Here is a 72,089-nt window from a genome sequence, read left to right as displayed (position 1 = left end):
CACTTCCAAAATGTTGTGATGGCTTCAATATCATTATTTAATGCGGTGTTGGTATCATCAGCGCGAAGAGGTTTAGTATCATGTCTCTGTTTGTTGGCAGCTTGATCCCTCTGATTTTGCCTTGTTGTACCCCCTCTTCAATTAACCAACCTAACCCATCAATTGCAATTGCAAAAAGAAGAGGGGCAAGGGGACATCCCCACCTAATCAAACGTCTAAGCCTAAAGGAATCAATGAGTTCTCCATTGACAGAGATGGATGTCATGGCATTTCCAAATAGTACAAACACAAATTTAACCTTTTTTTTCCCCTAGTCCCATATCAATTAGGGATTGTAGGATAAAGGCTTTGTCAAAATCTATTTTTAAAAAGACAAAGTCCTAGTTTTTTTTTTGCACATACTCAAACCCTTCCCTAATGTTGAAGATTGCGTCTAGGATATATCTTCCTTTAATGAAACGCTTTTGCTCCTTTCTAACCCACAAATGAAGATCATGGGTTAGTCTTCTTACTAATGCTTTGGAAAAGACTTTAGGGCCTCCAATTGCTAAGGATATCCTTGTCCCCTTTATTGTGGATCATCCATTTGACAACTTCCTCATTTATGGAGATAGGTAGGGCCTTGTAATGGATTGATTACTTCCAAATCTTGAGAAGGGGTGTATGATCAGGTTTATAAATTGTTGAAATAATTTGTTTGGCATCCCATCCAATCCTTGAGATTTGCCTTTGGCAAAAGAGTCTATGGTATCGGCAATCTCTATGGGGGACATATCAGCTTCTAATAGGGGTACAATGTGTAGGTACTATTGTTCTCCTGCAACGTGAGACTCTAGCCTTGGTCAGGGTCTCAGCTTTAGAGGGTGTCTTATGTGTGCTAAAGATGCTAAAGTAGTCATAAGCTATGTTTAAGTTTTCCTCTTGTTTGGATGCTAGTATCCATCAGGTTCCCTTAATAAGGGTATCTTGTCATTAGCCTACTTAGCTTTGAGGGTTTTGAAGTTCTCGTTCAATGGATGGTCGACTTTATTAGCCCACCAGTCTCTAAAATAGTTGTGTAGGGATTGGGCTTTCAACATCTCTTCTTTTCGAAGGCTGGCCTTCATGGCAAAAGCTGATCTTTGAGTTTTATTTCCCCTTGATCAATTCTTCTTTTGATAGCTAGGATATCCTTATACAAGTTAGCCCGCCTCTCTTGTTGCACTCTTGTTAGGGTCTGCTTGGCTTTACCGAGAAATTTATGTAATTCTTTTATGGCTTCAACTTGCTGGATTTTCTTTGGTGGGAAAATGGCTTTCCCAAATCCTCTTGATTTCTTACTATATGTATGCGAATTTGAATAGCTTGGTATCTATGTGGAACCATTTTTCTTGTTTTCTCTCTCTCTCTCTCTCTCCCCTTTTCCTCTCCTATTTTTTCTTTTTTCTTTTTTCTTTTTCTTCTTCTCTCTCCTCCCTTTTTAAATTTTAATTTCTCTTTCCTCTTTTTCTTTCTACTTTCTTTTCATTTATTTTTTCTTTTTTGTCTGCTCTCTTTTTTCTTATGTGTCTCCTTTTTTCTTTTCTTTCTTTCTCTATTTTTCTCATTTGTCTTCCCCCATTTTTCCTTTCCTTTCCTCTATGTACTTTCTTGTATAAATTTTCTATTTTTCTGTCTCTTTGTCTTTTCTCTCCCCTTGTTCCATTCTCTCTCTCTCTCTGTCTCTCTGTCTCTCTCTCTCTCTCTCTCTGTCTCTCTCTCTGTCTCTCTCTCTCTCTCTCTCTCTCTCTCTCTCTCTCTCTCTCTCTCTCTCTCTCTCTCTCTCTCTCTCTCTCTCTCTCTCTCGTATAGAGGGCTTGGACTGTAGGGCATTGGACACCAAGTATAAGCCACCACTAATGTGCAAGATGCTCGATAGTTGTGGTATGTCATTACCATAGCTACGAAAGATAGCTCATCTTAACTTGTGCGATTGTTGTAGGTTTGCTATAGCCACAATTATAGTCACGAATGCAAGAGATGATTGGAGGTGACACCTTCTTCCATAGGTCATATAGTGCAAGGCATGACCATAGTAGGTTGAAAGATGTGCCATCACGCGCGCGCGCGCACACACACACACACACACACGAGACTTGCCTTGCCTTTGTCCATCCTTGCCTTCTCTGCCCGACCCATTCACCTTGACCTCGCTGCCCACCACTGGTACCAGCCCTACTTGCTTTGCCTCTAGTTGGGACCTATGCTACCATTGCCTTGCCACTTCCCTTTACACCTATCTTGCCATATCAAAGGCCAATCTACTGCAACCCACGAGAGAGAGAGAGAGAGAGAGAGAGAGAGAGAGAGAGAGAGAGAGAGAGAGAGAGAGAGAGAGAGAGAGAGAGAGAGAGAGAGAGAGAGAGAGAGAGAGAGAGAGAGAGAGAGAGAGAGAGAGAGAGAGAGAGAGAGAGAGAGAGAGAGAGAGAGAGAGAGAGAGAGAGAGAGAGGGAAGGAAGAGAGAGCATCAATTCTAATCGGATGCCATTTGGCCCTAAGAGCAAGGATGAGCATGTAGGAGGGACAGTGCATCCTTTGATGCTGGAGCTATCGGTCTCCACACGATGGTGCAATAGCATGCATACAAGTGCATTTCTCTCTTGAGTAAGAGAGAGAGGCAGCACCTTGAGCTACTTCTTGAGAGAGAGATAGAGAGAGAGGTGTTGAGCTAGATCAAGCTCCAAGCATGCATGCGTGCACACGCACACGCACACGCACACACACACACACGTACACACACACACACACGCATGCACACATGCACACACACACCCCAACTATTATTTGTATGTTAGGAGAGGGAAAGAGACTTGAAATTCAACTTCATGTGGAGCTTTGGGATCATTATGGAGGTTCAAGGATCACCTCGAAATTCAACTTTTGGTTTGGGAATCATGTGGAGATTTGGGATCATTATGGAGGTTCGAGGATCACTGAACCAATAACCAACATAATAATATAGTATAAATGCATCTCCTAATGGATACAATCTACATTTTGAGGTAATGTTACTTACTATCTCGTGATCGATTCCTTACAAGTTCAACTATCAAAGACTATATTTATAAGAATATTATGGAAGTACTTAAGTGGCTCAAATTGAATGGATGAGTAGAAATGGGTGTCCTTTTTCTTGGCTTTTCATTTGCTTGCCCCTCAATAACCTCCCTCCCTCCTTCAAAGTCTATTTCTTTGTCATGCTTTGAAAATTTGCAAAAAAACTTATCGCAAAATAATTTACATCCAAAAAGCCATGTACACCAAATCAACAATACATCTCCAAATACAAGCAAAATAATATCTACATCTTTGACACAATAAATCTCTATCATATCTTAGAATAGGACATAGGCAAGTACAACTTCCCATTAGCTTTCCTAAAGCTCATAACTACACCATTCTCACACATATGTCTAATTGTAAGAATACCCTTTAGAGTCAAAGTATATATAGCTATAGGAAAAGTAATTCAAGGAGCTCAGAGTAGTCTATTCAAAGATTTAGGAAAAAGGGATAAATTGATTAGTTGGTGACATCAAGATTAATAAGCTTAGAGTTTATCTTTCTAGTTTTTGGATTTGCTAGTCAATATGAAGGTTCTCAAAAAGGTTAAAAATATGGAAAACCTTCTTGGGAAAATTGAGCAATCTTGTAAGGGCTTACTTTGGCTATGTTAGGTTGGATTCACATCTATATAGACAAAGATGGAATACAATGATATCTCTAATACTTATTACCCAAAGGTTTTGTAGGGGTGCTACTTGAAAACCTCATGCAATAGCCCTAAAACCCCCAGGGGGACTTTCAAGGTGTCACATGCTAATCATAAATACCCCTAACATGGATACTGGATACTAAACACCCACTCCCGCCCTTCTCTCTCTCTCTCTCTCTCTCTCTCTCTCTCTCTCTCTCTCTCTCTCTCTCTCTCTCTCTCTCTCTCTCTCTCTCTCTCTCTCTCTCTCTCTCTCTCTCTCTCTCTCTCTCTCTCTCTCTCTCTTTGTGCCTCACTAGGCAAATCTTTTGTAGCATGTGTAGGGATGCAACAACGAATGCCATGGGTAAGGGATTGGAGTAGAATAGGTAAAGTGGCATGCGGTGGGATGAGGAAGACAAGTAGTGCAGGAGGCCCCATGAAGGTGGCGCTTATGGAATAGAGGGTGTGGAGCGAGAGCAGATGATGTGGAGGTGTGGGTGCAAAGAATATGGATTGGGAGCAATAGACAAAAAGGATTGGTGGGGAGGGGTGTGTGCATGTTTGCAGATAATAATTATCCTTGTCATTGCCCAAAATCCAAAGACACCTTAGTTTCTAGCCTTCCTTGAGCTATATTCTTATAAAGTCTCGATCATTTGACATCAATTTTGCAAGGTAAGGTGAATATTTTGGTCATACCCTGCAATAGCTCTATAGTATATCCGCCCTCTTGAAAGAGGACTCAATGCTACATTTCATAACTCGCCCAAAAGTAAGCAATCAACCAGAAACAACCACCCACAATGGGGGGCATTCTACTTGGTAAAGTAGAAGCTTTTGATCCCACTTTTTATTGGTTTTTTAGTGCCTTTTCTCTAAGAGCTCACGCTCATCTCGGAAGTGCATGCAGTTTCAAGTTCAGTGGCTTGATTCGGCCCGACTTGGAACTACATGCAATTTTGGGTTCAATAGCTTGAGATTAAAAACTCCCCACTTCCACCACATATACCTATCTACTATGAATTTCAATGCCTAGAATACCACTTGTGCTTTAAATTAATTTTTTTCTATCTTCTATGTTCTCTAATGTCATGTAGGCCACAATGCTCCCTCCCCCCCCTCCCCCCCCCCGATCGGTGTATGAAAGGGAAAAGTAATCTTGATAGTAAATTGGTATGTGGACGGGACCTCTATAGAAGACCTTTAGTTAGAACAATGGGGTGTTGCAACATGTGCAATGTAATATCCCCATGCACCCTGTTTACCTGCATATGTTTACTTGCATATACAATGGTGTAGCCAACATGTACAATGTAATATCCCCATGCACCCCACTTGCATGCATACACAATGGTGTAGCCAAATAGACCCTTGAAGATCTCACTGTATTCATGGCTATGTTCATGGTAGTAATGGATGAAGTGAGAAAAAGAGAAACAAGGGAGGAAAAACTCAAATTTGATGAAGACGATAAACATGGAGGCACACACACACACACACACACACACACACACACACACACACACACACACACACACACACACACACACACACACACACACACACACACACACACACACACACACACACACACACACACACACACACACACACACACACACACACACACACACACACACACACACACACACACACACACACACACACACACACACACACACACACACACACACACACACACACACACACACACACACACACACACACCACATTTACAAACTAGAGCCATGTTTTACGACCTTGCTAATTTTTCTAGATCTAGATTATGGTAGATAACTAGTTTAGCATCAATGTTGTGTGTGTGTGTGTGTGTGCCGCACATGCGTGTGCATGCACACACACATGCACATGTGTATTTCATCACATTTTTGGATGTTGGTGAGAAATGAAGAAGAAGAAGGAGAGAGCGAGAGAGAGAGAGAGAGAGAGAGAGAGAGAGAGAGAGAGAGAGAGAGAGAGAGAGAGAGAGAGAGAGAGAGAGAGAGAGAGAGAGAGAGAGAGAGGGAGGGAGGGAGGGAGGGAGGGAGGGAGGGAGGGAGGGAGGGAGGGAGGGAGGGAGGGAGGGAGGGAGGGAGGGAGAGAGAGAGAGAGAGAGAGAGAGAGAGAGAGAGAGAGAGAGAAAGAGAAACACAAACTAACTATCTAATAAACACAAACTAACCAACTAGTATAAATACAAACTAACATCATAAAACCAACTAACTAATAACTAACTAACCAACTAATAACAACTAAAACACAAATAAACTAATCTACTCTCTTACTAATATAACCAATATATAACCAATCCACGCTCTCTCTCTCTCTCCCTCTGTCTCTCTCTCTCTCTCTCTCTCTCTCTCTAACCACCCAACCAACCAACCTACCAACCAACATAAACAAAGACTTACAATAACTCACTAACTCACAGTAAAGAAGACAAAACCTACTAACCTAACCAACTAACCACTAACTAACCAACCTACACACCAAACCAGTCCCACCCCCCTCTCCATAACCCCCCTCCCCCCCCGATCGGTGTATGAAAGGGAAAAGTAATCTTGATAGTAAATTGGTATGTGGACGGGACCTCTATAGAAGACCTTTAGTTAGAACAATGGGGTGTTGCAACATGTGCAATGTAATATCCCCATGCACCTTGTTTACCTGCATATGTTTACTTGCATATACAATGGTGTAGCCAACATGTACAATGTAATATCCCCATGCACCCCACTTGCATGCATACACAATGGTGTAGCCAAATAGACCCTTGAAGATCTCACTGTATTCATGGCTATGTTCATGGTAGTAATGGATGAAGTGAGAAAAAGAGAAACAAGGGAGGAAAAACTCAAATTTGATGAAGATGATAAACATGGAGGTACACACACACACACACACACACACACACACACACACACACACACACACACACACACACACACACACACACACACACACACACACACACACACACACACACACACACACACACACACACACACACACACACACACACACACACACACACACACACACACACACACACACACACACACACACACACACACACACACACACACACACACACACACACACACACATGCACCCACCACATTTACAAACTATAGCCATGTTTTACGACCTTGCTAATTTTTCTAGATCTAGATTATGGTAGATAACTAGTTTACCATCAATGTTGTGTGTGTGTGTGTGTGTGCCGCACATGCGTGTGCATGCACACACACATGCACATGTGTATTTCATCACATTTTTGGATGTTGGTGAGAAATGAAGAAGAAGAAGAGAGAGAGAGAGAGAGAGAGAGAGAGAGAGAGAGAGAGAGAGAGAGAGAGAGAGAGAGAGAGAGAGAGAGAGAGAGAGAGAGAGAGAGAGAGAGAGAGAGAGAGAGAGAGGGGGAGGGAGGGAGGGAGGGAGGGAGAGGGAGGGAGGGAGGGAGGGAGGGAGGCAGGGAGGGAGGGAGGGAGGGAGAGAGAGAGAGAGAGAGAAAGAGAAACACAAACTAACTATCTAATAAACACAGACTAACCAACTAGTATAAATACAAACTAACATCATAAAACCAACTAACTAATAACTAACTAACCAACTAATAACAACTAAAACACAAATAAACTAATCTACTCTCTTACTAATATAACCAATATATAACCAATCCACGCTCTCTCTCTCTCTCCCTCTGTCTCTCTCTCTCTCTCTCTCTCTCTAACCACCCAACCAACCAACATAAACAAAGACTTACAATAACTCACTAACTCACAGTAAAGAAGACAAAACCTACTAACCTAACCAACTAACCACTAACTAACCAACCTACACACCAAACCAGTAACAACAACAAATAAACTAACAAATATAGAAAAACAAAATTACAACCTGAAAGAGAGAGAGAGAGAGAGAGAGAGAGAGAGAGAGAGAGAGAGAGAGAGAGAGAGAGAGAGAGAGAGAGAGAGAGAGAGAGAGAGAGAGAGAGAGAGAGAGAGAGAGAGAGAGAGAGAGAGAGAGATCAACAACCTGAATAATAGTTGTCAAAAACTACCCCAATGACCAATCGCACAAACAAAACTAAACCAAACAAACCAAAACACCAATAAATTAAATTGCACCAACCAAACCAACCTACCTCTCTCCCTTTCTCTCTCTCCCTCTCTCTAAAACTAAAGAAACTAAAGAATAAAAACTAAAATAAATAACTAATATATAATTAAAATTTTTTAGGCCAATCCTAAACAAGTAAAGTAAACAAACAATTTAAATAATATAAACTTATTAATTACTACTAACTAAACTATCTAATAGATAATAATAAAGTAAATAACTAAACTAACTAACTAACCAATCAATAAAAAATTAAAGTAACCTTAAAATAAATCCTTAAACTCGCCCTAAACTCACACACATAATCTTAGTAACCAACATATAAGATAAACAATTAACTAACCACTCGATCGATAAAAAACTAAAATAATCCTAAACAATTAAAGAAATAAACATACAATTTAAATAATATAAACTTACTAACCTACTAAACACACACACACACACACACACACACACACACACACACACACACACACACACACACACACACACACACACACACACACACACACACACACACACACACACACACACACACACACACACACACACACACACACACACACACACACACACACACACACACACACACACACACAAAAAAACTCACCCTAAACTCACACACATAAAATGAACAATTAACTAATATTAATATATACTAACTCAATAACTAAACTAACCAACTACCTAAACAAACAATTAAAACAACTCTAAACTACACCTAAACTAACCTTGAATTAAATAAACAATTAAAATAATATGTTTGCTCCCTCTCTCTCTCTAACAAAACTCACCCACTAATTAACCAAACCCTAACTAACCAACTAACCCTAAACTAACCAACTAACTAAACAAACAATTAAAATAACATAACCCCAAACAAACTAACTCACCCACCACTAACTAATCCTAAGCTAACCCTAAACTCTCTCTCTCTCTCTAACAAAACTTACCCTAAACTCACACACATAAAACAAACAATTAACTAATATTAATCTATACTAACTACATAACTAAACTAACCAACTAACGGGAAACTAACCAACTAGCTAAACAAACAATTAAAATAACCCTAGACTACACCTAAACTAACCCTAAACTAATATTAAGCTAACCCTAAATTAAATAAACAATTAAAATAACATGTTTTCTCCCCCCCTCTCTCTCTAACAAAATTCACCCACTAATTGGCCAAACCCTAACTAACCAACTAACCCTAAATTAACCAATTAAATAAACAAACAAGTAAAATAACATAATCCTAAATAAACTAACTCACCCACTAACTAACCACTCACTAAATCTTTCTCTCTCTCTCTACACATCTATACCCTCTCTCTCTCTCCTCTAACGGCTGACCTATCAGAGGAGTGGCACGAGAGAGAGAGAGAGAGAGAGAGAGAGAGAGAGAGAGAGAGAGAGAGAGAGAGAGAGAGAGAGAGAGAGAGAGAGAGAGAGAGAGAGAGAGAGAGAGAGGATGACCTCTCGAAGCCCTTGCCACCTCGAACTCTTGCCACAGCCCCAGTCCCGCCTCTTGGCTTTGCCGCCCCCACGACCTCGAGCTTCTACCACCACCTCGGACCCATGATGCCTCTCTGCTCCCAGCTGACGAGAGAGAGAGAGAGAGAGAGAGAGAGAGAGAGAGAGAGAGAGAGAGAGAGAGAGAGAGAGAGAGAGAGAGAGAGAGAGAGAGAGAGAGAGAGAGAGAGAGAGAGAGAGAGAGAGAGAGAGAGTGTGTGTGTGTGTGTGTGATAGAGTGAGAGTGAGAGAGTGAGAGTGAGAGTGAGAGAGTGAGAGAGAGTGTGTGAGGGAGAGTGATTGAGTGAGAGTGAGATATAACTAACCAACCCACTAAGAAAGAGAGAGAGAGAGAGAGAGAGAGAGAGAGAGAGAGAGAGAGAGAGAGAGAGAGAGAAGATGAGGAGGAATAAAAACACAAATAATGAGAGGAGAGTGAGTGTGTGTATGTGTGTGTGTGAGAGAGAAGAAGTATGAGAGAGTGAGTGAGACACAATGGGGGAGCCACACATAAGCCGTCCACACGAGAGAGACAGACAAATAGACAGAGACAGAGAGAGGCATATGTACCCTAATTGCAAAACCAAACTATACAAAGCGTCCCAACATATCAAAGCTTCAGCCATTCTATATCTAATCTAATATAAGTAACAAAGGCACATTAGTAAAATTATATAGTAATCGAGAGAGAGATAAAGAGAAAGAGGGATTATTCAAATGGTTCACATCAAGAGCAATGTTCTCAGGTGTACCCAAGCTCTCGTTCTTGTGATCAATTAACTCACATACTCCATCCTCTATATGACCCGCACTATTAAGAAGGTCTTTCAACTTCTCTTCTTGATCATTTGAAGATCTAGCACCGCAGCCACCAATTTTTCTGGATATGTTCATAAATGTCACCTACTCGCCCTATATCATTACTCCATCGGCAAGGTGCCCTTCATATTTCTCTTCCAACATTCTCTCAATCCTATGTAGATGGTCATTAATGTTCTCACAAAGAGAAATCTAAGCTTTTTGACATCGACATAGTGTCTTCACTTGCTTTTCAATCTCATCTAGGGGACAAATAAACCTCAAGAAACCAACGGAACTATCATGCCCTCCAACATGCTGAAGTGCATGATGAACTGCCTTCTTCGTTGTTGTGACCTCCTTCATTTTATGTACATTCATTTGTATGTCCGGAGTGCACTGTATAATATCTTCTACAGAAATATTCTTGTTTGCTATAGAAGCCTCCATATTGGACAAAAAACACGCATTGACCTTGAGGGATATATAAAATATTCTCAAAAATCAGAAATAGTGAAAACTCCCATATCTAATACTAGCAAAGTTCAACTAACCCTCTCTCTCTCCCTCTCCCTCTCCCTCTCCCTCTCCCTCTCCCTGTCTCTCTACACCCAATCAACCAACCAATGCACTAACTAACGTAACCAACACAACCAACGTACTCTCTCTCTCTCTCTCTCTCTCTCTCTCTCTCTCTCTACCTAACTAACCAACTAATATAACCAACATAACTCTCTCTCTCTCTCGCTCTCTAACATACTAACTAACCAAAAAATCAACATAGAACAACCTATTACTAATAGATAACCAACCAACAGCTAACTTACTAACTAAAAATCATACATTAACACAAAGAACATAGAACAACCTATTACTAATAGATAACCAACCAATACCTAACTTACTAACAAAAAATCATACATTAACATGAAGAAGAATGAGAGAGAGAGAGAGTGTGTGTGTGTGTTTGTGCGTATGTGTGTGCATGTGCATGTGTGCGTGCATGAGAGAGAGAGAGAGAGAGAGAGAGAGAGAGAGAGAGAGAGAGAGAGAGAGAGAGAGAGAGAGAGAGAGAGAGAGAGAGAGAGAGAGAGAGAGAAGAAGAAGAAGAAGAAGAAGAGAGAACCTACTAATATCTAACCAACTAACTAATATCATATAGATCCCTCTCTGTAACTACCTAACCAACGAACATACTAACTAAATAACCAAATATTAATAGATAATAATAAAGTAAATAACCAAACTAATGAAGTAACCCTAAACTAACTAACTAACTAAATAACATAAACTTGTATACCTAAACTTTGTTAGAGAGAGAGAGAGAGAGAGAGAGAGAGAGAGAGAGAGAGAGAGAGAGAGAGAGAGAGAGAGAGAGAGAGAGAGAGAGAGAGAGAGAGAGAGAGAGAGAGAGAGAGAGAGAGAGCTATTAACAACTCACTAACTTAATGTATAACCCTAACACTTATAATAACTTACTGACTATAATATTCCCGCCATAACACTTCATATCAAGAAAAGAATTTGGGCTTGAGATGTTTTAAAAATTACTTGTCAAGCTATCGAATAAGTGACCGCACGTAATTTTTTTAATATCGAGTCTTGCATTAAATCAATTTTGCAATTCGACATGAAAAGACGCCTCAATGTTCCTATCCAACAAGAAGCAAAGACACCTCGTAAATAATATTATGATGGCTTGATCATAATTTTTTCCGCATTATAATTGATTTAGTATTCCTGACTCCATTTAATGCATCAAAGATCGCATTGATTTCGTAACCGCAAGACAAATCTCAAAAGCCTTAATCAATGGACAAAGAACACACAAGAACGAGCATGATATTGAGTAAGTTAAGTATCAAAGAGTATGGCATGACTTTATAAACTAGATAAGTCATGAGGTAACTTGGCCAAAAACCACTAGGTGAAGTCGTTTTGAAGAAAAAAATATGTTTTTAAAAAATAGGCAAAAAATCATGATTTTTTAATGCCTGGAGGGAGAGAATGCATTTTAAAATCATCCTAGTGCCACCATCCAATAGGTAGACAATAAAAATGCATTTTTTAAAAATCTTACTTAGCTCTTGACAAGTAGCCAAAAGAATGAGTCGACTGCATGCTCCCCCTCACAGTTATAAATACACCTCCTCTCCTTCATAAAGTAAGCAAGAAGGAAGACCTCCTAATGATGGAAAATTTTCTCTACTTCTCTTTTCCATTGTAGCTTTGAGCTTGAAGGAGGAAAATACCCCTCTTCTATCTCATTTCCATTTTCTTTACCCCCTGTTATGCATTCCTTCCATATAGCCATATCGCTAAGCAAAATGCTAGCGAAATTTTTTTAGATGACCACCAACTCTCCCTGAACTATCACATCAATTTCACCTAATATCCATGGCTCCACAAGGTCACAAAAATTCAAGAAGGCCATTCAAAGTAAGAGAAGTAAGAAATGCGGCCAATGGAGAAAATGACGTGGTAGGAATTGGCGAAACCCCCAATACTGCAAACCTGATAGAGGTAATATATTGTCGGTTTGAAAAAAACTAATTTTTTATAAGCTTATTGCTATATTTATCTTTAAATTATTATAACATATTTTAAAGAAAATGCATATGAGCTGTCGCTTAGGAAAATAGTCTAAGTAATATAATAATAAACTATTCAGTGAAAAGAATCTTTCACTTGGAAAAGGATTATATGCCTATCATTAAGAAAATATCGTAATTATGGTTTATTTCGTGATATTTATTATTATTTCGTTAATGACGCATGTGATCATAATAACAGAAAAAAGATAGACGCTGTTAGGGAAGGGAATACTTTATAAATTTCCCTTGAAAATGACTATCTATATTTCATTTTGCTAATGATAAATAGATGCATATGAGTTTTATAATAATTTATAAAAAATAATTTAGACAATATTATGAAATAATCAATGCATTAAATCTACAAAAAATTGAATAGAAAATATATACTAGATGCGTATAAATTAGGTGCATGGAAATATAATTCGATGCATGAAAGATGAAAGAAAATTTACACATGATTTTTTCATTGCTTAGAATAAAGTTTTCAGAAAAACAATTAGCATTGCATTTAGGACATAACTAAATGAAAATTGATATTTCTAGATAATGTTGAAAGTTCGACAGGTGGTTGGACATTGTCGGTTAAACCATAGATTATGAATAGAATAAAATAAAAAGTATTTACTTGCTAAAAATATACGCAATGTTAATATTAATGATTATATTAGCGAGAGCATCAATATCATGAGTTGACCCATGTGTGAGTCAATGAGAAAACCTCACCTAAAATATCGAGAATGTTGAAGCAAAAACAACTATGAAATACTCGACAACCCTGACTATCAATATCAAGAAATTAAATAAATACTAGAAGTCTATAGGACTTGTTGGACATTGATAAGAATTTGTCAATACAAATTCTAAAGTCTAAATAGACTTGGAAAAGCATTTGAAATCCTGCTAAGTGCGGGATAGGGCAGTACAGTGCATGAATTACCTACCATAGGTATAAATGCCTATATTATCTTTTAGGATAAAAATACTAAGTTTTTATAAGGATAAAATAGACTTCAGATTTGCGAAATAACTTGCGGATCCGGAAAAAGAGTTGCAAGTAGGAAGCGAAACCCTAAGAATAAGGTGGGACCTTAAAAGAGAACCCCTAGAATTGGGTGGGGCTACTTCCTATGCTAAAAACACTTGTTGTTGTTTCTTTTTTTATTTATGCATGCATTAATGGTTGCACAAGAAAGATTAATCATGCTTGCAACAATTAGATCTGATTGTGAATATATAATCTGGATAATAAGAGGAAAGATCACGCTATGCCTCCCCCATGGCTAGACGTGGAACCCTACTCCAAGGGAGATTGTTTTGTACCACCATGAGGAGCTTTGGACTAGCCCTAGCGAGAGGTTGCTCGATGAGGAATCTATTAGGCCAGAGGAGGCGGGAGTGCTAGGGGGGCTCTAGTCGTAAATCTCTCGATCGCTCCTAGGAATTGTCCGACCCTCACGTGAATCACGATGGGATCCTAGAGTCCCTAGTACTAGTGAACAGACAGAAATCTTGGGGGTTTATTTTCTTCTACACAGACAGAAGGGATTTTCCAAAGAAGGGAGATTTGTCTTTTGCGTAGGTAGAAGGGAAAAAGGATTGTAAATAACTTTGCAAAATATGTTTTGCCAAAAGATTGTTTTCTCTGTCTTTGTGTTGTGCCATAAAATTATGCGAAGAAACCTGTGGTAATGGGTTAATTAATGAAGCTGCTTTCATATGTCATAACTTAATGTGATAGGTAATTAGAAAACTAAAGAAAACCATTTATGGGAAGCGGGTGGGCGAGATACATGACAGATCCATCCTATGGATGGTGGTCTCGATAAGCTGTGAGCTTCTCTTAAGAGATTGAATGAAACGTTAGTTAGGAAAAGTTAGATAGAGTCGAGCGTTGACTTACCTAGGGTTAGGTATTAAAACCTTGATCAGTAATTATCTTAGGGCAAAGGTGTGGCGGCTATGCAAGAACACTGTTTAAGGCTCCCTAAATCCTAACCAATTGTTGGAAAAAAGTGTTACACTCCATGAACCAAGGGTAACTACGATCACTCCAATCGGGCGAGAATCCCTTTTGGAACACCTCTGATGGAGCGAGTTGATGCATCGAGACCTCAGTTGTCAAATTAGGACCCCAAGCTTGTAGGTTGCTCCTCGTGGGGATGGCCGATACCTTCCAATACGGGGTAGACTTTGGGAAACCTAGATGATAGACACCATGCATTCTCGTGAGTGCCAGGTGAAGCCATCTAGGATAGTTCCCCGATGAACCACTAAAACGTGTTGCTAGGGAATTGTTAGGTAGGCACGTGACACTGACTCACAATAAAAAAGACAAAACCTATAACCTAACTATCCAACTAACCAACCAACTAAGCACGAGAGAGAGAGAGAGAAACTTATTAACAACTCACTAACTTAATATATAACCCTAAAACAAATAGTAACTTACTAGCTCACAATAAAGAAGATAGAACCTACTAACCTAACTATCCAACTAACCAACCTACTAACTAACCAACTGAGAGAGAGAGAGAGAGAGAGAGAGAGAGAGAGAGAGAGAGAGAGAGAGAGAGAGAGAGAGAGAGAGAGAGAGAGAGAGAGAGAGAGAGAGAGAGAGAGAGAGAGAGAGAGAGAGAGAGAGAGAGAGAGAGAGAAGAAGAAGAAGAAGAACAACACCAAGAAAAATGAGAGAGAGCGAGAGATAGAGAGAGATAGAGAGAAAGAGAGAGGGACAGAGAGAGAGAGGGGGAGAGAGGAGAGAGAATAAGATAAGAAGACGAAGAAAATGATGAAGAAAAAGAAGAAGAAGGAGAGAGAGAGAGAGAGACAGAGAGGCCCAAAGACTCAGAGACTAAGACAGGGAGGGGAAGGGGGAAAGAGAGAGAAGATGATGGAGAAGAAGAAGAGAGAGAGTGTGAGGTTAGAGAGGGAGAGAGAGACCTATTAACAACTCACTAACTTAATATATAACCCTAAAACTTATAATAACTTACTAACTCGCAATAAAGAAGGCAAAACCTACTAACCTAACTCTCCAACTAACAAACCTACCAACTAACTAAGTAATTGAGAGAGAGAGAGAGAGAGAGAGAGAGAGAGAGAGAGAGAGATAAGAGGGTGGATATATATATATATATATATATATATATATATATATATATATATATATATATATATATATATATATATATATATATATATATATATAGCGGGGGGAGAGAGAGAGAGAGAGAAGAAAAGAGAACCTACTAATAGCTAACCAACCAACTAATATAAACACAAGCTAACATTATAAAACCAACCAACTAATAACTAACTAACCAACCAATAACAACTAAACACAAACATAGACCAATCTACTCTCTTACTAGTAAAACCAATATATAACTAATCCACACACACACACACACACACACACACACACACACACACACACACACACACACACACACTCTCTCTCTCTCTCTCTCTCTCTCTAACCACCCAACCAACCTATCTACCAATCAAAATAGATACAAACTTACAATAACTCACAAACTCACAGTAAAGAAGACAGAATGTACTAACCTAATCACCCAACCAACCAACCCACTAACTAACCAACCTACACACCAAATGAATAACAATAACAAATAAATTAACAAACACAACAAAACAAATTTACAACCCGGAAGAGAGAGAAAGAGATCACCAACCTAAATAATAGTCGTAAAAAATTGCCCCAATGACCAATCTCGCAAACAAAATTAAAAAATGACCAATCAAAACTAAAATAAATAATTAATATATAATTAAAAAATTAAACTAATCCTAAATAACTAAAGTAAACAAACAATTTCAATAATATAAACTTACTAATTACTAATAACTAAACTATCTAATAGATAATAGTAAAATAAATAACCAAACTAACTAACTAACCAATCTATAAAAAAATATAGTAACCCTAAACTAAATCCTTAAACTCACACACATAATCTTACTAACCAATAACATAAGATAAAAAATTAACTAACCATTCAATCGATAAAAAACTACACTAATCCTAAACAGTTAAAGTAATAAACATACAATTTCAATAATATAAACGTACTAACCTACTAAACTGTGTGTGTGTGTGTGTGTGTGTGTGTGAGATAAAACTCACCCTAAACTCACACACATAAAATGAACAATTAACTAATATTAACCTATACTAACTAAATAACTAAACTAACCAACTAACTAAACAAACAATTGGTTTGCAAGCTAGGTTTTGGAGCTCTTTGGTGCTGTAGCTCAAATAATAAAGCACAATTAAAGCAACTATCTTCCATACCCATGTAAACAACTCTAACCTGCCAAGCTTCAAAGAGATGATGTCATCGTCGTTTTGTTTAATTCAACTGAATCCACTATATTCAATGGAGTGGAAAGCACTACATCGGGAATATCTCCCATGGATTCGCTTTGTTCCATGGCTGCACCAAACTTTAAAGAGAATATAAGAGTCACACAACAAATAAATCTCAAAGTTATTCAAGACATAAGCGATAGACACATTCACAACCACAAACGCTAAATGCATGAAAGAATGCATGTATGCCTATGCATGAGTGCCATGCACACATGGCACTCACCGAACGCCAGCCAAGCATTGCCTAAAGGCCCTACCAATGGATGTTCATTCATCTACATCTGCACATTCTTGTGAGAGAAAAGATTGTGTCCTACACAGGAAGGTGTCCCGAGTCTTGGGAGCTCTTTGATGCCAATCCCATAGGACTATATTTTGAGATGACTTACAATAACTTACCAACTCACAATAATGAAGACGAAACCTGCTAACCTAACTACCCAATCAACCAACCCACTAAGAGAGAGAGAGAGAGAGAGAGAGAGAGAGAGAGAGAGAGAGAGAGAGAGAGAGAGAGAGAGAGAGAGAGAGAGGAGGAGGAGGAGGAGGAGGAGGAGGAGGAGGAGGAGGAGGAGGAGGAGGAGGAGGAGGAGGAGGAGGAGGAGGAGGAGGAGGAGGAGGAGGAGGAGGAGGAGGAGGAGGAGGAGGAGGAGGAGAAGAAGAAGAAGAAGAAGAAGAAGAAGAAGAAAAACATGAAGAATGAGAGAAGAAAGAGTGTGTGTCTGTATGTGTCTGAGAGAAGAAGAATCAAAGAGAGAGTGACACACAATAGGGGAGCCACACATAAGCCACCCACATGAGACAGAGAGAGACAGAGAGACAGAGAGGCATACGTACCCTGATTGCAAAACCAAATTATACAAAACATCCCAACATGTCAAAGCTTCAACCATTCTATGTATCTAATCTAAGTTACAAAAGCGCATAAGTAAAATTGTATAGTAATCGAGAGAGAGGCAAAGAGAAAGAGGAACTATTAAAATGGTTTAAAAATAGTTTTATAATTTACAAGAGATAGACAACTTGTTTCAAAATGGAGATTTTCATCAAACAACTCATTTAAGAAGTCTTGTAGGGATCACATATACCATGCAAACCATGGTAAAGAAGCATGGGTTAACATTGCCGAAAACCTATTGCCATAAACTTACAAAGAAGCAAGTTGCATATCAAGGGTAATGTTCTCTAGTGCAAGAAGATGAACCTATACAACGATTCATCTGCATTAACATTGCTAAAATCTATTAAGATAAACTTTCAAAGAAGTAAGTTACACATCAAGAGAAAAGTTCTCAGTTGCACCCAAGCTCTCATTCTTGTGAGCAATTAACTCACATACTCCATCCTCTATATGACCCGCACTATTAAGAAGGTCTTTCAACTTCTCTTCTTGATCGTTTGAAGATCCAACATGCAGCCATCAATTTTTCTGGATATGTCCATAAATGTCACCTATGTAACCCGTGATCTCTTCTAACTCACCCTGTATCGTTACTCCATTGGCAAGGTGCCCTTCATATTTATCTTCCAACATTCTTTCAATCCTCTGTAGACGGTCATCAATGTTCTCACAAAGAGAAATCGAAGCTTTTTGACACCGGAACAATGTCTTCACTTGTTTTTCAATCCCATCCAAGGGACGAATAAACCTCAAGATACCAACAGAACTATCATGCCCTCCAACATGCTAAACTATCTTCTTCGTTGTGACCTCCTTCATTTTATGTACATTAATTTGCACGTTTGGAGTGCACTATATAATGTCTTCTACAAACATATTCTTGTTTGCTACAAAAGCCTCCATACTGGACAAAAATCACGCGTTGACCTTGAGGGATATATAAAATATTCTCAAAAATTAGAAATAGTGGAAACTCCCATATCTAATACTAACAAAGTTCAACTAAACCTCTCTCTCCCCCTCTCCCTCCCTCTCTCTCTCTCTACACCTAACCAACCAACCAATGCACTAAATAACCAACACAACCAACCTACTCTCTCTCTCTCTCTCTCTCTCTCTCTCTCTCTCTCTAACTAACTTACTAACTAACCAACAAATCAACATAGAACAACCTATTACTAATAGATAACTAGCCAATAGCTAGCTTACTAACTAAAAATCATACATTAACATGAAGAAGAATGAGAAAAGAGAGAGAGAGAGTGTGTGTGTGTGTGCATGAGAGAGAGAGAGAGAGAGAGAGAGAGAGAGAGAGAGAGAGAGAGAGAGAAGAAGAAGAAGAAGAAGAAGAAGAAGAAGAAGAAGAAGAAGAGAGAGAGAACCTACTAATAGCTAACCAACTAACTAATATCATATAGATCTCTCTCTGTAACTACCTAACCAACTAGCATACTAACTAGATAACCAAATATTAATAGACAATAATAAAGTAAGTAACTAAGCTAACCAACTAACCCTAAACTAACTAACTAAATAACATAAACTTGCACACCTAAACTTTATTAGATAGAGAGAGAGAGAGAGAGAGAGAGAGAGAGAGAGAGAGAGAGAGAGAGAGAGAGAGAGAGAGAGAGAGAACATGTTATTTTAATTGTTTATTTAATTTAGGATTAGTTTAGGAACCTACACTGACCTAACTATATCCAACGAACCAACCTACAAACTAACTAACCAACTGAGAGAGAGAGAGAGAGAGAGAGAGAGAGAGAGAGAGAGAGAGAGAGAGAGAGAGAGAGAGAGAGAGAGAGAGAGAGAGAGAGAGAGAGAGAGAGAGGAGGAGGAGGAGGAGGAGGAGGAGGAGGAGGAGGAGGAGGAGGAGGAGGAGGAGGAGGAGGAGGAGGAGGAGGAGGAGGAGGAGGAGGAGGAGGAGGAGGAGGAGAAGAAGAAGAAGAAGGAGGAGAGAGAGAGAGAGAGAGAGAGAGAGAGAGAGAGAGAGAGAGAGAGAGAGAGAGAGAGAGAGAGAGAGAGAGAGAGAGAGAGAGAGAGAGAGAGAGACAAACAAACAGATAGAGAGGGAGAGGGGGAGTGAGAGAAGAAGAAGAAGTCTAAAAAGAGAGAAAGAGAGAGAGAGATAGAAGATGAAGAAGAAGAAGACAGAGAGATAGAGAGAGAAGGAGAAGGAGAAGGGGAGAGAGAAGTGAGAGAATAATAATAATGAGAGAAGAGAGAGGGAGAGAAGAAAAAGAATTGAAGAGAGAGAGATATAACGGGGGGAAAAGAGAGACAGAGAGAGAGAGAGAGAGAGATAAAGGGGGGAGAGAGAGAAAATAAAAGAGAACCTACTAATAGCTAACTAATCAACTAATATAAACACAAACTAACATCATTAAATCAACCAACTAACAACCAACTAATAACTAACTAACCTACTAACTAACCAACTAATAACAACTTAACACAAACATAAACCAATCTACTCTCTTACTAATATAACCAATATATAACTAATTCACACACACACACTCTCTCTCCCATGTTCTCTCTCTCTCTCTCTCTCTCTCTCTCTCTCTCTCTCTCTCTCTCTCTCTCTCTCTCTCTCTCTCTCTCTCTCTCTCTCTCTCTCTCTCTCTCTCAACACCCAACCAACCAACATAAACACAAACAAACGTACAATAACTCACTAACTCACAGTAAAGAAGACAAAACCTACTAACCTAACCACCCAACCAACCAACCCACTAACTAACCGACCTACACACCAAACCAATAACAAAAAACAACAAATAAACTAACAAACATAGCAAAATAAAATTACAACCCGAGAGAGAGAGAGAGAGATTACCAACCTGAATAATAGTCATCAAAAACTACCCCAGTGACCAATCCCGCAAACAAAACTGTACCAAGCAAACCAAATCACCAATAAATTAAACCGCACCAAGCAAACCAACCTACCTCTCTCCCTCTCTCTCTAACTAAACAAACTAAAGAATAAAAATTAAAATAAATAATTAATATATTATTTTTAAAAATTAAACTAATATTAAATAACTAAAGTAAACAAATAATTTAAATAATATAAACTTACTAATTACTAATAACTAAACTATCTAATAGATAATAATAAAGTAAATAACTAAACTAACTAACTGACCAATCTATAAAAAATTAAAGTAACCCTAAACTAAATCCTTAAACTCACACACATAATCTTACTAACCAATAACATAAAATAATCAATCGATAAAAAATTAAAATAACCCTAAACCATTAAAGTAATAATAAATATACAATTTAAATAATATAAACTTACTAACCTACTAAACAAATTCTCTCTCTCTCTCTCTCTCTCATAAAACTCACCCTAGACTCACACACATAAAATGAACAATTAAAACTAATAGTAATCTATATTAACTAAATGACTAAACTAACCAACTAAATAAACAAACAATAAAAACAACATAAACTTACATACCCTTGCGCTACTCCTCTCATCAGAGGAGTGGCGCATGAGAGAGATGCGCCACTCCTCTGATACTCCTCTCATGCGCCACTCCTCGCGCTACTCCTCTCATTAGAGGAGTGGCGCATGAGAGAGATGCGCCACTCCTCTGATGAGAGGAGTAGCTACTCCTCGCATCAGAGGAGTGGCACATGAGAGGACTATCAGAGGAGTGGCTCTCTCTCATGTGCCACTCCTCTGATGAGAGGAGTAGCTACTCCTCTCATCAGAGGAGTGGCACATGTGAGAGAGAGAGAGAGAGAGAGAGAGAGAGAGAGAGAGAGAGAGAGAGAGAGAGAGAGAGAGAGAGAGAGAGAGAGAGAGGGCAACCTCTTGAAGCCCTCGCCACCTCAAGCTCTCGTCACAGTCTCGGCCCCGCCTCCCGACTGCTCCCCGCCACATGTCCCCTGCAGCCCCCGCCACTTTGGCTTCTCCCGGTTCCCATTGTAGCCACAGTCAAAAATCTAAAAATTACAAGTGTTGAATATTATAACATATGGAATCGACATATTTACAGAGATTTTAAAAAATTTTAAATGTGTGGAGCCTCATACTTTCCCCAGTATACTCTCAACTCAACTTTAAATCTTCCTACCATCTAACTTGAAATAGAAACTAGTAGTTGCATTCTCCATTAACATTGTGATTTCCTATTGTACTATACTTAAGGACCAACATCCTCCATCTGCGATACTTGAATACCAACCATTAACATGTTGTGTGACTAAGTATGTGTAATTGGAAAAAGAAATTAGTTAGATAAATCCAAAATGAGAATGCACTTAGTTTACAATGTAAAATTTTATATGAAAGTCATGTCACAGCACAACGTGTCTACTAAAATGTTCGTGCTACATATATGCAAAATCTCACTATTGCACAATGACCATTCCATGGTATTCAAATCAAGTACATGCACACCCTTAAGGATTTCATATTTTGGACTAGTAGTGCGTACTTGGAATTATAGAAAAAAAAAGATCTTTTGTGAGCTACTTGGTATGTCCCTCAAAAACCAATTGACCAATTTCTATGTGGAAGCACTTGAAAGCACCTATAAAACTCCCAATATTTTGTCAGTCGTAGTAATCCAAAGCCTATACTTCTACAGATACAATAAATTTAGTCACGTAGATATCATCAACCCACTCATCCTCAATACACTACAAAGACTTATTATTTACAATGTTTCATTTAATGTTTGTTGTGGGTGTGAGATGTATTTGTTTGTGTATGATATATGTTGCACTAATACCTCTCTCACAAGATAAGTATCAACCTTTCATTGTTTAAGAGCTAAAATCCCACTCTTCCAATGCCTTGATACATATCTAATTTTAGATTATTTTACCTTGAAAGCTCCCTTCACACTTAGATGCATATGCACCCAAGATGAACAATGATAAGTATTAGTGATCCATTTTCCTTCATCATATTTTCTATTATTCACTTCTATTGATGGGTATTAAAATATGTGAACAACACATATTTTAATACCCATCAATAGTCACAAATATATTGTACAAATCAACTATGGCATCAAGATGCATTAAACATAAACATTGAAATCAAAGCACATTGGTGTCTACACCAACATAAAGTGCAGATTGTATCTGCAGCATCATATTGATCATCATGTTCACATAGACGAGAATGAAAAAAAAAGTATGAAATACTCAAAAAATAAGTGTAGAAAGAAGATTTATTATATTGAATAGTTTCTCATGTGACTCCATATATGGCATGAATACATGGATAATATACCACCTTAGTTATAAGGACAATAGCCATATGGCATCAAGATCCATACAAATGCTTTAGATTGACGCTTCAAATGATCTATGACTTGATAATGGTGCAAATGAGTAACCATTATATTAAATAGTATCTAATTTGACTCAATAGATTGTGGAATATATGGATAATATACAAAATCAATTACACGGATGGCAGCCAAATGGCACATAGATCCAAATTGATACATTAGATTGATAGTTCAACAATTCAAATGGCGTGTGAACCTCAATTTCTAGTAGTCCTAGTCCATCTAGGAAAAAGAAAGTACTTACCACAACAAAGTAGACTACCTCCACAAGAGTTAGGTTTTTTAGAGAGAGCTTGTACTACACCTATATATTATTAAAACATAGCACTTAGACACAAACCAAAAACAACTAATCAATCATAAAAATTTTGGCAACACTAAAGGATAAATTTATTCGCTACTACTAGAAGATATATAGAAGAGAAGATATAGTCTCTACTCTATCTAGTGTTGATAACTGTAAGAAGAATCAATTCTGAAGTTATGATTATCGATACCTATTGAAAAAATGGAGGCTGAAATGTTCAAAACATTAGTTTCTCTAACATACTGATCTAAATAAACTAAAGAATCAATAGGATGGTGACATGAGGGAGATAAGTTTGTACTCATAATAAATAATTGTGAAACTTGCTAGAAAACATGGATACTCTTTAAGCCAAGTAATAATTTTTTAATAATGTTGTATTGAATTTGCATGTTGCATAAGTAAAATACATTAGTATAAACTTGAAAATGGTGATCGAATCCTAAACCTATATCATCATGAATTGTGAAACCTTATGAATAGAAAGATCTATAAGAGAGAAGACAAATTTTTTGCTTAAAGTTTGATCTTTGCAAGAAGATAAAAGTAAGAGTTAGAACAGATATCAATCCTTACTTTAAAAAATAGCATAAAGATGAGGTAGAGACAAAGATAGAAACAAAGATAGATACATGAGCACTTAGATTTTACTCAAAATAATCTCTATAAAAAGACAAAAGCAAGAGTTAGAATCAATATTGGACCCTACTAAAAAAACAACACAAAAAAGCATTCATGCAAAGAAAGAAAAAATCCCAAAATAATGTTTTTATGATTTTTTAGCACAAAAGCTAAGGAGTACAAATACATAAATACATGCATGAGGGAGGTGCTCACTCATGCATACCCATTCTCTCATTGTGCACTTTCGTCTCTATTATCTCTCTTGTTCCATTTGTGTTCTATTAATTTTAGTTACTTTTGTTATTGTATGGTGAAGGGTTACAACATTGACATTAGAGTAAGGTGATCAATATGTATGCCAATAATAGAGATGAGCCATACAAGATTAGATCTATCCTTGAAGACATCAATATCATAAATACAATGTATTATCATCCTTTTGACCTTTGGATAAAGATATTATATTGTGATTCATGCTTTTTTCCAACATGGATTTATATGTGAACACTCCTAAGGAATATTAAGGAGCCTCCAATTTCCTAAATCATCTTCATCCTCAATACTACTTTCTTCTTTTCTAAAGCCATCAAGACATCCCAAAAGTAGTTTTTCCACATGTGTTGAATGAGCATCATTGGCAAACCATGGATCTCAATGTGTTGCATTAGCCAAAATGAGACTGCCCTTAATTTTGCCTTATTCCTTCTATTGTCATTAAGGATTAAATGGCATGTCTCTAGGATGTGATTGTTTCAAAATGCCATTGGTGATTACTTATCAATAAACTTTATACTATAAATCTTAGCTATTTTAAAAGCCAATTGGCATCGATTAGACCAACTTGAGAAACACTTTTGTTAGATATCCCCTAATAACAAAGATGACCATCGTCAATAGTTTGATAGCCCAACAAAACCTTGGAAGAAAGAATGCAAAAGAGACAATTGCTTTCATGGCTGCGTAAGAAGTCTGTCTTGTTGTTTGAAATGAGAAAGCAATAATATTCAAGGCTTGTAACAAAGAGATAGATGGCTATCCCAAAATGATGAAGAGGCTCGCAATTTAGCACAGAGTGGCTCAATTACTCAAGACACGTGGAGTTTGGCAGAGATCATTGTAGAGAAGAACCCAATTGTAATTTTCAAGAAGAAAGAGAGGGTTTGATGTGGGCTCATTGTCTTGCTAATGTTAGTTGCCGGAAATGTTATAGATTGCCATGATTGGAGGAAGTCCGCCAACCAAACCATCCATCTTACTATCTAAACTTGATAACCAAAGCCTTCAAGAGTCCTTATGGCAATGATGGTGTCTTTTTTTTAAAACATCCTATCTCCAACATTTAAAAGGCTCCTTAGTACCTCATCTAGTGTCTTCTTCTATCACTCAACAACACCCTCTACCATCACTAGATATCTTTACATATCTTCAACTCCAATCTAATTCCATAGGCTAGGCAATCATGATATTAGATGAAGTTATGTAGTTATTTCATATCATTGGCCCCATTATGCCTAGTAAATAGATGGTAGAAAACTAATTTGTTTTATATTTCTAATCAGAGATATTAGACAAAGTTATAGAGCTATTTTATATTTATTACTGAAGTGCACTTTGGGTGCATGATACATGGAACTATTAGTCTTGGGTACTACACGTGTGGATTTATTTGTGTGAATATACACAGATTTATGTAGTATGAATATAACCTTTTTATTAAAACCTAATTGCTGAACTATTATTTTTGTAACCTTAGAATAGATTTGTTATATAGGATTTAGATATTACTAGATCAAAAGCATGGTGTTCACACAAAGAAAGCAAAAATCCCAGGAGGATTCTTTTCATGATCTCTTGTTGTGCACTCTTGTCTCTATTCTCTCTATGCGTTCTCTTAATTTTCAATTAAATGTTTCTATTATATGGTAAAGCATTACAACAATTGACCCACGCACTTTCCAAGAAATTAAGGTCTACATACAATTAATGGACATTATTATCTTGAATGTAAAATGTGATAAGGATTGTGTGAGATTCGAGCTTTATGGGTTCATTTTTCAAAAAACAAAATATTCGTAAAAGGACAAAGTATGTGTGTGAATATATATGCATGTTTGCATGTATTATTATATTGAGATGTATTAATTAATGCTTACTTTTCTTTGTGTATTATGTTTCTATGCATATGAGAATGTTCAAGTAAAGCAAACAAAATAGAAATCCATATAAATAATGGTAAGACATAAGACACAAAAAAACTAGCTTTACATGGGAATTAAATACATTGTGCTAGGTTTTTTTAGTGGACAATTGAATGCAATAAATTATCTATCTTGTAAATGTTTCCTCCTATGGTCGAAAAATGTTGTTGTGTTTTGGACTTTCAGCCTTTAGCCAAGGCTCATATGACCCATATACTGACATATAAAGTGGTAGTAGCTCTTGCCTACATCATAAGGATGCAAATTTACAAAGGTTCTAGCGGTGACTTTCAAAACCTCTCTAAGTATCCTTCTTAGCAATATGTGAGTTCACCTATATGTTGTTGCATGAGAATCACAAAGTAGTTGATGTTGACCATAGAGAAAACACACACACACACACACACACACACACACACACACACACACACACACACACACACACACACACACACACACACACACACACACACACACACACACACACACACACACACACACACACACACACACACACACACACACACACACACACACAATTATTATGGTGTACGAGATGTGGAGAGAGAGAGAGAGAGAGAGAGAGAGAGAGAGAGAGAGAGAGAGAGAGAGAGAGAGAGAGTGTGTGTGTGTGTGTGTGTGTGTGCGTGTGTGCACACGCACACGCACATGTGGCATGGGAGAGGATATAAGTGCACTTAGATCCAATAGCATCTTGCATGAGAGAGAGAGAGTGTGTGTGTGTGTGTTGTGGGGGGGGGGGGGGGGGGGGAAGGGGGCGCATAAGAGAGGTTGTAAGTTCTCTCAAATCCAATAACATCCATCTCTCATGATTAAGCATACCATTTCACAACTCCATGTAGATAAACCAATGATGACGAAGGAACTCCTTTGTTGAGTCATTTCCATGATTGATGTGTATACCTCCTTCTCCTTGCACATCTACAATCTCGTGTATTGCTTAGTAAATGCATTGCTACATTGGCAATACCCCCTCCTCGAATTATCAGGAATGCAATTGCAAATAATAACAACTTTCCTAGCTTGCGTGTGCGTATCCACACACATGCATGCTTGCTTGCAAATGGTATAAAGCAGTACTTTTGTCACAAATGAGAAGCGATCCCTTATTAAATTGTTGGGCTACCCTATTCCATAATGAAAATTTTGGATGTCTTATTTCCTTATGCGTAAAAAGAAAACTAATGAAAAAACAAATCATATAGCTTATTGGTTAACAATGTCAAATGAACAAACATGATGCTTGGAAAGGGTGAAGTAGAGAAAGCGCTCATAAATTGAGCCCATCATTCAACAAGGATGTAGAGAAGGCCCAAATACTACACAAGATAGTGGGATCATCCTCATAAATTGAGCCCATCATTCAACAAGGATGGAGAGAAGGCCCAAATACTACACAAGATAGTGGGATCATCCTCATCTACAAGAGGATATCGATGCTTCTACAAATGGACATGCTCACAATACATGATGATGTGAGGTGGAATATTACAAATTGAATTTTAATGGAGATAGTAAAAGAAAACATAAACACTATGAGATGGTGTTCTCTCTCTCTCTCTCTCTCTCTCTCTCTCTCTCTCTCTCTCTCTCATGCTTGATTGAGTATGCTTCATTTATATTGCTTCCTTCCCATTTCCAAATATGCGCATGTGGTCAACTATCAAGCTTTTAACAATCCTCTCCCAACATAAGACAATACACAATCTTGCAAAAGCATATGAAAACAATTAGATAAGGAATTTTTCTTGCTAAAATTGATTATTACATATGTTAGGAAAATGGTTAAGATCTTGCTTTCTCATTCTTCTTACAGTCTTGTTCCAACGAAGGATATATCTTGATTTTATCTATAGATTTATCCAACATAAGGATCAACATTCTCAACCCATTTCATTGGCTTTGTGTGATTATGCTTTGTGGAATTTAGTCTTGTAAGCCCTCAAATGCATGCATTCTCAATCAAATGTGATTATCCAACTTGAGAGAAGGATGTTTAGATAATCCAAGACAAGGAATTGTGCATAACATTTCCTATAAAACACATCTAGAGGATATGCATGATTCAAGTTAAAAACAATTTAGAGTGCAACAACAAAGTAAGGAGAAAATTGCAAGCTCAACCTTATCAAGCAGTAAGCTTATATAGGTGCCGTATACTCTTTGACACATATGCCCTTAGCTATGAGCAAACTAAACTCTACAAAGAAATCTAGACTCATGCTTGTTACCTTGACTACCCATTATGCTCAAAATGGGCCAATGTATTGTAGGAAGATTTCCATTTTTCCAAAGATTTATGCTAATAGTTTTAAAGCTTTAATGGATTATGTTAAGGTTTTATTTAGTTATTTTGTTGATGTTTACATTTCTTTGTGAGCCTTAACTTGTCCCCTACTCTTATCTTGGTAGGCCCTTGTGATTACATCAACTTGATGGAGTTGAGCATCATAAATCTAATGCCTTTGTTTTCTTTACACTTACACTACTTTGTTTCTTTCAATACCATCCCTTTGATCCTAACAATTGACAACAATTATCATGTTGATGCATCACAAGCAAGCATGTTGGTCATTAGACCAATAACCTATAGCAAACATCACATGACCATTAAAAATGGTTATCCTCTTTTATCTACACGATCACTATCATGCACATCATCACTAGTAGATGTCAATCATCACCATCATTCTTGTCGAATGTTGCAACGTACTGTCACACCCTATTTCCATTGTTTCATGGTGGGAGGGTAATGCATGATATGCACCTTCTTTCCAATATATTTATGAGAATTGTATTTTGTTATTGTTAACAAGATGCAAACATTTCATTGAAGAACATATTGTGTGTTGGTAGTACAATCACTTCTTGAGCGAGGGGATCCGGGTTTAATCCCTGAGCAATTGCATCGACAAAGGTTCTTGCTTTGAATATTCGGGCAATACTATCTCAATTTTTTTCTCATATCTCAATGTTCTTCTCATTCCTACACTCCATTTTTTTTCCAAGTGTTGCCGCTACGCACGACTGGCAAGCAATCCATGTGTCAGTGTCGTGCACAACGCAACAATTTGAAGCCCAAGTTATTTATGTGGACTCGATAATAATAACATACATAAGCCCAAAACACGGTTTTCAAGAAGCATGTTGAATAGTTGATACTATTCTCTTCATTGTTCTGTAATCATGGAGAAATGGACCATTCCCCCTATGCATTCAAGAAGAATATGTACTTTCCTTTTCTATCCAATAGTGAATACAAGTTTAAAACATGTCTTTGAGATATAATCTCACTGTCACAAATGTTGTAATTCCAAACATTGCATTGGTGTTTAGTCAAACCAAGTCGGCAAACAAGATAATGAACCAACTTGTCATTTTGAGTTTATCTAAAATGTATTATAACTTATGTCAAATTTAACTAAAATACTATTAATTTTATCTCAAATAACTAGCTTACATTACAACTATAATATTAACTATAGCTCATTCTAACTACCAATGCATAACACTAAACTTTTACCTAATAGACTATCTTATGCTATAAATTGATAGTAACTAACTTAACTAATATTAACTATGTAGTATATATTACCTAACTAATTGCATTTAAGTGAACACATGTTAACTATTAGCTAACTTGACTACTATTAAATAAACTTGAGTGATAAAAACTAACAATTAAACTAATTGAAAGCATGCATTAAATATTACTAGTTGATAACATTAACCAATACTACTAGGTATTAGGTATACTATTACTAATAACTATATTAGGTGACTAATTGATTAATTATGTACTACTATTTGTAAAAACTAATCTACTATTTTTGTTTTGGATTTGACACCTCCCATGTGCTATGTGTTCTACAACACTAACCTTGCTTCCTCTTGTTCTTTTACTACTTTGCCGCCTTCTTTTTTCATAACTTCTACTCCTTGTCTTCTTCATCCACTTCAAGTGCCTACTTAGCCTCAATCCCTACCTTGGCTACCCTCCCCCTACCTCAACCATCCTCCCCCAAAGCCCCCTCAATATGGCTTTCTACTTCCCCATTGAGCTCCTTCCCCTCTTCCTTTGCTATAGCCTCTCAATTGCCTTCCAAGCTACTAAGGTCTCCTCTTTGTTGGATACAATTGCTTGCTACTACTAATACCCCATATCTACTTGCTAGAAGATATTCCTTTTCTAACCATTCCTAACACTACCTAATACTATTCTCTACAAAGTTCTAATTTAGTTGTTATGAAGATATAAATGTGATAAAATATCAAAGCTATTCCAATATAGATTTTCACCAAGTGATGTTGGCTTTGTCTTACCATTTACAAGGCGCTATTCATCAACATATCATCATCAGTTAGAAGAGGTTCACGGTAAAACCTTATTAGCTTCATAGCCAAGTAAGTACATTTTAACCAATGCATTGTTGGAAAAACTTAAGACAATTGTGTTTAGTAGTTGGATAAACTCATTGGCATTACTTCATTTAATACTGCTACTTAAATTCAATTTGGCATTCCATCTTTAAGCATAGAATGATGTTATTGGTTCTTGTGTTTGTCGACATAGTATAAAGTAGTCCTTTTTTGTTTACTCAAGAACATCATATGTATCATATATATACATGCACATCGCTTTGTAGCTATGGAATCACCAAGCCTCGTTGAGATCTTCTAGAAACAGAAAAACTATTGCTTCCATAAACAATTCAATACATACAAATTAGAATTATCTTGGCCATTAGAGTGTGCAAGTATCAACAAGAAACCAACAATATAGTCCATTTGCAAAACATCCGCAATACAAGATTAGATCACTCTCACAAAAGGCTAATGGGTCTATCAAACAAATGGAAATTTGAACAACTCTCTTGAGCACAATCCCTATTCTTGCTTGCTAGCAGCACAACTTGGTTATCAAATATGGATGCCGTCATAAAAACAAGGACCAAGATATGAATAGCATTCAATTTTTGACCATGTTGCCTAACTATGCAAAGAGGATTCTCTATGTTGATCCACTGTGACAACTTCTAAGCATCATCAATATTTTGGTTTCAATCTTCTAAAGAACCAAGGGTAATCGAGAATGAAACCTTCAACCAAGGTTCAATTCTTAATAATCCTTTGGTGTTTTGGAATAATGCAGAGTCAACTTGACAATCATCCGAAGACTTGAACTTCATGAAATGTAGTATTGCTAATGTCCTCACATTCAATAGGCTACACAATCTAGTGATTTAAGAAAATACACATCAATAGCACAACATCCACATAGAAAGACAAGACTCAGCAAGCAATCAATAGAAAGGGTTCTAGTAGACCATGAAAACACCCTATTTGACACCATACTAAAAGCAGAAAATGCGGTAGGCTGTAGTTTTTTCAAACACATAGTCGAGGACAGTCAATGACAAGCATTTCAAGGAGCCGATTATCTGCACAACTTAACCATACTTGACTGCACACATCTTTCCTAGATTCACCTTGAGTATAGATCAAGACATTTAAAGCATGCTTTGCAATCTCTTTTATTTCCCCACCTTGCACATCTTAACACTCTCAAAAGACAAAGTTAATGCAACTAATTAGCTTTTTTTCACAAACAAGGGAAAAGATAAATAAGATGTCAAAAATTTAGAAAAATAAGATAAACAAAATAAAGTCTCCTTTAGCTGGCATGTAAAAAAAAAACTTGATCTTCTTGCATCAAAATACCACAGCTCATACTTTTTGTATGAGTACAAACACGAACTTTAACAGGAATACTGTATACATGGTGAATGGAAATCCAAACTAAAGTTATACCGTATTAGGGTCCTCTTGTGAAGATAAAAGATACCTGGATCCTGGAGAACCCAAAACTCAGCTCAAACCATCAAACAGATATGGCTGCATGGAACCAGGTTCATCTGTGAATGTTGTAATGGACTTCTAACCTATAATTGGATTTCTCCAAGGGAAGGACATATTACAAGCACAAAACAGATGAATAACAACATGATGCAAATCAGGTTTTTGAGATGCCAGTAGTAAGTGACACTCCACAAACCCTCCAGCATTGTTCTGTAAATGCTTTAAGAACTACAGTACATATTGGATTCCTGAGATGCCTGTAAGTAGTGACAGTGAAACCCTGCAGCATTGCTCTGGAAATGCTTTAGCTCAAAGTTGCAACACCATCTTCATCCTTCCGAAAGGTCAACCGTCGAGGTGCAGCAGTTAATGAATAGCAACATCTAGAAAGTCCCCAGTCTGCATAAAATGAACAAGTTAGCATGCTCTTATAGCTGCTAAAAAGGATTGTAGGGTTTTCTGACATAGCTGGTGTTACATATGACCTGAAAACCAAGCTCTGCAAGTGTACGATTTTCATCACTTCCTCGTCTTCCACCAGTCGCATGTGTCACTCCCACCTGGCAAACAAGGGGGGTTCAATTTTATGTCAAGGATTAAGAGCATGTTAGGGACAACCAGATCTTAAGTTGCCAAGCTTACAGGACGGACAACATTATGGCCACGGCGATCAGGGTATACAAATGCAAAAGATAGCTTTGCTTCTTTCCTCCTTGCTGCTGGAGCTACTTCTTTGACCTGAGATACAGTCCAGACATACAGAACAATAGAGAAGAATACCAAGAGTTATGTTGCATAGGCTTCAACTCAATATAGCTACTTGAAAATGATGTTGCATATGCTTCAGAATGATAGAGAAGAATACCCAGTATTGTGTTGCATATGCTTATAACTCAGTATAATCTCCTCAAAATGATATTACAGGACTCAAACTCTCATTACAGGAACATACCAAGTCTGTTAACTCCCTCAAGGTTGCATCACGCCAAGTATATATTTGCACTTCATCTTTGGGTTCCTTACCCCTGACTTTGAAATCATCCACAGTATGATGTCCACCTGTCTGTTGAAGAATAAAATCATAACATAGTAGTACAGAGCCATGCATTGAAAACATAGTTATGCTCATCTCATGCTCCAGATGTTTCAATAATTAATATTTGCTTGACACTAAACCAGTATAAACCTCAAAAGCCTCTGATTATGCTAGAACTTCTGCATGACTTAAGAGAATATACTAGATTAGGCATATGCTTGTCATTGTGAAATAGAAACCTCCCTGATTGGCTAATGCCTTGTCTAACAAAAAAGATCACATTGCAGATAACTCATATTCATATCAATCCCCAAAAAACCAATAAGATAAGAACAAATTTTCTCTTGTAATGAATTGAAGATAACATTTGTCCGTATTGGCTAGAAGCCAGTACTTGCTGTGATATAGCTACAGAACCAAATGGATCACACTTAAATTAACTTAGAATAGAAATCGGCAACCAAGCAAACAAGAGCACACAAGTGGGGATAATGTCATTTCCATCAGACAATACATCAAAGAGTAGAGCTGTGAGCATCAAGAGAGAAAACCCCAAAGAGGAGCAGAAGAGTTGGTGATGTAGCTCCAATAAAGATTGAATGTTGGATATTACAAAAGATCAGCCACTGGCCTCTATGTACAAAAAATAAAACTTGCGTGATCTAATCTTGTCCACCTTGATGAGAGCACCTAGTCATATCTGTATTGCTGAGAGTGCATTTAGGTTTGAGCACGGGTATCACCACATGCATCCACATTTGTACAAAGTACAAAAACTTCAAGAGATGAAAGTATAAATGGAGAGACTGAATAGTTGGATAGACATGCAGTAGCCCACCTTTGGGAGAGGAAGAAGTAACCCAAATTTAGAAGGGGAAGAGATGGATGAAGAAGGCATTGAAGACAGTGAGGTAGGTGAATGGCAGGGGTAGTAAAGCCATTGCAGACAAGAATCACACCCTCCATACGAATTGGACCCTTGAGACCTCAAAGAGAGAAACAAGATAACACAAACCGTATTGCTCTTGCACCATTTTCTCAACCCACTTTATATCCTCATCACATCCAATGCATTAAAATTTTCACCTATCCCAAGCTGGTTAGAAGGTCACCCAAAGCAACAACGAATGCTGCCATACAAGGAGCGAGTGTCATGAGGATGTGTATTCTTAATGCTTAGCTTTGGCATTATCAAGTTGTGCACATGTGAGATACACATGTGAAATGCAAGCCAATTCAGTGACTGTGAGACCTTGGTAACCCCGACGATCACTGGGTAACATTGGCAAAAGTTGTAGTAGGTTATGCCTGCCAAGTACTAGGTGATACCTAGCATCAAAACTTGGCCCACAACATTTAATTAGCTATTAGTGTCAATGGCAAACTAGAAAATTGCCATTAACTAATTAATTAATGCTAGTTTTGGGCTAAGGTGTACTCAAGATCACTTGGGTGATAAATTGGCCTAGCCAATTCAAATTGTTAGCCGGTCAGATTATCTTTTTGAGCCACAAATAATCATTAATTCATTTTCAAAATTAATATTCTGAAAATTAATTTAATAATTAATGAAGCTAGATAATGCTGAAAATTGTTCTGGAAGGTTGCCACAAGGCAAAACTTGCCCATGTGAATGAAAAACGTTTTTGAGGCTTGTGGGAAGAAGGGGAGGGGGGGGGGGGGGGGGAGAGAGGAGAGAGGGTCATTCTAGCCTTGTGCAAGCTATGAGAGAGAGAGCAAAGGTTGCCATTGCTACTACAACAGTTGATAGGCCATTATCAACCAACAAGAGACCCTCCACGAGCTGGTGACATGCCCAAAAGAGGCTGCAGCAGTAGGTGACAATAGTTTGAGGGCTGTTTCAACCAAGCAACATTATATTCGGGGTATTCCATCAGTGGAAACAGCTTTCATGGCTGCCTAGACAGGACAACAATTGATTTCTTCCATTTTCTCACAAAGGAAATCTGAATTTTCTCTCTCCTCAACATTCTTTCTCATCCTTCAATCTATTCTCATCAGTCCTCAACAATTTCCAAGAAAAATAGCCATTGGACGTGGAGATTTTGATTAATGTTTGCTATAAACCCTAATTTACAACAGAAATTAGGGTTTAACAACCACCTCGAGAAGTGTATTCAATAATTGAAGGCTAAGAGACTTGAATTTCAATCACTAAAATTGGAGCAATTTTTGGAGATTCAAACAACCATTCAGCTCAAAACATTTGCGGCTCAATTTATCACCCAAGGAGTGTTGAGAAACCCCTCACCCATAGTTTTGTGTTCTGCATTTTACGTTTAGGGTTGTGTTTTGCGTTTAGGGTTTCACAGTGGAATGTCTCTTACCTATTTATAGGCTGCCTCTATCACTCATTCTTCATGGCTAATTCATTCAGTCCGTCACCTCCTCCCTTGTAGCACATTCACTCCATGATTTAGATCTTTATCATTCCATTCATCAGAGATTCTTCTCTCTTCTCTCCTTAGTGTTTGCCGATCGGGGCCCTTGGGTCTTTAGCAGCGACTTGGTGGCTAGGCCTTCGTATTCCAACATAGAGTCATGGAGCTAGTGGCTTCTCTCTGAAGGTTGAGTTTCGAGTTCTACAGCTCATCCAATCTCCTAACTATCTTCAAAGGTCTCCTTTCAAGTGGTATTCTCAGCTTCCAGGGTGGATCTTCTTCATCCCTTGGTCAGCATGGAGCCAACTCTCAAGATCGAGTACAAGCATATCCTTATGGTTCTCAATACCACATAAAGTCTGACATTTCTCCTATGCATTACATGTTTTCATCATCTTTGTACTAGGGCGCTTAGGCAAGTGAACAATTTCCCCACGAGGGATATTGTCCAAGTGACACTTGCTACATGAGCATTCTTCAGCATGTAGCATTGCATCTCCACCTCTCTCCTCTTGTTTCCCTTTTTTAGGCTTGAGAGGAGATGTTAAGAAACCCTTCACCCGTAGTTTTGCGTTCTACATTTTGCATTTAGGGTTGTGTTTTGCGTTTAGGGTTTCACAATGGACAGCCCCAAAAAGGGGCTTGGCACCCACAATGAGGCACCACTGTAGATAGCCGACACCCTCTCTCTGGATACTACCCTAGACAATCTCTTGCCTATTTATAGACTGCCTTTGTCACACATTCTGCACAGCTGATTCATTCAATCCGTCACCTCCTCTCTCCAACCTCTCCACTACCCTCACACTCCTTCAAGAGGACATTGCAATTCGTGGTTCATGGCTGTCTTCATCATCTTCCTTATGCTACGGCACCCTTGTTCCCTTGTATCACATTTACTCCATGATTCAAATCTTCATCATTCCATTCATCAAAGTTTCTTCTCTCTTCTCTTCTCAATGTTTGCCAAGTTCACTCAATGTTCCTCTCTACAAACCCTATTGTCTCGTTGAGGTACATCGTCTTTTAACAAGGAACACAATTAATTGAAGGCCAATCCCTAAGCAAACCCAAGGGCAAGCAATCAATTTATGACAGTAAGAGGCAATTGGAGAGCAAATGAGATTCAAATACTCTCATTGCATTCCAGATTGCAATTCAAGATTAAGGAATACCACACAAGGCACCAGTTTTGGGGCCAATCATCTGCCCATTGTCTAAGATTAAGTGGTAATGTTTACATGTTTGGTTGATGTGAATTTTATGCATGTTGTAATTATTGATTAATCAAGTCATGTAAACATGGGGAAAAACGTGAGAATGACAATTCTTTAAACTAACCAACTCGATCAATTTTCACCATGAAAATTAGACGAGAGAAGAGAGAGTGGATACCACGTTGAGAGGGAAACCAACCCCTCCCCCTTTATAGAAATTTATTGAAACAAACCACGAGCAGTAAGTATCTAAACCATATACAAAATGACTAATTTGCTACAATTTTTAGAAATAGGGTTTTTGAAACCCTAATTTCTGCAAACTTCGGGCAACAAGCTGATTTTCTTCTTTAGTGCTTGGATTAGATCAAGCTAAGTAGAAAGTACTTCTTGGATGTGAGAGAGATAGAAAAGTACAAAGCATGTGGCTAAAATTTCAACATGAGAGCTTATTCCAAATGAAGAGAGAGATCTCCAATATAGAAGTATGGAGCTTGGGTGCTCAAAAGTGAAAGAGTAGAGGTTACAAATGACAAGTGTTTGCTGAAAATGACAAGTGAAGGAATACTTGTCTCTTTGAAATGACATGTGTCCTATTCTAGATGCCACATGTCACTTTTCTGAAGAAAGAAGCTTCTAAACTTTCTACTCTAAAAATCTCTCAAATGATTAAAAACTTAAGATATCTGTTGAAAACAAAATTATTCCTTGCAAAATTCAGAAGTATTTGACGCATACTGAATTTCCATTTGATCAACTTCCAAAAATAGCAATCTCCCAAATTTTGAAAGTCGCCAAATTTAGATTCTGAAGAGCTTCATTATATAGGTTCACTAGTTTATCAGTTGTTTCTTTGATCATGAGCACCATTCCTTTGATGCAGCCATAGCAATGACTGCTCTTACGGTTGCCATCCTTGCAACCGGACTGAATGTTTCTTCATAATCAATGCCATATGTTTGTGCATACCCCTTGACTACTAATCTTGCCTTGTATCTGTTCACAGAACCATCTGCATTGTGCTTCACCTTATAAACCAACTTACAGCCAATTGCATTCTTACCTTTAGGCAAAGGTACTAATTCCCATGTAGCATTTGCTTCCAAGGCATCCATTTCTTCATTCATGGCTTTCTCCCATTTTTCTTTTCCCATGGCTTGCTCAAAAGAAGTGGGTTCTGGTTCCTATATCACTTTGACCATATATGCATAGTGAATGGCTGTAAATCCATCATATTTCAGCCTATCCACAGGATACCTAGCTCTCGTAGACCTGCGCAAAGTAGGTTCACTCCCAGGTGCTCTCAAAACATCCCTGGTCTTCCTTACTCCAGGTGTAACAATAGAAGGAATACCCAACTCATCATCAATGCTCTGTTCTGAGCCACTGGATTCACCATCCACATAAGAGTGACCTGCATTCATATCAAACATAGGCTGATCTACCTTCTCTTTTCCTTTTCGTGATACCTGAATACCACTATCTGCATTGCTTTAAGAAGATTCTCCTGATCTCAATCTGTCTATCCATGGCGAAGAATGTGAACCACTGCTAGAGGATGCTCCACGTCCACTAATATTTTGTGACTGCTGCTGTGAATTTTGTGCAGCATTATCATTTTGTGCATCTACATCATCAATCACATTTACTGGTTTATACCAGCTACTCATCTCATCAAAAACAACATCTTTGCTCACTGTAAACTTATGAGTAGAAGGGTTATAGCATCTATATCTGCTCTCTGCAGAGAGTAACCAATAAAGATGCACTTCTTAGCTTTTGGATCCAACTTGGATCTCAACTCATCTGGCACATGTACATAGGCAATGCAACCAAAAATTTTCAAATGAGAACTATCTGGTTTCCTACCAGTATACCTCTCCTCTGGAGTCATCCCATGTATTGCTGCAGTGGGAGTCCTGTTCATTATATAGACTGCCGTAGCAACTCATTTACAGCATTCGTTCACTTCAGAGTTGTGTTCTTTCTCTCTCTTATTTTGTTTGTGTTTGAGTTTCTATGTTTGAGTTTTGAGTTTTGCTTTTTGTGTTTGTATTTGTCTCATTGTGCTTCGGTTGTGATCATACAGTCTATGTTTCATCAATGCAAATCCTAGCGGTGTCTCCATAGTCTTCTTCACATAGGGTAGCTAGGATACTTTGGTGGTGGTACTATATTTCATGCTATGGTGGATCAAGGACTGAATATGGGGATGCATGGTACAACTCCTTATGATATGCAACAACCAATGCATGGAGTGCAAGGCCCAATGTATTGGTGTATGACAAGTGGAATGCAAACCCTAGGTATGGTAGTATTTGTATTATTCTTGGGGCACAAAGTGGCGTGTATGGTACTATATTTGTACCCCTTGCTATGTATGGGGCTCAAGGAATGAATGGTGGTCGTGCAAATCCTTCTCATGGTGGTAGTTATGATGCAAAGGCAGCAAGTGCACCCTTTTTGCAGCAGCCAATTTATTGGGGTAAAAGACCTCTCGGCCTACCCGTGTATACTGTGACCGCCCATTCTTTATTCATATATAATATGATAGTGCAATAAGGCTGTCAGTTCAGTTGGACAGCACCTACATTGTGTGTACTCTTCTCTCCCGCATCTTCCTCTTCTCCTTCTCCACTGCCATTGCATCCCCTTCAACTAGTATCAGAGCGAGTCTTCAAGACCTCATCCCGGCCTTCCACACAAGGTATGAAATCTTCATTCTCACTCAGTTTTCAGCTTAACAAGGTTTTTACAGGTTGTGGGCAGCCACAGCTCACACCTCTTGGAGCTTCCTTCACCTGGATCTTGCTTCCAGCCTATCAAGGCTTGCTGAGGCTTGGTGTAGGCATTCTTTGGCCCCCATTTGTGCCCCCTTTGGGCCCATTTGTTGACACATGGGACAGCAGACCCCCCCCAGCCAGCTCACGTTTTTTTTGCGCCCGTTTCAAAATCTGGCCCAAAAATCACTCTTTTTGTCATATCTCGGGCATTCTAAACCCAATTCAGGCAAGGTAAGAGTCTAAGTTGGGGTTTTGGCACGCTCCGGACGCGATGGTGATGTCGGATTTGCCAAATTCTGATGACAGAATATTCTGCAACAAATTTCAGATCTGAGACAACATGTATTTGTATGCCTATGGCTTATGTGATGCTTCTACTGATGTCTATTGATACCAAATCACTTGTAAATGTTATGCTTCTTATGTGAGACGCATTTGGAGCTGATTTAGCTCAGCCATTGACTGTTTTGAACAATCCCAGATCTGTCCAAAACAGGGCAACCACCTATTACTTCAATTTTATGCTTACAAGTCTTGGCATTTGATGTCCGACTATGCCTGGTTGGTGCCTATACATATGAGAATGTATGCCTATGGTTTGCCTATGGATTTGAGCTTGGATTGAGCATTGATTTGCTCAGTTTACAAAGGTTATATGCTGCTGGAAACTTCAGGACTGAAGCTGTTTATGCTACAGTTGGGTTATACCTATTGGTTACGGGGTGCTCCCGGCTACTCGGTATGATGTCATGATGTATTTAGACTATGCCACATGTCTTGTTTATACTCCGGAATACTTCTGAGCTGAGATTAGAGCTCGATTTGGGTTTGACTGTCATTTCTTTGCAGCTGGCATTTCATCTATGACATGGTTTATGCCTAGGCTACCCAGTATGGCTTATGATGTCTTGGTGAATGCTTTATGCTTTGGCTATGGATGGCAGTTGTTTGAGCTCGTCTCGACATTCATTTGAGTATTCTCTTGAGCAGTTGGACATTGACTTGGCTTTTTTTGTTACGACTTGGCTTTTTCCGTTACGACCTTGGATGCTATATGGGATTTGATGCTCCGATTATGGATCTTGGCTATTATTTGGATGCACTTACAAGTATTGAGCAGTGAACTGCTCCCTTGTTTTAGTAGTTACCTATTGAGATGTGATTGCTCGTTTGCATTTGATATGCGGGATACTTACTGATCAGTGGACTTGGATAGTGCTTGGGATTTACAGTTATGGCTTTCTTGCTTCTCTGTTGTCTAGCTTCTATGCTAGTTGGGCTCCTGTTGCCCGTCCATGTTAGAGAGCAGATGCTATGTATGCTTACCCGTCTATGCACATGGTCTACTATTGTATACCTTACAGAGTCACTTATTTGGATGTTGTTGTATAGATGTTTGGGCTTCACCTGGAGCTTGACTCTTGCAAGATGCTTTGCCACTTGTCAGTCTTTACTTGACTTGGATGTTCCTTGGTGGCATGATGTACTGCAGAGCTATGCGTATGCATATGGTTATGGGATGATTTCATGGCTGAATATCATATGCTCTTATGAGAGATGTCTTATGCTTTACTGTACTGTGGTTGGTTATGTCATGCAGTTGGCTACGACTCTTCTTCATGGGGAGCTTTTGCATCCTTGATTGATGCCTTTATGTCCTCCCATCCATTGAGGTTTCATGAGCATTTACAGCATCCTTCTACCACTGATGTACTAGCAGATGATTGTCTTTATGAGCAGGTTCCCTATGTTGGGACAGCCCTCAACTGCTTGAGCTCCGTGGATGCTATGGATAGCCCTATTCATGATGACTTGGATTCCTTGTCATATTCTACAGGTTCTTCTACTTCAGACGTTGTTTGCTTCCATTGTGGGAAGCTTGGGCATGTTCAAAGAAAATGCTTTAGATGGATTAGAGAGCAGCAGAGACAGAGATGGACTCGACATGAGCAGAGAGTCAACGATGTAGCAAGTATTACCACTCTTTCTAGTGGTGCGGTACATGCAGTTACCCATGATGATGCAGCTGAGCATGTCCTGTCATCTAGTTTCCCTACAGCTTACTTGCTCAATGATCAGGCCCATGCCTTTGATTGGCTTTTCGACTCTATGGCATCTTGTCATGTTACCCCTCATAGAGCATGGTTCTCTTCTTACAGGGAGGTTAATGGATGTATTGATCTGGGCCTTGAGCAGACTATGATATTGTTGGTACAGGGAACATACACCTAGCTTTGCCTAATGGGACTTCTCTTATGCTCAGGGATGTTCTGCATGTTCCCATGCTCAATAAGAGCCTAATTTCTGTCAGTCAATTGCATGATGCAGGTTACTCTATTTCTCTTCGAGATAGGTCATTGAAGATCTGTCATGGTTGCTTGGTTTTGGCCAGAGGTTCTCGAGTTCGTTCTCATTACCCAGTGCATGTCTCTCATGTGGGAGATTCTATGGTTGCAATTATCCGGATACCACATGCATTGTTATGGCATTATCGCCTAGGCCATATGCACCACAGAGAGATGGAGATCTTGTCTCGTTCAAACTCATTGCTGCCTCCTATGTCACCTACAGATCTTGATGCTTGCCTTGATTGTACTCTTGGTCCTTGCAGAGTCCCCCTTGGCTTATGGCGATCATATGAGGCATGCTTCTCTAGATCTTGTCGATTGTGTAGTATATGGATCTATGCCTTCCCAGTCACTTGGTGGAGAGTCGTACTTTGTGACCTTTGTTGATCATGCTACCCATCGTGTTTGGGTTTTTCCCTTGGTGCAGATTGAGGATGCTGCAGTTATGCTTGACAAGTTTATGGATTCTGCAGATAACAAGCCTAGGTGCTTGCAGATGGATTATGAGAGTCATGTTCTCTCTCCCAGCTTTCGGACCTCTTGTCAGCAATATTGCATTGATTTCTTATGCCCACGGTATTATGGGATTGCTCATGGCATGTGTCTGACCTTACAGGCAAAGGTTGCTTCTATGCTTACCACAGCTGGGTTGTCATATGGCTTTTGGGCTGAGGCCCTTATGACAGCAATCTATTTGGTTAACAGGACGCCGTGCTTGACCTTGGATGGTATTACACCCCGTGAGGCATGGAGTGGCATGCAACCCTCCTATGATTACTTGAGGATGTTTGGCTGCCAAGCATCTGTACGTATGCCACATGAGCCTATGTCACGTAGATGTATCCTCCTTGGTTATGGAGATGGTGACTTTAAGGCCTACACATTATGGGATTTGGATGCCCAACAGGTTATACGCAGCCGTCATGTTGTCTTCTATGAGACGCAGACACCTCTAAGCCCTCTTGATGTGAGCGTTCAGTACGCTTTATGGCTGATTTTACAGCAGCTACAATGCCATTATAGCAAGCTGTTTATGCTGAAAATGAGGTACTTATTGGCCCAGATGACGTAGCTATGCATAGCAGTCAGGGTCAGGATGTTGGTGGTCAGTTGTTGCTAGACCCCTTGCAGGCTCATGGGAGCCATTTCCTTATGCTAAAAATGAGGTACTTATTGGCCCAGATGACGTAGCTATGCATAGCAGTCAGGGTCAGGATGTTGGTGGTCAGTTGTTGCTAGACCCCTTGCAGGCTCATGGGAGCCATTTCCTTGTAGTTTTGCAGGCTAGACAGCTAGCCATATGTCAGTCTTTTGCTTCGCTGAGGCCACATGTAGTCTTGAGACCCCGTTGGACGAGTATCCGGGATGTTGACCCTCTTTCAGTGATTGACTCTGGAGAGTTTGACTACTCTCCGCTGTCTTATATGCGCCACGCTGATGCTATGCGCGACTCTGATGCTTTACAGCCATGCAGTGATGAGTTGTGCTTGCTTCATGAGAAGCATTCTTGGATTGCTCCATTGTATGGAGCTGCAGGATCGCTTATCTCCTGGATGTCATGGACTCGGGGATGCTTGACTCTTCTTCCTGCATAGGTTCCCGACACTTCTTGCACAACTTGCTTTCCGATTGGGCATTGGGTGAGATGTTATAATTCCTCACCTTGTCTTTTCTTTTCTTTTCTTTGTTTTCACTCCCTAGCCACATTGGCCTTTTAGTGGGAGGTTGTTGGGATAAAAGGCCTCTAGGCCTACCCGTGTATACTGTGACCACCCATTCTTTATTCATATATAATATGATAGTGCAATAAGGCTGTCAGTTCAGTTGGACAGCACCTACATTGTGTGTGCTCTTCTCTCCCGCATCTTCCTCTTCTTCTTCTCCATTGCCATTGCATCCTCTTCACAATTATAATTTGACACCCAAAGGGACAGCAAAGGAGTATGATGAGGGTGAAAATTAGGTAAAGTTTGAGACCTTCAGTGGTACACAAGATAGGCTTTGACTTTCATTCAACAATTTGAAACAACCTATTCGAGCAATTTCACCCAAATCATAAGATTCAAAAGGCAACCACTTTCTAGAACAGAAATGCATTGCAATGGTGGCCCACACTTCTAATGCAAGGTACAGCACCATCAACATGAGTACAATTTAAGCAAATGTTGTGAAGAAAACTACTAGGGTTTGCACTGAGGACACACAGAGTGTACGACCATGACAGAAACACAAAGAGGCAGACGTAGACACAAAGGGCAAAACTCAAACCCTAAACGCAAAAATCAAAACTCAAACACAAACACAAGAAGGGAGAGAGAGAACACAACTCTGAAGTGAATGAATGTAAGACTGTACAATGTGCTCAAGGGCAGAGCAATGTCAGAGTGTAACGTCCACCAGAGACGGATCCCAAGTCTGTAACCACCAGTCGGAGTGTCTAAAAAGGTAGATGCTGTAAATGCAAGTGACAGCAGATGCTGATCAGCAAATTCAAACAGTAGGAGTGTGTGTGATTCTGAAATTGCCGCTGGATGATGAACAGCTGACGCCTAAGCTGCACAGGTGCAAACGCAAGCTGAAACAATCTCTAATGTGGCTGGTGATGACTGGATAATCAAATCGCAGCAGATGATGATGTCGCCATCAACTGAGGTCAACACGGATGAAGGTGCCAACAACAGGAGCAAACGTGGATGGAGTGGTAACAATCACGAGGGCTAGACAGCCACATGGGAGGAGGCTGATGGCTGAAATCTGCACATGGAGTGAGAAACCTGCACAAACAGGATGAGGCTGAACGGGGGCAGCCTGTCTATTTATAGATGTGGAAGGCAAAAATTAGGGTTTTTGGGAGACCACTGAAACTCTCTCGGACCACTCCCCTTTTTAGGGTTTTTCATTAATTAAGTGTGTTTTGGGGCTGTTTAAGAATGCTAATCAACTGAAAAGCGTGTTTTAGCTCAACACCCCCTCTCTGAACCGAAAGGTTAGGCCACCCATTGTGATGTTTATTGACCCCAAGGCGTCCCACTCCAAAGTAACCAGGGCAACGGACAAAGGGTGCACATCGGTTGCAAAGTGACCTACCAAGACTACAAAGGCAATGATTATCTTACCAAGGGAATTCAAGGCATTGGACAAAGGGTGCACGTCGACTGCCAATGGACTACCAAGCCCTGCAAAGACGGATGGAACTACATGGAACTTTTTTTTTTTTGAAAAAGTGAGGTAAATTTTATGGGATGCGGCTGATTAAGTAATAGTGACCTAGAAGAGGGGAGTAGGGAGGGTACACCCAACACATCACAAAACAAAACAAGCTAACCCAACCACTCAGGGGTGTCGATGACGAGGAAAAATAGGCGATGAGGTATCCATGTGATGAAGGAGGATGGTGGTGTGATAACAAGAGCCACCGGTGGAAACAGCTTAGGATTCGCTCAAGTGGTGCTTTGCACAATGAGATCCAAAGTGTGCTACATGCTGAAGAATGCTCATGCTGCAGGTGCCACTTGGACAATGTCTCTCATGGAAAAATTGTTCGCTTGCCCAAGCGCCCTAGTACAAAGATGATGAAATCATGGAATGTAAAGGGTAAGGTACAATAGGGGGAAGAAGCCGATATCAAAGACAAAGTACTGAAGCTTGTAGAATACCAAGAAGAGTAGAAACCCCCTCTCAACCGGAATGTAGATGCCGAAGAACGAAGAGCCTCATGTCAGTCTTCATATGGTGCCGAAACCATAAGCAATGAAAGAAAATGAAGTGGCTGAAGCACCCCGCTAGAAGAGCAAGGTAGAAGTCACCGCCATGATAGCATTGAGAGAGATGCTGCACGATCCGTCTCGGGAGGAAAAACTGCCATACTGGAAGACGAGCAAGCACTCCAAGGATGATGAAACCATGAAAGGAACGGTGCACATCCCCACGTCTCTAGCCCAAGTAGGACCAAAGCAATCTGCAAGTTAGCCCTACACTGAAAGACAAAACCCTGCAAAAGAGATGAGAATCTACAAACACAGAGGTTAGTGGTGAGATACTCCAAAGCAAAACATAACAGAAAACTCTAACTCAAAATAAATGCAATGAATGTGTAGTGTGTAAGTAAATGGAGCAGAAGACAAAAGAATGGAAAAGCTAAGGAACAATGAATTCTATGGGTCCGACTTTAAGAGTGCAAAAAATAAATGCTAGACTAACCTAGGGTATCCAAAAGGACCTAGAGACAGGCTAGGCTAAGAAGGTGGCCACCATCGCGTACATCCAGTAGCAGGGCTCTGCCAAGGGAACACCTGACGAGATGGAGAGAAAGGTGAGATGGATGCATGAAGTGCAACGTGATCAAAACCTACAGACCAATCAGCCAATCCCTCAAGGGTAGTGAAAGAGATGGACTGCTGAGGCTGTACTCGAGCCACATATCCAGCAACAATGGGTGCTGAAGGAGCAAATGAAGCAGGAGTAGAAGGCGTAGCCCCAATGGACTCTGCAATCGCAGCGGTCTGCTGAGGCTTTTTAGGTGGAAGACCTTGGGTCTTGGAGCAACACTCCTTGTCCACATAGCATGCTCTCTAGCAATGTGTGCAAAACCGGTTTTTCTTAAGGAGTTGCTGCCAGATAGGTCTAGATTCTTTAGTTCCATCTAAGGAAGAGGAGTCACCCTTTGATTAGCTTGCCTTCGCATCTTGCGAGTTTTTGCCATAGGTGGTTTTTCCTCCCCAAGAAGAGGCAACCAACCCTCTCTGCTCTGAATAAGACTTTGATGAGGATTTCTTGCGGACTTGATCATGCAGCCTCGTGTAACGCAAAAACTTGCACTCAAACTCGTAGAAGGCTAGTAATCTAGGTTGAGAGATGATGTGTTGAATGAAATTGAAGTACTTTTTGGGAAACTTATTCAAAAAGAATGTAACATGATCGTCATCTAACTTTGGAGAGCCAATAGTGGCGCTCGGCAAGTAACCATCTATATTCAACCAGCTTGACTTTCAGATCATCCCCTTCCTCAATAGAGAACTCTTGAAGCTCAAAATCAAGATTGATGCGCCGAGTACGATCCCTAGCTGCATAGCGGTCGAGAAGGTGACTCCAACGCTCTAACGCAAGCAAAAAGTGCTGCAATTGAGAGTGAAACTCAGGAAGCAATCCTTGCATCAGCTCAACATTGGTTGTGGCATTGCGGGCTCTCCATTGACGGATGTAGTTAGGGTGAGCTAGTCGAGGATCTAGCATAGGCTCTAGACCAATGACGAGGTCCCAAAGACCTTGAGACTCAAGCACTTGTTGCATGAAATTAGACCAAGTGGTGAAATTTGACCCGTTAAAACGTGTCTTGTCCGTGAAGGCATTCTTAGTCGTTGCAACAGGAGTAGTAGTGCTCGGAGATGGATAGTGTGAAAAAATATAGTGTGGGTAGGATGGGGGAGTGGAGTACACTTGGGAATGGGCCCCAAAGTGCCCACCAAGCATGCAAATAGTGTACAAGGTGGATTCATAGGTAGGGATGGGCTGACTAGGCATAGGCATGGTAGCCACATGAGGAACCCAAGGAGGTGGGATGGGAACACGGAGAGCAGAAGAAGGGAATCCCTGTGTAGGTGTAACCCAAGGAGAGTGTGAGGATGCACCATAAGGGGAGAATGGAAACCCCTGTGTTCAAGTGATCATGTGAGATGTAAAGCTGGGGATAGTGAGGGGGATGCCCATCACAATCGACCCAAGAGTTATGGGTGTGCATTCCCCCTAACGAAGTACCATGGTGCAAAGAGGTAGAGAATGGGGTGGAGAAGGAAAAGGTGCTAGGAGCAAAGATGGAAGATCCAACACCTAGGGTGCGTGATGTAAATGTGGAGCATAATCCAAGGTTCTGAAAAGATGATGAGAGGTGATCAAGGTGTGATATAGAAGAGGATGGGATGGCAGGGAAGTGAGAAGTGTGTGTGACATACTCAAATGAAATAGAAGTTGTAGATGTACCTGAATTCTGTCTGCTTCGTAAGCCCCCTCTATTAAAGTTCACATACACAAAGCCATCCGAATCCTGTACTTCAAAAGAAGAAACAGGCGAGGCTTTTGATTCATGCAACACAAAAGAATTGTACAAACCTAACATTAGACCTAGCTGAGATGATGAAGATGGATTGCCAGACGTTCCGAATGCCGTATGTCCTCCATGATCGAAGAGGTGGCCAGCCTTACCAACCGGTCCGGATGTGGTAGCAAAACTAGTAGCAGGGGTGTAAACATCACCGTACTTGTTGCGATAGTACTCCTCAAAGTTCTCTTCTGTCATATTAGTAAAAACTGGAATAGGAGTAGAAGAAGAAGGTGAAGATGGAGTGTCGTCCTCCTCACCGAGTCCATAATGTCATCTCAGGGACTCCATTGATGGAGAAGCCTGATAGGACATCATAGAAACTGGAGAAGTCGATGTCTAGGACATTGTGATTCGATTACGAGTCATATTGTGTGCCTTGCACAAAGACTAGCTCTCCACAGTATCCCGCAAGATACTCTTTACAAGAGCACCGCCTCTGATACGATGTGAAGAAAACTGCTAGGGTTTACACCGAGGGGACACAGAGTGTACGACCACGACAAAAACATAAAGAGACAAACACAGATACAGAGGGCAAAACTCAAACCCTAAACACAAAACTCAAAACTCAAACACAAAAACTCAAACACAAACAGAAGAAGGGAGAGAGAGAACACAACTCTGAAGTGAATGAATGTTGTAAATGAATGTAAGAGTGTACAGTGTGATCAAGGGCAGAGCAATGTCGGAGTGTGATGTCCACCAAAGATGGATCCCAAGTCTGTGACCACCAGTCAGAGTGTCTGAAGAGATAGATGCTGTAAACACAAGTGACAGCAAATGTTGATCAGCAAACGCAAATGGTAGGAGTGTGTGTGATGGCTGGCGGCTCTCCCAGACAGCAAACACAGATCTGAAATTGCCGTAGGATTATGAACAGCTGATGCCTAGGCTGCACAGGTGCAAACACATGCCAAAACAGTGTCTGATGTGGCTAGCGATGATTGGATGATCAAATCGCAGCAGATGATGATGTCACAAGCAACTGACGTCAGCATGGATGAAGGCGCCAACAACAGGAGCAAACACGAATGGAGTGGCAGCAGTCACAAGGGCTGGACAACCACCTGGGAGGAGTCTGATGGCTGAAATCTGCACATGGAGTGAGAAACTTGCACAAACAGGATGAGGCTGAATGAGGGCAGTCTGTCTATTTATAGATGTGGAAGCGTGCCCAAAATTAGGGTTTTTGGGAGACCACTGAAACTCTCTCGGACCGCTCTCCTTTTTGGGATTTTTCATTGATTAAGTGTGTTTTGGGGCTGTTAAAGAATGCTAATCAGCTGAAAAGCATGTTTTAGCTCAACAAATGTTTGCTTCTAATTGGTTAATGAGCACTTTTGAAGTGGATATTATTATTGCTGGATGCATCACAATGCAAAAACTTAAGAGTAATAAAATAAGAAGCTTTGGGGTGCATTGTTGCTCGTTACTTCTCATCAAGTTGTCCCTCTTCATGAGCAAGTGGAGAAGTATTGTTGTGGGCTACCTAAAGGAATTAGGGATTTTTGCAAAAAAACCATCGTGACAACATGTCACAACTCATACAGACGACAAGTATAGCTGATGCTTTCTTGCGTGGAAAGGGTTCAAGCTTCTAAGATGATGATAAGAAGTTGTCCAAGAAATCTCCAAAAGGCTAAAAAGAGGGGTAGATTTGAAAATAGAGCTAAGAAGAGGCCAAAAAAAAAAAGAAAAGCAAGGAAAAACTTGGAAAACACTTGTAAAATGCAAGGAGTTAATGATTGTAAATAAATGCTTTGTATATAAACAAAAGGGGCACATGGCAAGGGATTATCCCAAAAGGCAACAAGTTAAAATAAGGAATATTAGATGTAAAGTTTCCAAGAGGTATTGGTGGAATTTCAAAATTATTCACTACTGGATGCCAAATGGATAAAAGAGGGTGACTTAGCAAACCACTCTCAGTTGTTGCAACTTTACCTAGAAACCCTTCAATTGAAGCCAACTTCAGATTAGGCCCAATCAAGCTTAGCAAAGCATAGAAGGTCCAAAGCATTGCCCGATACTCAAGGGGAAGATAGTACTTTCACGATCTCACATGCATTCAACATGCATCCAAGGTACTGTTTGCTGACCAAATATCTACCACAAGGTCACTATTAAACGTACTAGTCACTATAGTTGGTATGTAAATGGGTATGGTTTTCACTGCAACTCTTGAGACTCTACATAGACTTGCAAACATAAATTTTTCAATGTCTCCTACCACCACTAGACTTCTACATAGACTTGCAAACATAAATTGTTGCAACATTCTAATACTTCCTTGTTTAATAAACAAGTGTGCTTACAAACATACTACATTGTGCATGCAAAGCATTCAAACGAGCCAACAACTTAAACTTAGCATATTCTTTCTCTTGTAGAGGTCAATTTTTCATAAGGCATTACAATAAGATGATATCAACTGCTCTGCTTAACCATGCTACTGCCAAACACTTCTTCAAAATTTCCAATCAGCATAACCAATACATAATTTACAAAAAGCAACCAAACCTGCTATCAAAACAACACTCCAAGTAAGATTAGCTTGTCAATAGAGAAACATGGAGGCACCATTTTAGATGGGATACAAAGAAGATGAAAGAAGTGAAGGGGTTTAAGAGAGAGAGATGCACTTGCAAAGACACAAACCAATACCACGAGTTCAATAATTCAAGTAAAATGTCAAAACAAAGAAGAATCGAAAGTGAAGAAAGTGCAATGGTTAAAACACGACAGCCAATGAGTGTAATTCGGCCTCTAAGAATACCAACATCAAGATGGGAATGCAAATTGGGCTAAATATACAAACTAAGGCTCCAAAATGCAAGTGGCAGCAGCAAAATGCAGGCTATAAATAGATGCCTAGCCAAACTGCTACCCAGCACTCTACTTGTCTACCAAGACTTACTTGGGTGTAGATAGCACAAATGCTATGATACGATGTTAGTAAAAGTATGGAGCAACAAAAGCAAAGACACACTAATGATATAGATTGCAATGAGCACAAAAAAGAAAAAAGAAAATAACAAGAACTCAAGAACTCAAAGAAAATATACTCCAAAAATAGAATCCATATGGCTCAAGAGACATAGAAACGAAGAACGCCTCGAAAGGCCCCTTTACAAGACCTGAAACACCAAGACCTATGGAGGAGGACCCAAAACACATTTCCTTGTCCGAAACATTTCCCATTTGGGGAAACGGATGCCATGCAATGTTTTCCCTTGGGAAAATGTTTCAGTTCACCTCATTTTCCAACAAGCCTAAAACGTTATAAACAAAATGTGGTATATATATTCTTTATGTTTTAAACATAGCATTATTAATCATCATGTTATTTACGCTTGTTAAGCGTAGCATTACTAGTCATCATGTTCTGTACGCTTTAAATGTAGTGTTTAAAGTGTTGTTAATCTCATGTTCTTTGAGCTTTTTAATTGACATGTTCTTTAAGCATTATTAATGTTTTATTGTTAAATGTTTCTTGTCTTAATGTAACATTTTCTTTAAAACTCATAATGCTAAATAGTTATTTAATGTTTAATATTTAGACAGAAATTAAATGTTTCATTAATTAAGCTTAAATCACTAAATATTTTATGTTTAATCTTTTAAAATGATTAGGCTTAGAGTTGTTTCTATCTATTTTGAATTTTCTCGTTAATGAGGAGGATGATAATGAAGAGGATTTGCTTATAGCAAAACTAAAGACTATGACATGGATAAGAAAGAGGGAGACAAAGAGAAAGAGGAACTAAGAGATGATAATTAGTTATCACTTACTCTCTTGTATGGTTTTGCACTTATTTACAATTGTTCTCTCTTTGCAATCAGCATATTAATTATGTACCAAAATCCTTGTATGCATCAGAAAGCTCCTTTGAGCTTATACCTTTTGTAGAACTCTTTTAAGCCGCCCCTAGATGACGTGGCATTTCCATTTTCTATCCTTGAAATTCAATGTTTCCATTTTTGTTCCTTCACCACTCTCCCTCTCTCCATGATGCATTCTTTTATTCTCTTTCCAAGGTGCACAAGATATCTCTTAACTGAGAGGTCTTCTTCACTAATAGTTTAGTATCATATAGTATGCGAGCATCCTTCCCAAGGATGATTTGCACCACTCTCCCTCTCTCCATGATGCATTCATTTTTTATTCTCTTTCCAAAAGTGCACAACATATCTCTTAACTAAGAGGTTTTCTTCACTAGTGGTTTAGCAACATATAGTATGCCGGCATCCTTCCCATGGATGATTTGCACCAGTCTCCTTCTCTCCATGATGCATTCATTTTTTATTCTCTTTCCAAAAGTGCACAACATATCTCTTAACTGAGAGGTCTTCTTCACTAGTGGTTTAGCATCATATAGTATGCCGACATCCTTCCCAAGTATGATTTGGCTTCTTGGTATACTCTGACTTCTTCAAATGCTTCATCAACCAAATGGTTCAATGCTTACTCTTGTATTTTACATTTCCAAAGATTAATACAATTACCCTTTACGAAAAAAAAACACAGAGCGAGAGAGAGAAAGAAGGAAGCAATCGTGTTAAAGGATGAGTATCTAAGGTGACTAACTGAAGTGAATAAGAGTGGGAGAGGGGCAACCTATAAATAGGCTGAAAATAATGCCATAAATAACTAGTCGACTAGTATAAATCTAGCTCCAAAAATCAGGTCAGCCAAGAAAAAATGCTACTAACATTAAAAAGAAATGCCCACTCACATTGACTCTATCATCTATGAGATATACTCCATTAACAATAGAGAATCAAGAGGCAACACCCAGCAGGAGCAACAATGGAACATGCACTAGATAGAATGAAAGTAGAAGATAGATACATAGACAAAGACTCTGCACCAAAGCCCAAAACTAAAAAGGATACCCATATACAAGGGCCCCTAACTAAAGAGGTTCATGAGCTAGAAAAGAGCCGAGCACACTCCAACATCCATCAACACTTCAGTTCGCCTCATGAATTGAGTTCCCTAGAAGTCCCTATTTCCAACACATATCAAGAAAGGGTTGAGCTAGCTAAATATACTAGACAATAGCATAAGTCATTTGCCACAAACAAAGGTGGCAACAAAGTGGAACTAAATGCACAAATGTCCTGTATACTACAAAATTAGAAGACAATTTCATTGCCCCTTCCAAGAGCGCTTTGGGCCAAACTGAAGGACCGTGGACTTTCAAGACACGGATCAAAGCCATTTTCACTTATGAGTTTGCAACGAGAGTTTCGATGTTCATATGCAACTTGACCTAGAAAAAAGGAGTTTAAAAAGTGCAAATTTATCCAAAAAATAAGTTCACCATCTTGAAGCAAATCAATACTGACTTTTTGAACCAATCCTAGATTCAAGAGGGATATAGAACCTGATCTGGCACAAAAAATGGCTTGAGACTCTGGATGCAAACTCAACAATGACTGTAGGACCTGATCTTAAAGTATGTGTGTAGTTTCCATAGAGATCGTAAAGTGTAATATCCCCAACGTCACAAGACCAGTATGTTGAGTCTCCTAAGGCAATCTGAACACCAACTTTAGCATATAAGCGACCAACAACTGAAGGCTCAGGTTCAGTTCTCCTCACAAAAGCCATTACCCCATGTTGGAACTCTAGCTCTTTAGTTCATGGCATTGTGCTTAGGTGTTGACATGATGCATATCAATCTATTGGGATGTTGGAAAAAGACTAGGACACATGAGATCCGAAAAAAAAAAGGTATTACAATGCCTGTAAACTCTGCCAAGAGAGACCAAAACACTAAAGACCTTACATAAATTCATCAATTTCTGAGTAAAATCGGTACATAAAGAACTGCGCACCTTGGTAAAGACACGAAGAAGAAGTGGACAGGTCTGCAAAAAAAATAGTATAACCATGAGAGAGAGAGAGAGGCGAGAAGACCGGAAGAAATTTCCTCGTTAGAGAATCAGCGGTTTCTTTACATTAAAACTAAAGAAATCATTTGAACAGACACTCATGATATACCTTCTCCCTGTCTACCACTGTAGTGGGACGTGGGGGGCCGGTAGGCAGACGCGGAGCAGGAACGGGAACTCTGGTCGGTCTTTGAGAATCAGCTGCTGCGGCTGCCATAGCTGCAGGAAAAGACATGGATGACTGCGGGCAGCAGACGGATGTGCAAAGAACGTAGGTGGCCCTACTAGTGCCCCTCGGACGGTATTGTTCTTCAGTCCTTGGACTTGTATTTCGTTATGCTGTTTTGTAGGGGTAGGTATATTTTGTTGAAAATACCCCTTGTATTTCAAAAGTTACAAATTGCACTAAAATACCCCCAAGTGCATTCTCACAGCCATGCCACGCTCAAGTATATCGATGACTTCCAAGTATGCTATGAGAACTTATAGTTTGCATGGCAGGTTAAAGAAGCAACTAGTTTTACTCTTGAGAAATGTGATATCATGCAAAATTCAGACTCAAAAGTGAATCCTTAAAAATAATATAATGTAAGAAGTGGGCCTTTTGGATTGTCCAATAGGAAGGCTAGATGTTGACATTCATAGAGGGTGAATCTGCTCTCTCCAAATCTTTGGTTTTTTATATTAAAAAGGGATAGAGAGGGATTTAAAAAGCAAGGAATGAATAGTGCACAAAAAATTTCTTTGACCTCGTGCTTTTTTTTCTTTTTTGGTAAATTTTTTATTTCGTTTTTTCCCTCCTTTCATGAAATCAATTTGATCCAAAAATTGAATGATTGGTCATGTAATATTTACATGCAATAAAAGTTAGTTAGTTAGTTCGAAAGATTAGTAAGGTTAGTAGTTAGTGAGTTAGTAAAGTTAGTTAGTAGTTAGTAAGTTAGATAAGTTAGTTAATAACTAGTAAGTTAGTTACTAACTAACTACAACTAACGTTAGGAAAAAAACTAACGATTAAAAAACTAACTAAACTAACTAATTAAAAGAAATAAGGGAAGGCGGACGGCCGTCGAACTAATGACCACCGAAAAGAAGACCACCCCCTCCTAATCATCATCAATGTCATCGTCGTCATCATTATCATTTGCAAAATCATGATGATCAACTCGACTGGTTAGGCTAGGATGCAAAGCACGTTGCAAAGATCGATTGGATTAGCTAACATAGCTCAACAGACTCGTAAAGCCATTGTAATCACACGAACATCATTATCCTCATCATCATCATCATAATTATCATCTACTTCATCGTCCATGATTGCCAGAAAAATCTCCTTTACCATTAAAAGAGAGAGAGGGAGAGAGAAAATCTTCTTTATCTCCATTTACAGACGTCGACAACCTCAGAACACCTCCCCCCCTTTTCTTGGTTGAGAAAACTAAAGAGAGAAAAATTAAAAATAATAAGAGATAAAGAAGCTCCCCACTCTGAGAGGAGGATCTGTCTTTGCCTAAAAGAGGACAAAAAGAGAGGAGAAGGGAAAGGCAGCCTGCACTCCCTTCAGCCTATAAAAAGGCATGCCCTCTACTTAATTTAGAGGCATAAGAGACCCCAAGAGGCTGTGGAAGGAAGCTAGAGAAAGAGAGAGAGAGAGAGAGAGAGGGACTTACCCCGAGAGAGAGCTAGAGAGAGAGAGAGAGAGAGAGAGAGAGAGAGAGAGAGAGAGGAGTTACCCCGAGAGACTGCGAGGAAGAGAGTTAGCTCAACCCCCCTGTCTCAGTCTTCGACTAAGCCATCTTCTCTCACGCTCTCCCCTCTCAAATTCATTCCGTCATCTCTATCTCTCGAACCCACTCATGGATGATGGCTCTAAAAGAGAATGGAAAACAAAAGGGATGTGCCGCTCAACCTCTCTGCTCGTAGGGCATAGTCCCATTCCAGTCCCCTAAAATGGCATGAATCGAGTTCTAACTTAACAATACCTAAAGTCAAACGGTGATAAATCCTTGTGACCACCCTATCATAGGACGGACCACCCTATCATAGGACGGACCCATCAGGAATTTCGTCCATCTACTTCCCTTGATAGCTTTAGTTTTCTAATTAGGTCCTACCACATTTATGTGCAACATTTAAAATCAGCTTCATTAATTAAGCCTTTTAGGGCACAGGGTTCGTTTGCGTAATTTACAGCATAGACACGAAAACAAAACAAGCAGTCCTTTTGACAAACAAGTTTCTTAACTTATCTTCAAGTTAATCTTTGTCTCCTACCCATACAGGAGAATCATGTATCCCTTCTGTCCAACAGAAGTACTGGTCCAAATCACATGGCACCAAAATTTCCATCCTTTATCTAGAATAGGATCTTCTAATGCCCTAGACGTTGGGCTCACGGGGATCTCCAACTCCATTTTGGATAGGCAAGGGGTGTCCAAAGCTCCACCTGACCCACAAGCGGTCTAGGAGTGAGATGTCATTTCCGTGGTTGGTCTTTTCACCACTCGACCTTCGGTCCGTGAATTGAATAGTGCCCTCTCGGGGTAATCCCTGGTGCGATCTTGGAGGTGATCCACCTATGCAAAATATCCTTCCTTAATTAATCAATTTAGGAATCAAGCACAATCAAGGCAATTAGCCTAATATCATGTTCTAGGAAAACATTCCTTTATTCCCATGGCAACTTGTTATAGATCCCTGCCATGCATTTGCCATCAACACAAGCCTTGGAATATTTATCCAAATTACAATGCAACAATCAGTTGATTGAAATAAAAACATTTAGGGTGTTGTTCAATCAACCAACAAAACTAATTGTATTTTTCCCAAACAATACAAGAATAGACTCGATAATAATTCCATCACATATTCGCTCTTTCCCTTGGGATCAAAGAGCGATTCTATGCAAAATTTACTTAATACTTGTATGCACAATTCCTAATGTTATTCTTTTTACGATTATGCAATTCATAATCCCTGATCGATTGCTTTATCAACGAATAAGCTATACGCAACTAAATGCAATTAACTTCTCTTGATACATGCATTTTATAAACTCCATCTTTTGAATATGTGAGAAGCTATCCCTTCATGTGACCTATTCTCGTACATCATAGTATAGAGCCTAATGTATCTCATGAGAGAATCAAAGCAAGCATCTATCAATTTAGAAATACATTACTTACTATCGGAACCGCAGTTGGATTGACAGTGATGCCTTCATGACCCAAAGCTTCGTTGTTGCTGGTTGTAAGATTGCCATTCATACACAACATTCTTCACTTGGAGGCCATCGTCCGCAAGTAGACTCAAGAGATTAAGAAGGCGGAATAGATTCGAGATGGGAGAGTGTAAGAGAAGGTGGTTAAGTCGAGGATCGAGATAGAGGGAATTACGTAGCCTCTCGGGGTAACTCTTCTCTCTCTCTCTCTCTCTCTCTCTCTCTCTCTCTCTCTCTCTCTCTCTCTCTCTCTCTCTCTCTCTCTCTCTCAATCTCTTGGAGGGGTATTCTTCTCTCTACCTCTCTCTCGCAACCTTTCGAGGTCTCCTTATGCTCCCTTGTGCCTCCCCATGCCTCATATTTATAATGAATTAGAGAGGAGAGGATAAGATTGAGAACAAGAGTGGAGAGCCTCTTGGAAGAATTAGTGATCTGATGCTCAGATCATAAATCTGATGGTTTCATTGGCTCCAAAAGGGGGGGTAAAACCCCAAGACACTTGCTTAGAAAGCTCTCAGTTCACTCCTTCTTCTTTTCTCTATTGGAAGTGCTATCTATTGCTTGTAGACTGCAATTGCAGCATGCGCGATTTCGCAAATCACTTGACTTTATTTTTTTCTTTTCATAAAATCTCCAAAACTAACTAAAACGTCACTTGTCTTTTCTTTTAAATGACATCTAGTTCTATCTTTTTAGGATAATATCTAAAATATACTAGTTTTTTTCCTAAAAATCTAATATTTTTGGACCATTCAAACTATACACATTAATACTAGTGATTAATATGGCTCATGAGTCTCGTTCACATTGTAACTTTCGTGAAGGGTGGCTATGGTCCTTGTCAATCCGAGAAAAATATTAGATTTACAACTCTCAGTTTTTAAAATATATTTTTAATTGAATAAAAATTATTAGCTATTAACGTTAGTTAGTTTTTACCTTAGTTAGTCTTTATTTAGTAATCTCACTAACTTATTAACTGACTAACTAACTTTCGAACTAACCAACTAACTCTTATCGCGTGGAAATATTACAAAATCCAAGTTATTTCATAAAGGATGTATGAGAGTGTCATGCTTAGATTGTAGTAGGAAATTCTTTTCTGAAAGAAATAGATGAGCTTATGAGCTATCTGAATAATGTTTTTCTTTCCATTTGATTACCTTGTACATTCGTTGTAATAAAGATCAATTGATACTTTATCAATCAGAGAAATAATGGAACCTTATTTTTCATTGGAACCTCTGAAATTGCAGTTTAACTTTGGCAATGGAGAAATAGTTTTATTTGAAAATTATTTCAATAAATTAAGCAAGAAATAATTTGAGTATCAAACTCTAATGTTAACGCTAGTATACAAATTTCGTAAAGTTTAACTTGGGAATTGTTGAAAATTTTCCAGAATTTTGCACACCCACACTAATTTCCAATGAAGCCCAAGAAAAAAGGAATCTTTTGAAGCAAATCAAACCTCCAGAATTGGACGGGAAAGGCGAGAATATGGAAGCCAATGCAGAAATTTGGATCGAATCCATGGAAGATTATTTTACTGTTGTGGAACTGTCCCAGCCAATCAAGCCATGATAGTAGCCAAGATAAAATTAATTGGTGAAGCTCGACTCTGGTGGAAGCATTGGTTGCCGAGATCAAGGTGCCCCTAAAAGTAGTATTACTTGGGATTTGCTAAAAGAAATTGTAAGAGGAAGCTATTCACCTCCAGCTTATCGCACCTAGAAGATGACCGAGTTCTTTAATTTGAAGCAAATGGGACTGATCTTGGAAGTGTATTACTCCAAGTTTGTTTCACTTCTTAAATATGCACCCTCCATGGATGGATACTACTCAACAAGTATCTAAGTTTTGTAATGGGCTAAATTCTCCTCTCAACACTCATTTGGAATCAATGCACCCAATAGACCTCCAAGATGCTTTGATTCGAGCTGCTCCTATTTTGCAAGAAGTACAATCAAAGCCTAAAAATAATAAGTTTTGGAGCTACAATAACCAGAACAAAGGAGGATTCAAAGGTCAAGCAAAAAGAAGCCAAGGCCAATTTCACCAAGGTTAGAAGAAAAAGGCAAAATCCAACGCAATTGGAAATTTTGTTCCTACCCAGGGAAATAGGGATGGTCTTAGGTGCTTTCATTGTAATGAGCCAGGACATTTCAGGAGAGATTCTCCAAAGCTTGGTGGAAACCATTGCCAAGGGCCAATTTCGAGGTCAAGGCAAAGTTGCCCAAGGCCGTGGTCAAGTAGCTATGGCAAGAGGAAGATTATCAAATATTACCCTTAACGAGATTAATAAGTAGGAAGACCCTACTATGGAAGAAGATATTGAAAAAGCAACTGTTCATACTGCATTCCACAAGAAGGGTCCAAATCGTCAATATTCGGTAATACAGACACCAACTAGTCACTGAGGTAAATCATTTAAAGTTTTGATTGACTATGGAAGCACACACTTATTTATCTTACCCAAGTGTGCTGAGAAGTTAGGAATAGATATAGTAAATGCATCAAAACTGCTTGTGGAACTAGCAAATGGAAAGGAAATACTTTCTACACAACAAACTACCAATGTAGAGTTTAACCTAGGAGAAAACCTTACAAGTATGAGGTTCAGAGTAATGAACTTAGGAGCTTATGAATATTTACTAGGAATGGATTGGTTGATTCCCAATGATGCTCATATCCATTGTGGAAAAGACTCGGGTAAGTTACTCATGAATATACGTGTGCATCACATGGGTTCAAAATAAGGTATTTTTAAAATACCATGTTTATACATTTTTTACATACAAAAGGGTGTAATATAAAGGGGTTATTTTACAGATTGAATGGAAAAGGGTTATATTTTATTCAAGAAAAATTCACATATAAGGATATTTATAAATAGGCCTTGAACGCACTTGATGTAGAGGATATACATATAGTAATTTCCCTCGAGGGAAAATGTCAAGTCACATTTCAGGATTTGAATAGTGAAATAGCAACTACACAAGGTGAAATAGGGAAACTTAAAGTTCAATTACCAAAAGCTTCTCGAATTTTTGAAAGGCTTGAAGAAAGGATTACCTGTTTACTTAATCAAGCTTAACAAGGTAAATCAAGATGGCAAGATAGAAGAAGAACCATCCTAGTTAAAAGAATACAACGATGTATTTCATGAAGAGCTAACTGAGTTACCTCTAGAAAGAGAAGTCGATCATGAGACCAAACTTGTTCCAGGAGCCGCTCCGATTGCAAAAAGACCTTACAAAACATCTATTCCTAAAGCCATCGAACTAAAAGAGTAACTCAAACAACTACTAGAACAAGGGTACATTCAGCTAAGTAGTTCATTATGGGGAGCTCCAGTATTATTTCAAAAGAAGAACGATAGAACTCTTCGTCTTTGTATTGACCACCAAGTGCTAAACTGGGTAACAATGCAGAATAGGTATCCAATCCCGAGGATAGACGAGCTTCTTGATTGTCTAAAAGGAGTAATGATATTTTCTAAGATTGTAATAACCCCCCCCCCCCTTCACATGCTCCATAGGAACCCCCTATAATTTTCCACTAAAATTATTGCAAAATTTTTTTATCTCCTCTCCCCCCATGTCGACGCGGGCGGGGAGAAGAGAAGATAACGATGATAACGACGAAGGGGGAGGCCACGTGGCCTACCATCCCCTGGCCATCTCGCTCAGTCCGCAGCCACTTGGGGAGCTGAGAACTCCCTTGCCGCCATGCAAATGCTGACAAGTGGTGGGTGGGGTGAGACACCACCACCACCACCCCATACCACCTTTTCCCCCACCTTCTCCCCCCATTATAAAACCACTATCCCTCTCCCCCATCGAAAAATAAAAAAAGAAGATACCATAGCACGCTCTTTCTGACGAGACACAAAGAGAGAGAGAGAGAGAGAGAGAGAGAGAGAGAGAGAGAGAGAGAGAGAGAGAGAGAGAGAGAGAGAGAGAGAGAGACTTCTGGAAGGTTCCAGAAGTTCCCTTCCATAAGAGGGGCTCACACGCACAAGCCCGCATTACATACAGCCCCACCCTCCATCACTTGCTCTTGTTCAGGAGGCCTCAATTGTAGAATCATTGCTCCCACTTCATGGAATTTTTATGCAAGGATAGGTAGTCCAACAAGGTCCTCTACCAAGGATGCACACAACTAGGCCGTTTTCTAAGACGCCTCGATTTATTGATCGAGTCCTTGACCGGGGATAGTACGAATCTTCATCTTGGTCGAGAGATTCATAAACCGAAAATATGGCTCCAAAACGAAGAGTGACATGCACTAATGGTAATCCCGCATCCAATAATAGAGCCACCAACCAGGGCATTGTAGTTAATACAAATACAATATTGGGTATGGATAACTCATCTCCGAATACCCATGTACTAATTGCCATCTCCTCTATTCATTGAGTCATAGATTATATCACCTTGGCATGCGCATGAATTCATTTAAATGAGTAGCTTGAATTTATTTTTCAATGGTTTATGAGCTCATAGGAAATCATAGGTCCACCATAACCATAAATGACCTTGCATAGATGTATGCATATGATGCATTGAAATTCGCACAAATCCTTGTACCAGATAAAATCATTGAAAGGGATAAACTTCATCTCAAATATTTGCAAGACTGAGTTTTCAAAATGCATGTATCAAGAGAAGTTAATTGCTTCTAGATGCTACGCAATAAATTCATGCATAGTGTGAATGGCATATAAGGTTCCAAAGTATTGTCGACTCCCCTTTCTTGCAAATAGTAGATATGTTTTTCACCACATTGAAGGTATACGTTGTAGCTTGCACACCTAATGGATTGCACGGTAAGCAACCTAGTCTAAAAGAAATTCATTTTTGAAACTCTAGATCTTGCCCAAGCTCTTGCTAATATCATGAACTGATAGCTCAAGTTTGATAGTTTCAGATCTTGATGATGTGCGTAGTTAGTATAAGCAATAATCATAAGGATTAAAACTAAGATTCCTTGAGATCCGTTTGATAACTACTATTTTCAGTTTAGAGGCACAAGAGGCCCCAAGAGATTGCGAAAGGAAGCTGGAGAGAGAGAGAGAGAGAGAGAGTTATATTAATGTCTATAAAAGGCAAAGTTGGTCTATGAGACCAAAATGTTACATACAAAATGTTTGGGAAGTTTTCCAAGTCCCAGTAAAGCTACTATCTAGTGTTATGGTGAACTAGGTGAGTAGGTATACACAGAGAGAGAGAGAGAGAGAGAGAGAGAGAGAGAGAGGTTACCCCGAGAGGCTACAAGGAAGAGAGTTAGCTCAACCCTCCCTATCTTGGTCTTTGACTAAGCCGTCTTCTCTCATACTCTCCCATCTCGAATTCATTCCGCCCTCTCTATCTCTCGAACCCGCTCGTGGCGGATGATGGCTCCAAAGCAACGAGGCGGAAAGACCATGAGAATCACTACAACTGGTCAAAGAATGGATATCATGAGAGAGGGAGTGCTCGAGGTTGACGGAGTTGCCACTACCAACAATGGAACATCGGGTGTGGTGAACGTGAACGTGAGCAAAGACGAAATTTCCAATGTTGTCGCGCCAAACTAGGTTATTCACGTTTCAAAAATAGGCTATTATTTTTATATCGGTACATAAAATAATAAGGTTTATGTTAAATTTTTACATAAAATGTTAGCTTTTGCATCAAATGATACAAGAGCTACTTGTTAGATTGCATGGTGTCACAGTGCGTAGGGTTGAGGGTCACCGTAGGGGTTTGGCAAGAAAACTGGACAAGATAGATGGAGATGTGTTTTCAAGAGATAAGTAGATTACAATGATTGTTTGAAGGTTCAAGAGGTACTTCACGATCAATCATAGGGGTTTGAGAGAGAAGAATGTATGGGGATTCAAGAGCTTAGACTCTGGAGATGGGAGAGATAAGAGAAGGGGTTTGAAGAAATAGAAGACGTAGAAGAATACTCCCAGAAAGGAATAGAAAATGAAGAAGAATACTAATAGAGATGAAGCCTGTCAGTTTATTTCAGCATTATGAGAAGATCAAACTCTTATAGACAAAAACATGTATAAAATAATATATTCCTCTATGCTGCTTAGATCGCCAATCTAATGCTTCCATTGGCTTCGAAAGGGGGGTAAAATACGAGGACACCTGGCTAGAATTCAACCAGATCACTCCTTCATCTCCCACTTTGGAGTGTTGTTCACTACTTGAAAACAGCGATTGCGCGTCGCGTGATTTCGCCAATCTCACTTTTTATATAAAATCCTGTCAAATTGGTTGAAAACTACATGCTTTCTTTTACATGTTATTGTTAGATTTCATGGATGCAGGAAGGAGAGCAACACGGAGTGAAGAAACATGCTTCCTCTCTCTATTCTTATTATTATTCATTTAGCACACCCATAGTGCATATACAACCTAAGGTCATAAAGACCATTCACACTAGAAGTAGAACCGACTTATTTAATATACCTAACTGATCTAGCCAGACTAGCTGTGTCCAGCTCATGTCGGGGTCAAATACACATGTACGAGCTTGATATTCTAACACTCCCCCTTAAGCTCAAGACATCATATGTACTCCAAGTAGCTGTCTAAAACCACAGAACTTATCTTTACCCAAGGACTTGGTAAAGATATCCGCTACCTGTTCATCAGTCTTCACATGCATAAGATCAACTCGTCCTGTAAGAACCATCTCTCTGATGAAATGGTAGTGTACCTCTATGTGTTTCGTCTTGGCATGATAGACTGGATTCATAGCCAGGAGTACACTACTCAGATTATCACATAGTAACTTCACTGGAGCATCTACCTGTATGTCCAAATCAGCCATAAGCTTGAGCAGCCATGAAATCTCGCATGCTGCCAATGCAGCACCCCTGTACTCTGCCTCAGTACTCGACAAAGCAACCGTAGGCTGCTTCTTGCTGCTCCAGCTAATCATGCCGCTACCAAATCCAAATGCATATCCACTCGTAGATCTACGATCATATGAGCAACCTGCCCAATCTGCATCCGTGTATCCAGTCAATATCAAGGGCTTATCTCTGACATAGAACAGCCCATATTCTACAGTGGACTTAACGTATCTCATAATGCGTCTAACTGCATCCAAGTGCGGCTTTCTAGGCTTCTGCATAAACTGGCTTATGAGCCCTACAGCATAGCTCAAGTCAGGCCTAGTGATGGTCAAGTAAATCAAACTGCCAACCATCTGCCTGTACATAGTCACATCCTCTACTTCAGCCCCAGTGTTCATGTCTAGCTTGACATTCTGATCAAGAGGTATATCTAGCGGTTTGCATTCAGCCATGCCATACTTCTTCAGCATCTCTATGGCATAGTGCTTCTGCATCAGCCATAACCCATTGTCAGCTGGAATTACCTCAATGCCTAAGAAATACTTCAGTTCTCCCAGGTCTTTCATGTCAAATTCAGATTTCAGCATCTTCATTACATGTTGTATGCCTAAGTCCTCATCACCAGTGATTATCAATCATCAACATATATGACCAGCACTACTAAACCATTGTCAGTCTTCTTTGTAAATAGGCTATGATCAGCCCTGCCAACAGCAAAACCCAATCTCTGCAAGTAGTTACTGATCCTAGCATGCCAAGCTCTCGGAGCCTGTTTCAGCCCGTACAATGCCTTTTTTAGCCTGCATACATAATGCTGAAAATCAGGGTGAACATACCCTTCCGGCTGAACCATATAGACATCCTCTGCTAGGTCACCGTTAAGAAATGCATTCTTAACGTCCATCTGCTGCAATTTCCAGCCTTTAGCAGCAGCCAAGGCAATCACAGTGCGTATAGTTGCCATCTTGGCAACAGGGCTGAATGTTTTCTCATAATCAAGTCCATACTGTTGGGCATACCCCTTTGCGACTAGCCTGGCTTTGTATCTCTCCACACTGCCATCTGACTTGCATTTGATTTTGTAGACCCATTTGTAGCCAATGGTCTTTTTCCCTTCAGGCAGTGGTACTAAATCCCATGTTTTATTTTCAGCCAAGGCATTCATTTCTTCATCCATGGCTACACACCAATTCTTATCTTTCACTGCTTCACCATATGTACTTGGTTCTTTGACCTCCATCACTTTTGTCATATACGCATAATGCTTTGCAGAGTAGCCACTGTATGTCAAATTGTCAACAGGGTATCTGACCCTCTGCGAGCGTCTAAGCTGTGGTGCACTACTCGATTCCCCTCTCTCATGAGGCGGAATATACTTGCTCTGCCTTGTGCCAGGCGTATAGACAGTCGGAATACCAAGTTCGCTATCTAAAGTATCACTAGACTCATAGCCAGAAGTCATTCTGCCAGGTGTCATCATACCAGATGCATTCTCAATAACTTTCTCTTTTCCTTTGCTGTCCAAGACATCATGTCTCCCCCTCACTGACATACCGGTGTCAGTGGACGGCGAGCTCCTCAATCTCCCTGTCCATGGGGATACTGTCTGACTACGAGGTCCTGTCATAACAGTACTTTGCTGTAAATCAATTGTAGAGGCATGAGTGGAAGGAGTATCCGCTGGCACTGCAACTGGTGATACATACCAAGAACCCATCTCATCAAAGATAACATCCCTGCTTACCAAAGTCTCCCTGGTAGAGGGATCATAGCATTTGTATGCCTTCTTCTCCTGCGAATATCCAATGAAAACACACTTATGTGCTTTGGGATCCAACTTCTTCCTTTTCTCATCTGGAATATGCACATAAGCAAGACAGCCAAAGACTTTCATGTGACTTACATCCGGCTTATAGCCATACAACTTCTCAAACGGTATCATCTCATGAATACCTGCAATGGGAGTCCTGTTCAAAATGTATACGGCTGTCATAACAGCCTCTGCCCAATAGTAAAGTGGCATATGCTTTTCATTCATCGTAGCCCTAGCAGCTTCCATCAGAATTCTATTCTTCCTTTCAGCTACTCTGTTTTGCTGCGGAGTGTAGCTGCAGGTGAGCTGCCTACGAATGCCATTTTCAGCCAAGAAATCATCAAATTCATTTGATACATACTCCCCACCACTATCAGATCTCAAGCAAGAGATGTAGCATTCAAACTCCTTCTCAACCAGTGCTTTAAATTGCTGAAAAACAGCAAAGACCTCATCTTTTGTTTTCAATATGTAAAGCCAGGTATAGCGACTGTAGTCGTCAATGAAGGATACATAATATCTAGAACCTCCCATAGATACATTATGAGCTGGCCCCCAAACATCAGAGTGCACTAACTGCAATGGACGTGTACTCTGTCGTACATGCCTAACAAATGGCAATCGTGACTGCTTACCGAACTGGCAAGCCTCGCATACATGACCAATATATGAATATTGGAACTTCGGTAAACCTGTAACCAGCTGTTTCTTTTGCATAATTTGCAGCCTTTGCAAATTGACATGCCCCACTCTCTTGTGCCATATTTCCAAATCCCTAATAGTGCCAGAACCATGGGTAAACATAGCTGAATACAGCTCTGGCAAAGAAGCATCAAGAGTAAACATTCTGCCATTCCTGTGACCACGAGCTATCAACTTGCAGCCATTGCCAAACTCTTCAATAAAGCAGTCATGCTTATTGAATCTAACCTGCAAGTTCTGCTCCGTCATCTGACCAACAGATAACAAGTTCTTCGTAATTGAAGGAACATGCAATACATCATGCAAATTTTTCTTCCTGCCATTATGGACTACAAGAGGCACTTTGCCTTTATGCTCAATGCTATGCTGCGTGTCATCACCTGTGCATACATAGACATGCTTTTCAGCCACCATATCCGTGAACCAATCACCATGAGGGGTCATGTGATTCGACGCCCCCGAGTCAATGTACCACACTGCATCATCAGATGATTTTTCAGCAGCCTTATCTTTGACATACTGCATGGCAAACAGTGTATCACCAGAGTCATTTGCCTGTCTGGACGTAGCATAATGTCCATGCTGCTTGCCCTTCTGGTTTCCCTGCTTCTTCCAGCAGTCCTTTGCAATATGCCCATACTTTCCGCAGTAAGTGACAATCCTTATCTTTATTTGGATTGTCTGACTGACGCTGCTGCTGCCATGAGCCTCTGCCACGGGAGTTAGATCTCCCCCTGCCTTGAAAGTTTCCACCACCTCTTGCACTTGATGACTGCTGATTGCTATTACTATAGGATGCATTCTGCTCGCCTCCTCTGCCAGATCCATAGCCTCTACCACGGCTACCACGACCACGCTGATTCGAGTAAAAAACTGCATCCTTATTCTTTGAGCTGCTTGACCCTGTAGCTAAGCCAAGCTTTACCTCTTCATGAATCAATAATGCAACCAACTCATTAAAGTCAGGCATCTCAGCCCGCACAGATACTGAAGTGTCAAAAGACTTGTACTCCGGACCCAAGCCATTTAAGGTCACTGCAACCATATCCTCATCTTCAACCTGTGAGCCAACAGATGCCAGCTGATCTGCTATGGTCTTAACCTCTGTGACATAATCTTATATGGACTTGTTCTTTCTCTCCATATTATTGAATTTCTGCTTCAGTTGTATCTTCCTTGCACTTGTAGTTGTGCCATAGTATTTGACCAATATATTCCATGCATCTGCTGGGGATTTACAGTTCATGATTTGCATCACCATAACATCCGAGATACATAATGACAACCAATGTAAAACCCTGCGAGCTCTTTCCGTCCAAGCTCGATGCGCTCGTCTTTGATTAGCTATAGGATTCCTATCTGGAACTTCAAGTTCAGCCTCAACACCTGTCACTAAGTCCCAATATCCTTTGCCTATCAGAAAGTTCTCCATGCGGAACTTCCATATTGCATAATTGTTGCTATCAAGCTTTTCTCCCACAATCTGGGTTACATTATCAGTTCTATCAGCATTTGCCATGTTGTAGACCTTGCCTGACTACCTGCAAGCCAAGATCTTCTTAACAGTTCAACTTCAGCCCGAACTGTTTATGACAGTTTTCTACAATTAATTGCAGTAAAAAAACAGGGTATTTCAGCCCACTGACAGTCCAAAACAGCTCACACCAAGTGGCTTAACCTGTGAGTAAAGCAGTCAGTGCAAATACTATGTATTCACTTCGGTTTGAACTCCTACACAACCTCACTGCTAGGGTACATATATGCAGTCTGAAAACTGTAATTCTGTGAGTGACCAGCAGTGATTTCAAGCCCAAAACTGAGTGATATACATGTCATACATGTCCCAAACCTTCATAGACATCTGCTAGTACATGTAGCAATCCGAGCATAACCAATGGGGCACAAATCAGTGCATAGATAGCAGGTATAAGTATCGAGCCTTCTGCTTACAAATTGCAATTAGCAACTTCTCAGTAAACCACAGTCAATCCAGCAAACAGCCTCAAATCATGTCAGACATTCACTTTGAAGTGTTAGGTTCAATACATGAGCATTCGGGTAACTATAGGCATCCTGTCTTCATGAATTCAATTCATATATTGCATTTACTGCTTGCAACCACTGAGACAATGTCACTGCAGTAATCACCAGCCTTAGACTTCAACTTCCATGATCCCTTGATGCTCAACCCAATCCATAAACCTCTAGCATACATATCCCATGTCATACATATGATAAATCCTAGCCAAATGTCAAGTAATGCTTCAATGAAAGCTAATGCTTGCTGCCCACTGTTTTGAGACAGGTTTCCAACCTGTTTACACTTCCAGATCTGAGTACTTTCTTCAAGAAACTTCAGCTCAAAGGCAGGAGAACTGACACATATGTCTTCCAGAGTGCTCCTAGGCTCCAATGAGGTCCATACAACATGTCAGAGAGCTTCAAGGCTCTTCCAAAGTGTTGCATATGCTGTATATACTCTGTATACAGCAGTTCAACCTTCTGTCCCAGGTCTGTGTACTTTGATTTTAGCTCATAACAGAGCTCCAACACAAGCAATGGCTTCTTGTAACCTTGAACTACCTTCCAATGTATGCTCACAAGCATTTGATGACTTCTTATATAGTGCTTATGTCAATTTTGCTTCAGCAAGAGTCATGCCTTCATCAGGCGCAAACACGCAGGTCTGTCAGGAGTGTACAACAGCACCATTTGATGATAATGATCATGATAGGGCCCACACTAATGCTCAATCAAGCCTTGGAAGACTCCTCAGCAAGCTACAACTCCTCCTTCAAGTAATAGGAATCCAATGCTTCACAGTACATACCTCTGTGTGACCATTGATGAAAATGACTGTCAGTCCTCTTCCTTTTCCAGCTCTTCAGGTCACTCTTCAAGTCTTCTTCTTGAGTGCATTCCACCAGTGAGCCCATTCATGGCTCTGATACCATGTTAGATTTCATGGATGCAGGAAGGAGAGCAACACGGAGTGAAGCAACATGCTTCCTCTCTCTATTCTTCTTATTATTCATTTAGCACACCCATAGTGCATATACAACCTAAGGTCATAAAGACCATTCACACTAGAAGTAGAACCGACTTATTTAATATACCTAACTGATCTAGCCAGACTAGCTGTGTCCAGCTCATGTCGGTCAAACACACATGTACGAGCTTGATATTCTAACAGTTATCCTAATCTAGAAGTTGTCTATAGTTTTATGGATTTTTACAAGAGATAATATCTAGAATATCAAAAATTGACTAAAACTTGTTCAAAATCTAATATTCTTGAACCATGGACACTAACACTATTGCCTAAAATGGCATTGGCTCTCTAGATCAATAAGAAAGCCACACTCTAGTTTTTTTTACACAGTGTGCGCGTAGCGGCACAACATCCACCCCCTCCTAACTTGCACATCCTCTGGCCTGTGCAAAAGTCTTATGGATTTGCAGTGTCAGAAGAAGTATCTTCTGCCGTGTCAATGTGTTCATCTTCTGCCTCTTTTTCTTCCTCTATGTCTTCATGCTCTTGAATTATATCCAAGTCTTCTAACTCATATGTTGAACTTTCTCTTCGTTTGAAGAGCTTGATTCTTTTTTTCAGTTATGGGTATCTCCATGCTTGTTCCATCCAATTTAGCCAATGAATATGTGGCATTGCCACAAATGACCTTTACTACATACGAGCCAAACTGACGCTTTACCATCTTCCTAGAAGCATTGTATTGATTGTCTAGGCTGCTTTCCCAGTCATTTTCTTGAATTGCTCTTGGCCGAAGTTGATGTCACTTATCAAATCTTCTTTTGATTTTTAGCCTTGCTATTTTTAACTTTTTAATAGCTGCTTGAACATCTTCAGGCCTTCTTTCTAGCTGCCATATGCACAAAGTCAGCAACTCTTCTCTATCGATGTCTTCCTCCCAAGGTAGAAGACTCCATGTGAGAATAGATTCTTCAATTGGCATAATTGGTTGTTGTCCATGCATAAGTTCGGCTAGCATATAGCTAGTCATTGTACTGTGAGTCATCCGGTCAGCCCAATACGCAAAAGGTAGCATTTTAGGCCATTCTTTGATCTTTCCTCTAAAAGACTTTGTTAGAGCTTTGAGAATAGGATGGTGCCCTCTCTCACTTTTCCCATTGCCTTCAGGGTTGTAGGCTGATGTTAAAGCCAACTTAATACCCAATTGAGCAAAGAAGTTGTATGCCTCATCGGCATCCAATTCTCCTCTATCTGCGGTTTCCTTGCCAATACAACCATATCTGCAAAACACTTCTTCAAGCAAAAAGTGACAAACAGCTTGAGTGGTCTTGGTTGTTAAGGCTTCACCTTCAACTTGATTGGTTAGATCTTCTCTTGCGTGCATATTCCATATCCATGTAGGCATGGTTACAAGATCAATTGCACATGAATGTTTGCAAACTAGGGGGAGGGCTAAATATGTCAAGAATTTTTTTGAAAACTAAAAACCCCTAGAAAAATTGTCGATAGGTTTGATTTTTGTTAGCTTAGTTATTTGTGTGACTATTTGTTTTGTCACTTATTAGTTGGATTTTCTGTGTTTGTCTCTTAGGATTTTTTTTGTCATTATTTTTGATTTTTTGAGTGCGGAAACTTGATAGCCTTGGTGAAGATTGGAGTTTTTTTTGGACATGTTGGAGCTAGAGTTTGCTTGTAGCTGTTGAACATTATGGAATATGTACGTTTTCTTGCCGAGACTTTTGCACATCACAAGGTTTATGGGTTTACGAGCACTTCACATTGCACTTGTTTTATGCATCACTGCACTCGGGGGCATCTCCTGACCTTTTCAATTACATCCATGCCATGGGTTGGGTTGATGCATGTTTTGCACCATCATTGAACACTAGCACATCATGAGGCCCACTCCAGCTATACACATTAAATCTTAGATACACGCACACTTGAGAGAGCACCTTCATTAAGCACACACTATTTCTTGCAAGCACGCTCCAAGCATGAGAGTTGGGAATTTTCATCACTGAGTTAGGAATTTCTGGTTGAGTGGAAAGGTGGTTGGGTAAGTTTGAGGGTCATGAAGGATGCCACCAGTTGTGAGATGGGTTGCTTATATTTGGTCCTTATCTTGAGAACCATAATTTTTCTTGAGTGATTGTGAGATTTTGGGTGGGTGGAGCGGAGTACAATGCTTTCTTTGCTGAGTGTTGAGAAGTGATATTAAGGATTAATCCTAATAAAGGAAATGTGTTTGCATTTTGCATGGCACATGGGCACATGTAGATAGGCTAGGCACAATTTTCCAATGCATCCATTACTTTCATGTGGAA

At 39.6% G+C, this 72,089-nt stretch overlaps 1 protein-coding gene across 1 annotated transcript; it reads right to left on the bottom strand.

The window, feature by feature from the left end:
- Positions 1-32,205: 32,205 nt before the first annotated feature.
- SAP18 (SIN3 associated polypeptide P18) lies at positions 32,206-54,525 on the bottom strand. The gene is made up of 6 exons (XM_087688071.1): positions 54,283-54,525; positions 54,117-54,149; positions 33,342-33,452; positions 33,032-33,127; positions 32,875-32,949; positions 32,206-32,788 (listed from the first exon to the last, which is right to left on the bottom strand). The coding sequence occupies exons 1-6, from the start codon at positions 54,406-54,408 to the stop codon at positions 32,756-32,758; spliced, it is 474 nt and encodes a 157-aa protein (XP_087544197.1). The 5' UTR covers positions 54,409-54,525; the 3' UTR covers positions 32,206-32,755.
- Positions 54,526-72,089: the final 17,564 nt, after the last annotated feature.

This window comes from Lygodium microphyllum, chromosome 11 (genome assembly GCF_053477565.2).
Source record: "Lygodium microphyllum isolate KBCC chromosome 11, Lygodium_microphyllum_v1.1.10, whole genome shotgun sequence".
Classification (NCBI taxonomy): Eukaryota; Viridiplantae; Streptophyta; class Polypodiopsida; order Schizaeales; family Lygodiaceae; genus Lygodium; species Lygodium microphyllum.
Note: the sequence above shows the minus strand (reverse complement) of the source record. Positions and strands in the feature narration are given on the sequence as shown.

Excerpts from the sequence above, each read along its gene's own strand:
- SAP18 (XM_087688071.1), bottom strand. The coding sequence starts at position 54,408 with ATGTCTTTTCCTGCAGCTATGGCAGCCGCAGCAGCTGATTCTCAAAGA. Across the intron at positions 33,453-54,116 it reads TTCTTCGTGTCTTTACCAAG|ACAGGTGGACATCATACTGT; the intron begins GTGCGCAGTTCT and ends ATTCTTCAACAG. Across the intron at positions 33,128-33,341 it reads TGAGGGAGTTAACAGACTTG|GTCAAAGAAGTAGCTCCAGC; the intron begins GTATGTTCCTGT and ends ACTGTATCTCAG.